The sequence below is a fragment of the Ascaphus truei genome, chromosome 2, assembly GCF_040206685.1.
Source record: "Ascaphus truei isolate aAscTru1 chromosome 2, aAscTru1.hap1, whole genome shotgun sequence".
Taxonomy (NCBI): domain Eukaryota; kingdom Metazoa; phylum Chordata; class Amphibia; order Anura; family Ascaphidae; genus Ascaphus; species Ascaphus truei.
In genome coordinates, this window is record NC_134484.1 from 131,256,231 (window position 1) to 131,317,178 (window position 60,948).

The window sequence follows — 60,948 nt, forward strand, 5'->3', positions numbered from 1 at the left end:
TTGGTAGCCTTCACCTTGAGAAAGGCAGTATTAGACTGCCGAAACGTTGGACTTTATGGCATATTAAACCTCCTTTTGAGTAAGTCCGCGTGCCTGTTTCTTCTTCTTTATCCATAGAGACATACATAAATTCAGGGGCATTAAATTGACATAAAAGTAAACACATGAATAAAAAATCAAAAAAACCTGTAAAAGTTACAAATATATACTGTTGCGGCAGACTTTATTCTAACAAATCACCGGTTTGTCCCTGGCTTGTTCCTGGAATGCGACGCTGTTCACCCGGAGCATGCCACGTTCCCAGCCACGGGTCATGCCCGGCTGACGCGCGGTTGATGTGTTAATTGATAATGGTTCAGGATTTAATAGGCTGCAATGCTTCGCGTGTCCGCCAGATGGCATAAATTCATGAATTGTAATGCAGTATATATATATATATATATATATATATATATATATATATATATATATATATATACTGTATAACAACAACCCCTATAACCCCTAACATACACATACAGTACTGTATATGCACATCAATGATACTATAGGCCGGCGGGGGCGAGATGTGTTTGCAGCAGAGAGAGATCTGCTGCTCTCTCTGCGCAAACATCGGCACATTAAAAATTATTTTAAATACATTTTTATTCATAGTGTAGATGTGCAGGGGGTCTCCGGAGCTGAACCGCGTTGGTTTCAGGTCTGGGGACCCCCTGCTTCCCGAGATACAGCCCCCTTTATGAGGTGCTGGTATCCCTCTGCATTTAAAGGTCCAGATCACGTGACCGCGGCATGTAAACCAAGCAGAGGGATACCGGCACCCCATAAAGGGGCCTGTATCTCGGGAAGCAGGGGGTCCCCGGACCTAAAACCACAGCGGTTCAGCCCCGGAGACCCTCTGCACATCTACAGTATGAATAAAACACATATATAAATAAACACTCATTCCTTACCTTTGCGGCTATGTGCTACGGTAACGAAGCAGCATGACTGTATTTTTAATAATATTGTACAGTGAGCAGGGGGTTCCCTGAGCCACAAATCAAAGCTCCTGCACAATATTATTAAAATACAGAAATGCTGCTTCATTACCATAGCTGATAGCCGCTAAGGCAATGAAGGGGTTAACCCACCGTGCCCGCTTTATTGTGGGTAGCGGGGGTGGGTGAAGGGGGTATTTGGCCCTTGGTGTGAGTTTAGGACTTGCGGGGGGGTTGCAGGTGCCCCTAACCCCTTCACGGCCGTAGCAGTCAATACCGCTACGGTCATGAAGGGGTTAACCCCTCCCGCTACCCCCCCGCAAGCCCTAAACAACCATCGTTGGGGCTAATACCAACGCGGTTCAGCTCCGGAGACCCCCTGCACATCTACACTATAAATAAAAATGTATTTTAAATAATTTTTAATGTGCCGATGTTTGCGCAGAGAGAGCAGCGGATCTCTCTCTGCTGCAAACACATCTCGCCAGGGGACGGCCTATAGTATCATTGATGTGCATATACAGTACTGTATGTGTATGTTAGGGGTTATAGGGGTTGTTGTTATACAGTATATACTGTATATATACAGTATATACTGCATTACAATTCATGAATTTCTCGGCTTCAAGGACAACAGCTCGCAAACGCCCCCATGAGTTTTTACACGGCATTGCAGTATTGCAGCCAGCGGGAATAAAATGCTTAAATCACAGCCGCGAAAATAACGCAATACACCCCGGATGAAAACGACACAAAACCGCAGATAACCGGGATAATCTGAAATTCGCGGAGCTAGCCGAGTTAGAATAAAGTTGGTCGCCACTGTACTTTTCTTTTGTTTACTTACCATTAGATGGGCCACTCACTGAAATCCAGGGGAACTGGAAGCTCTCGAACCAATCCACAGGTAACCATAAAAAAAAAAACACCTTACAATCCAACAATGTCTTCTTTCTTCTATTTGTAATCCTTTCCGTCAGTCTTGGGGTCTTCTTAACCTTCTCCGGTTCTTCTTCCATATTCTTCCATCTTCTTACGCCACACCCTGCTTCTCTTCTTAGGAGGGGAGGTCTTCCCTCCTCGGCGTCTGGCTTCAAAATGAGACGACATACGCTTTTATAGGCCTATGACGTCACATTTTCATCATATGGTTCACACGGCTCTGATTGGGCCGTGAAAACCATGTGATTTAGTAAAAAAAATGTATAATTTGATGACGTAATTTAAAGGAAATGACGCCAGCCAATCAGAATGGCTGAGCTTCATTTGCCTTTAAGATTGACGTCATCATAAGAAAGATGGCCTCCCTCACATGGTACGGTAGCCAATCAGACCGTGGGATGTAAATCCCAACTCTGATTGGCTCAAGTACCATTTGAGGGCGGCCATCTTTCTTGAAGCTGCTTTAATGTATTTTTATTAATAGTGTGTGGGAGCAGGGGGTACCATGAGCTGAACCGCTTTGATTTCTGGCTCAGGGACCCCCTGCTTCCTGAGTTACATGCCCCGGTATGGGGCATCGGATGCCAGTGTCGCCGTCATCTTTATAGCGTCCACGTCGCGTCTTAGACGCTATAAAGATGGGTGCGACACTGGCATCCGATGCCCCATACAGGGGCCTGTAACTCGGGAAGCAGGGGGTCTCTGAGTCAGAAATCAAAGCGGTTCAGCTCAGGGGACCCCCCCGTTCCCGCACACTATTATAAAAATTTACATTAATGCAGCTTCATTACCATAGCGGCTATCTGCTACGGTAATGAATTATTGTTTATTGTTGTGTGTGTTTTGACAGTATTGTAGATGAGCAGGGTGTCTGCAGAGCTGAACCGCATTGGTTTCAGCCTCTGGGACCCCCTACTTCAGGAGATACAGGCCCCGTTATGGTGTGCCGGTATCCCCTGCAGAATTTAAATGTCCTGGTCACGTGACGCGGAAGCTTTAAAAGTGCAGGTGATACCAGCGCCCCATAATGGGGCCTGTATCTCATGAAGTAGGGGGTCCCCGGACCTGAAACCCCCTGCTCATGTAAACTATTATTAAAATGTATTTTCTTAATGCACGATCGCCTGTAACAGCCGTGAATGGAGATGCAGAATCTCCATGCAAATGTTACAGGCGGCTTTTTTTCCCTATCAGCTATCGTACGTGAACATTAAGCATGATAGCAGGGGGGAAAAAAACAAAACGCACAATATGGCAAATTTGAGCACGTACGATCCAAAATGGGCTGATCTCCTTAGTGAATCCTGACTCCGGCTTCAATTTTTAGCGGACGTTTTATTTTTTTTCAGGCCAGCGCAATAGCTCATCTCTTAGTGCATAGCCCCCAGAGTCTCCTTGGTCCCTTTTGTTTAACTACCTGTTTAACAAACTTGTGTAACTTTGTATATTATCTCCCTATACTCTGTTATAAGTCGGTAAATCACTGCATACTGTGGTGGTCCACTATATTAATAAATATATACATACATACATGCGTACATTACATACATACAGTACATGCATGCATGCATGCATACATACATAAATTAACGATAGAGCATATACTGTAGTAGTAACATTGAGCAGTGTGTGTATATTTGTTTAAAGTGGATTTCAAATGTAAAAACACTACTGTCTTAGGCTGAGTCCATACAGACTTCAGCCGTGCGGATGCGTGGAGGCTGAGGGAAAGCGGGTGCTTTCCTTGGCCTTATTTCGCATGCCGTCTGGGGCGTGTCGGGGGGCGGGCCAGTGACGTCACGGAGCTAGTTCGCCCTCATTGGGCAAACCACTCATGTGACCGTCCCTGCGCTCTGTGAGCGCTCAAATTTAAAAAAAATTTCGGCTACGCTTTCGCACGCCTGCGGAAGAGTCCGTGAGCCCCTGCTAAAGCGCTCTCATTACGGCTGCAGGGGCTCACTAACAAGCGTTAGCGCGGGTCAGCGGATAAGCACTGACCATGGACTCAGCCTTAAAAGTAAAATAATTTGACATACCTCAATATTAAGCTTTTCATTGCAAGTTATGCTTTTGATGTATTCATTACAATATTTACTATTCCTAATTGATTCCAAAATAAAGCATCAGACCAATTGAATCAAATATGACTAAAGTAAAAAGAAGAAAAAAAACAGCATTTAATGTGGGTGCACAGAATAAAATCTACTGTACTGTATACAGTATCTTGAATCAAAATTGTCTCATCATTATGAGATTGTTTATGTACTGTAATATTTAAAAGTTGTGCTCTGATACATTGTGCCGAATTGATCTTGCTAATCTTTTTGCCATGGTGACTGGATTTAGGCTGCTGGCGATCCATGCTGTGGTTCTAGTAATTCCCCTGCTCGCGCCAATTTTTTTTTAAAATTAAATAAATAATCCCGCTCCTTGATTGGGCTGACGCGGGAAAGAGGGCTGTCTGGCAGCTCTAGGTCAGCCCCTCCCCCTGATCCCCTCCCCACCTGCCCCGATCCCCACTTGCTGCCCGGGGCGGAAGGTAGGCAGGGGGGGTCCCCGCGGCTGCTGCCCAGGGCAGGAGGAGCAAGGTAGGCGGGTGTGAGCTTGTCAGGCGCTTCCCCTCCGTCCCACGGTCCTTTGGCAGGGTAATGTGAGCGGGGAAGAAGGGCAGGTTGGCAGCTCTGTGTCCCATCCCCATGGCTGCAGCCTGGGCGGGAGGTAGGAGGGGGGGGGGGCGGGAGGTAGGAGGGGGGGGGGGGCGGGAGGTAGGAGGGGGGGGGGGGGCGGGAGGTAGGAGGGGGGGGGGGGGGGCGGGAGGTAGGAGGGGGGGGGGGCGGGCGCGCGGGGGGGAGACAAAGGGCCTCATGCAGAGAGCAGCGGTAATGTGAATAGCGGCATTTATTGGAGAGAAATGCCTGTAGAACGGCAGGTACTGGCAAGTTTTAAAAAAAGCGCCATTTTTTTTATTTTTTTTGTGTTTCTCGCCGAGCTACCGGAGAGAACCTAAATTTCCCCTGTTCTAAAAATATCCATATTCAGAAAGGCGCGATCGCCATCTAGTGGCTGATCGCGCCAATAACATGGAGAGAAATTCTCTATTTACCTCCGCCAAAAAAAGTTGGCAGGAGGCTGGCCAGAGGGAGAAGAAAAAAAAAAAAACGCGATTTTTTTCCCAACAGTTTCAACAGCGCTCATAGCGCTGGTTGAAACTCTCCATATGCAGAAAGGCAGTTTTATGCCCTTTCTGCATATGGAGAAAAAAACTTTCCAATAAAGCTAAAATTTTTTGAACTCTCCAATTTAATCTAGCGCTGCTCTCTGCATGAGGCCCAAAGTTGGGTTGTGGGTGCTGGATCCAGCGCATCCCCGTCCTGCCACAATTCCCCTTGGTTGGGATGGCGCGTTTGGAGGTGGGGGGGGGGGGGGAGACAGTCCGCTGGTTGGCGCGCACGGGGCTTCCTTTGATCGAGGAGGTTGGTGTGGCCATGCGGCTGTCCCCCGCAGGCCCCCACATAACCCTGATGTCCCCCGCAGGCCCCCACATAACCCCGATGTCCCCCTCAGGCCCCCACATAACCCTGATGTCCCCCACATACCCCCGATGTCGCCCGCAGACCCCCAATGATGCCCGCGGGCCCCAGGACGCCTTCCTAGCAAACATGATATACTGTTTCTTTTTTTAGATAAGCTAGTTTTACTACTTGACATACAAATGTGACTATGTTCAAATAAACTGATCTGCAATAATGATGGGTTTGCAGACATACTATACTGTACACAGTTCCAGATGTCTTGAAGTGATTATTGTATAAAAAAAAATTGTAACACCTGGTCTATTACAGATGAACATTCAATGAGTACCAGCAAAAGATCACATCAATTAACACTCCTGGTTATCAGTTATGAATAATCAGGTGTAATTACTTTATATATTTAACAAAAACCTGTCATTAAGGGTAAAATTGTTTACTCTTAATATATTCAATATACTGTAGTGTAAGATTTGACTGATCATAACATAGATGTAGCAGATGTTATTACATTCGCTTGTGCCTTGCTGCAGGATATACACAATGTGCTGCCAGCAGGAGAAGTGGACATTGTCTTGAATGACGTACAGTACATGCTAAAAGGGGACATGGTTAACATGCTATTTCACATGTAGGAGTCCACCAGTAGGTGCCATAAAGACTGCCACATCTATACTGTGATATTACTTTAGAAGGCTTACTTAGTTTTCCTCATCAATATGATTCATTTACAAGGGCAACTATTTATAATTTTAAACGTTTTAAAATTGTATTTTCCTTTCCACTTGCTCTGTGACTGACACACATCTGTTTCATGTTAACCTAATGCAACTAGCAAGGGACATACAGCATATTTATCCACGTGCCTTCTGAGTAATAAATTGTTCACAGGGGAGATGCACATCGGAGAAGTAAAAAAAATATCAATTAAGCTATTTCATCAAATTGAATTCATGATTTACTGTATGTGATAAATGTACTACCAATGTGAAAAGCAATGAAATGATGTGCAATAGGTCATTTTGGTTTGTCACTGCTCAAGTTTTTACAGTTTTTTTTTTTATCTCCATGGATTGAAGTTCAAAGTAATGTTTTATTAATCAAGACCTGGAATAGTTAAGTACTTTTAACAGCCCAAGCGAACAGATACATATGTGTAGATGTAAGTGCTCTGCCCAGGGGAAGATTCTATGCTCTCGTCAGTTCTATGTCCCCTGGTCATGAAATGTCTTTATAAACAAATTAACTGTGATTACTTTGAAAAAACAGGTCCATAGTGAGAACAAACATCTTGGGTATTAACAAATAGAAACTGACACTATTGGAAAAAAAAAATTTTTTAAGTTAATTATTTCCTTGATTGTCTTATTCCCAAAGGATAAACCTAGTTTATCTTTACTGACAAAGACAACTAATAACTTACTCACTACATTTGCAAGGATAAAACCACCCAAGTAATAGAGTCAAAACTCTCTCAGAAAACCAACAGTATAGTTTTATTTACTGCATTTCATTAAACTACAGATCTAGCATATGAGTCGGGCACAATTTCAAAACAGCACTTAGTTATTACTGTAACCCTACAGTACTTGATCGGCACAACAGGAGTCGACATATGCCAACTATATACACAGCTCAGTCTCTGTTACCTGGATCTGCTGGGCATGTATGCGGGTGGAATAATAATAATAATGGGCGCTATGAACTTTACTAGTACAAACAATGAGCCTTTATTAACATTCTTTGACACTGCTCTTCTCTTCTGTAACATACAGTGTATTTGCAGTTTGGTGCACACTATTGCATTGCTTGCACTATTATCTTCTGCTTCCCTTGCTGCCCTTAACTTAACACCTTAGAGGGGTATTGCCACTTGGCTTGATTTGATTTAACTAACCTGTCTCCATTCTGCATAACACTCTTTATGCTCGCTCACTAATGAGCCCCATGTGATGGGAGTGATGGGGATTGGGTTACTGGGTTGCAGCATCAGGTATCCCACCTCAAAAACATAACATAAAACACAGACAAAGCTCAGTGCACATCCAGAAAAACTTATATACGGTACAGTGCCTAAATATACATGTATAAATAACTAATAAACAAAATGGTCTTTTAGTTTAACATTTTGGCCAAATTGTAGTAAGCCCTTGAGCCAAACTTCACGGCAGACCACGTTTCAAGGGTCCCTACACTAATATAAATTCTTAATAACCTGTGCATTGCCAGGAAGAATGATTTATAATAAATCTGTCAATATAAGTTGCAAAAGTGCTAAGTCTGATTGAAGCTTTTATTAACCTGTACATTACCAGGAAAAGCACTCTGTAATAGATTTGTCACAATCACACTGCATGCAGGCAAGTTCCCCTGATAGTTGGAGATGCCATGGAGTGAGCTTTTAACCATTTAAATGTGGGAGGGAGTGAGCTTCAATTGGATAGGAGGTTGCCACCCTCCAAAACAGCCAAGACTAGCTGCACAAGAATTATAAAACATACAGAACACCTACAAGCTCAAATTGAACCCCCAAAATACCCACAACATATATATAAGCATATAAGTTTCACAGAGGAGTGCTACTGAGCATGGCAATATATATTTAAAACCAGAGACATAACATAAAACACAGACAAAGCTCAGTGCACATCCAGAAAAACTTATATACGGTACAGTGCCTAAATATACATGTATAAATAACTAATAAATAAAATGGTCTTTTAGTTTAACATTTTGGCCAAATTGTTGTAAGCCCTTGAGCCAAACTTCACGGCAGACCACGTTTCAAGGGTCCCTACACTAATATAAATTCTTAATAACCTGTGCATTGCCAGGAAGAATGATTTATAATAAATCTGTCAATATAAGTTGCAAAAGTTCTAAGTCTGATTGAAGCTTTTATTAACCTGTACATTACCAGGAAAAGCACTCTGTAATAGATTTGTCACAATCACACTGCATGCAGGCAGAAACCGTATATAAGTTTTTCTGGATGTGCACTGAGCTTTGTCTGTGTTTTATGTTATGTCTCTGGTTTTAAATATATATTGCCATGCTCAGTAGCACTCCTCTGTGAAACTTATATGCTTATATATATGTTGTGGGTATTTTGGGGGTTCAATTTGAGCTTGTAGGTGTTCTCTATGTTTTATAATCCCACCTCAAAAAACTTGCATGAAAATGGTTTTTGCCATCTTCTTTCTCCGTGTCATTCCCGAATTCTTCACCTTAGAAGTTTTGGGTGCTGCTCGTTTTTTCCCCACTACTTTAGCCTTTTTGTTTTTGGGGGATCTTGGGTACAGCTGGCATATTTGCATTCTCAGGATAATGTCTGGGATAGCAGCAGCAAGCACATTTTTATGTCCCTAGAATCTGGTTCAAGCACAAGACACAGTATCTGAAAGCACAAGAAAACAAGATCAGTGAGTGTACTGTAGCTATGTAATTTTTGTGAGCTTTTATTTACAGTACAAAATATGGCAGTGCACTGCCAAAGGGAACAGAAAGAGGCTCACGGCAGGCACATCAAAAAAGTATTTATTCCATAAAAAGTGGATCAAATGTCCCCCCTTAGGTCACAGGAGGGGTCCACCAACACGTTTCGGGCATACTGCTGTGACCTAAGGGGGGACATTTGATCCACTTTTTATGGAATAAATATTTTTTTGATGCTGCATGCCGTGAGCCTCCTTCTGTTCCCTTTGGCAGTGCACTGCCATATTTTTTACCTGTTCCTGCTACTTACATGGGAGATCGCACGCCTAAGAATACACCTGTGGTTAGACACTCCTGGAGAATATAAGTGAGTGATACTTATGGGTCGCCGTACCCTTTTTTTCTCCTTTATAATGGGACTCTGGTCTATACTATTCATATATGGTGCCGCTGGCATTAGGTACTAGTCCCCTAACCCTATTAGGGCTACGCTATGACATATGTTTATATGGAAGGAGTTCATACCAACTGCAGTGCTTTATAATAAAACAGGACTTGTTTTTTCTGATGCACTGGCTTTCTACATACTTTTATTTACAGTACCACTGATGTCCCTGGGGCAGCATTCGGTGAAGACTAAGATTCATAGAAGGGTTCCGTTGGTCAGAACCAAGTAGGTAAAGTACTGTATATACTTCTGGTTTAAATATTTTTCTTCACACAGTGTGCATAGTGCTCAAAGAACTAGATTGGTCATCACTTGAGTCTAGGTGCAAAGTTAATCTCTCCTGTCTAGCTTTCAAATACTTTCTGGGCATGCTACCGATCTATCTGAACAAGCTCCTCAGCCCTACCACATGCAGTACTTATCATCTGAGATCTGACTCCAAAAGACTGTTCATGGTCCCAAGGTACAGCAAAGAAACTGGCCGCTCGTCCTTCCCTTACCATGCAGCCCAAAACTAGAACATTCTACCGGAGATTCTCACAGCCACCACCAGTCTAAGTTCTTTCAAAACTATAGCTGTCACATTTGCCCCAGTGATCAATATGGTTTTATTTTAATTACTTAGTATTGAAGCAGAGGGACTCCGGAGCTGAACCGCATTAAATTCAGACCGGGGACTTTCTGCTTACTGACTTAAAGGCCCTAGTATGGGGTAGTATCTTCTGCAAGTTAATTCTCATGCGTCACGTGATGGGGACATTTAAACTTGCAGGAGATACCGGAACCCCATACCGGGTCCTGTATCTTGGGTAGCAGGGGGTCACAGAGGCTGAAATCCTTGTGGTTCAGCTCCAGAGACCCCTACTTCAACACTATGTAATTAAAATAACAATAAAAGTAGCTTCATTACCTTAGTGGCGAGCCACTATGGTAATGAAGGGGTTAAATAAAAGTACCTGGTTTGTTGGGAGTAAACGGGGTGAGTGAAAGGATTAGTTTCTCCAGGGTGAGGGATTAGGCCTCCCGGGAAGGTTGCAGGAGGGGTTAACCACTTCATTATCGTGGCGGTTTCTATGCTTGCCGGTAACCACCCGACAGGCCTAATCACTCACCCCGGGGAACATATCCCTTTTACCCACCCCCTAATATAATCAATCAAATACATTACAATGAAATACAGTACAATCAAATATATTACAATCATAACAAACTAACCATATAGTCCATTGATTGCAATTATGGTTATCTATGCCCTTAATGGGGGCACAGATTGCCACATTGGCAATCAATGGGCACCCTACTACCCACCTCCTCTTCCATCAACAACCCTCCTTCCCACCATCACACACAATAATGGGTTAAAGCCCTATTAGCCATAAATGGCTAAAAGCGCTTTTGCACATTCAAAAACAATCAATAGCCAGCAACCCTATCGTAAATAACATTTGTACATACCCCTGCCAGGATGAAAGCCATCTTCATCCTCATCTTTGTCCTCATCTTCATTGACACCAACATTAAACTAAAAAAAACTATCTATTGGCTTAGTAAGCACTAAGGTAATTAAGGGGTTAAACCCTCCCCGGGGACATACATTTGCTGCTGTGTGTGCTTGTTTCTTTTCTCGCCACTAACCATACTGTCTTTGTCTCTGTTTGCAGATTCCCAAATTTGAAACTCATAGAACTGGTGTGGAATGCCATGAGACATCAACCTGAGAAAATATTTCAAGCCAGAAAACAAAGAAGAACTTCACAAAGGGATCCTTAGTTACTGGAATGATAGAAAGCAAGTGACCAAACTTGCAATAATTATATACTATATTATATATAACTATATAATAAAATTGAAATTTGTATGGTTGTTGGTAGATGGGGTGAATCTGATTGGTCCTCAGCCTCTGGCCAATCAGATTGGTGGCTCTATGACGTCACCCAACTGCCACTCTCTTCTCCTCACCCGCAGCTCATGTTCCCCCTCGACCTCACCCAACTGACACACACACACACACCCACAGTCCTCTTCACCCAGCTCACCTCCCCGCTGGCTCCCCCCCCCCCATCCATCACCTCCCCGCTGCACCCCCCCCATCCATCATCCCCCTAGCTCACCACCCCACCGGCTCCCCCCAGGGAATCCACCAGGCTCACCCGAGCCCCGGCCAGCAGCAGAATCCCCATCCGCCCCATCACACTCACCCTCACGTGCGCCGCCCTGCACAAGCACCCTATTTGTAAGCTATAAATATGTGACTATACTATAAACCTAACCTACTATGTGTGTGTACTATAATACATAATGTGATTAAATATTATGAAATATATTCTAGACTTGTGTATTTGGTGTGAATTTTAATAATTAGAATTAAATATGTGAATAATATTAATCTGTGTGAAATATAAAACTTATAATATTAATAAATGAATTAACATATAATATACTGATATTTTTAATCAGTTGTGTTTGTGCTTAATTAATAAGTAATGATTAATTAAAGTGACATTAACTAAGTATACAAAGAAGTGATAAATGGGTGGAAATATACAATAATTATTATTAAATAAAATTGTCCATTTTATTTGTGATACTAAAGTATTAGTGCCTACTAAGTGTATTACATATTACATACATTTTTATTACACATACATATTATACATTTATACATGCATGACAATAATCCATTATACAATTTAAAATGCAGAATTAAGATTATCTGGAATCACAAGGTCTATACGATGAATTTTGTTGGCTCTACAGTAACCATTAATATGAAAGAAAAGAGCAAAACTAAAATGGACAAATGACATTTAATATTAATTTACCAAAAAGGATTTTAGATTGAAGTCAACGTTGAGGCCTAGTGGGGATAGTGTCTTTAACTCGTATATCCAATAGGACTCACGTCTCCCCAGTTGGCTCACAGCGTTTCCTCCTCTCCAATTTGGAGTGATGGTTTCAATTGCCATACATTTCAAACCAGTGGGATCTTGGTTGTGCACTTGCTGAAAATGATGCGATACGTTGTGCGTTACTAACCCTCTCTTGATGTTATATATATGTTCATATATGCGTCTTTGGACAGGTCTAGTAGTCATACCCACATATTGCAGACCACATGGACATTCCAATAGGTATATTACAAATGAACTTTTACAAGTGATGTGTTGTTGAATAATATAATTTTTGGATGTATTTTTAGATATATAGTTGGATGTTTTTTTGCTATATTTGCACGCAGTGCACCTATGACATGGAAAATATCCTTTATTTGTGACTGTATTACGTAACTTTGTTTGTAAAGAAGGGCAGCTAGGGGCTAATTTGCGTCCGATGTTTGGTGCTCTAGTAAATACAATCTGAGGATGTTCTGGCAAAATGCCTACAAGTTCTTTATCCTTTTTAAGGATGGGCCAATATTTTTTAAATATTTTTCTTATATTTGGTGCCATCTGATTGTATTGTGTTATAAAACTAAGATTAGCTGATTTGTTTCTATCTTTCTTCTTATATTGTAGAAGATTAGATCTTTCCATTGCTGCCACTTCAGTTATCGTTTTGTCAAGATCTTTTAATGGATAGTCCCTTTCCAGAAATTTTTTCTTTAAATCTATAGCTTGATTTTGGAATGTTTCAGCGCATGAACTATTTCTTTTAAGTCTAATAAATTGTCCTTTGGGTATATTTTTAACCCAAGATGGGTTATGGTGACTGCGTGCATGGAGATAATTATTTGCCTGAACTGGTTTAAAGTGAGTTTGAGTTTCTATTTGATTATTATTTGCCGAAATGAGTAAGTCTAAATATTCTATGGATGTTAAACTAGAATTAAAAGTGAATGTTAAATTATATGTGTTATTGTTCATATACTGTTTGAAATTCTCTAAGTGCTCTAAAGTGCCTGACCATATAAAAATAATATCATCTATGTAGCGCCGCCACAGGACCAAATCCGCTCTAAATGGGCAACTGGACCATATGTGATGTTCTTCCCAGCTACCCATAAATAAATTTGCATAACTAGGAGCGAATTTGGTACCCATGGCGGTGCCACATATCTGTAAATAATACTTGGACATAAAATTAAAAAAGTTGTGATTTAATATGAATTGAATACCAGAAATAATAAATGTTTTTTGATCAATGGACATACCCGGATCTTTATCTAGTGTATCTGAAATTGCTTTACATCCTTTTGTGTGGTTTATAACAGTGTATAGAGAACTGACATCAGCTGTCACGAAATAATAATGTGACTCCCATTGTATGTCCTTGAGGGTCTGCAATATGTGGGTAGTGTCTCTTACATAGGAGGGCAACTGCACAACGTAAGATTGAAGTTTATTGTCAATATACTGGGATAAATGTGAAGTTAAAGATTGTATTCCCGATATTATCGGTCGGCCGGGGGGAAATTGTAAATTCTTATGTATCTTAGGAATAATGTAAAATAAAGGAATGCGTGGATGTGAATTGTAAAGAAAATCAAATTCCTGTTTTGTGATGATTTGTAAATCTAAACCTTTAGTGAGGAACTTACAAAGTGATTGTTGATATGGAATGGTGGGGTCAGAGGGGAGGGGTTGGTAAGTGGACACATCTCCCAGAATTCTGAGAGATTCTTCGATATAATATGATTTGTCCATAATAACCAACCCCCCCCCCTTGTCAGCAGGTTTTATAATAATCGCATCATTATCCTCAAGTGCACGTAAGATTTTTTTATCATCCACACTGAGATTGTCATGTTTAATTTTGAAATTACGGCTTTGAACTTCAATATCATCAGTGACCATTTGGGCAAAGGTATCCACAAATGGACCACTCACAAATTTAGGGAAGAACGTTGATGGATTTTTGAATGTTTTGTTCTTAGGGGATGCTGCAGAGATGGGTAATTGACTATTACCATCTGATCTTGTAAGTGCATCCCTAAGAAAATATTTCTTGAGGCATAGCTTTCGTACATAGCGTTGAATGTCTATGTACAACTTGAAGCTATCAGGGCCGGTTACCGGAGCAAAGGATAATCCTTTAGATAATAAAGTTTTCTCCTTTGCTGTAACTGGGTAATTACTAATATTGAATATATTATTATGTATGGATTTCAATTTTAATGTTTTGTTACCTTTTCCATTCTTTCGCCCTCCTCTCGTTCCTCTAAGGTGTTTTTTCTTTTTTTGTTGTGTGTGTCCCTTGTGGGCCCATCTCTCCCCAGTAAGTCCCTTATGGCTTCTTTGGCATTTTTGGTGTCCTTGGACTGTCTCCAATCTAAAAAAGAGAACGTTGCCCTCTCTTCTTCACGACTGGAGGCAGTAGGATGTCGTTCCCTGTCTAAATCAATCAAAGGTTGGTATTTGTTATGGTGATTATATTGATCAAAGATATTATCCATATCTTTCTCTAATTGTTTATGAGAACTAGTAGATGGTATTGGGACATTTTGGGAACTGGTAGTTGTTACTTGCACATTGGGTCTAGATGTTTGTCTAACCAAATTGGGTCTCGATACTGTATGAGATTTCCTTTGAGGTTTTGGTGACACAAATTGCACTGGCTCGTTCACAGTAATTCTATTGGTGTTACTGGGGATAGTTTTCCTGTAAGTAGATGGAATTTTATGGGAATAATCTTTTGTATATTTGTCTTTATTAAATTTAGATCTTTCAAGATCTTGTTTAGATTTTTTCCAATTTCTATAACATCCAGTGGCATAATCAATTTTGTCACGTTGAAACTTTACCTGTTTAGAGGCAATAGTTTCATTCTGTAATTTGTCCATTTTGTTTTTAATTCTAATTTCTAACATCGGTAACTCACTGTGATCTTTATATTTTTCAAAATATCCCTTCATGTCATTTATTTCCTTATCTAATGTTTCAAGACATACTTTTCGCTTAGATATCAAAAGACGCATTAATTCAAATGAACAATTGTCAAGGATGCGATTCCATTCAAGAATGAATGATTCACTTTGAAAATCGCTTGTGGGTTTTTTAAATAATCTTAACCCTCGTGGAATACGTTTTTGTTCCACATATTTTTCTATTGTAATAGCATCCCACAATTGTTTATTCTCATTGATGAGAAGTTTTTCTAATTTATCTGCCATTTCTTGTATATCATTTTGAACAGGGTCAACAGAAATTGGAACTTCATCATCAGAAAATATACGATTGATATCAATATTTCGGCTTACTCTTTGTGCAAATAATAGAGACATAATTTTAATATAGAAAGCTGCTAACCTTAGGGGGAAACAACAGATGCAAACACAGAATAGGTGGCGCTAACTATATATAATGTAACCCTAATGCAGGTAGTACCCTTGCATAAGGGGCTGCCTAAACACTAAAACTGACCCCCTGGTCAGATAACAGAACAAGAAAAAAAGATATAGTGTTAAAAAGGCGCCGGCAGGTAAAGGATATATTCACCAACAGGAAGAAACCGAATTGGATTCCAGACGGTAGAGATGTGCTTAAAGAAAATGTAAAAAACACAAAACATAGTATAATACTGTATGTATAAGAGACAAACAACATATACTAAACCACTAATACTAAAAAATAATAAAAAAATATATATCAGCTGAGATCAGGGGTGATAGGAATTTTACAACATTTAATAAAATAGTTTAAAAACACTGGACATAAAAAACATATACAAATAATATAAACACAATTAATCTATAACAATTTAAGGACAATTGGTATGGGACCAAGCTTCAGCTACACCAAGTGGAGTGCCCACTCACCGGACGAAAATGGTATGCAAGCGGTGGATATATTTGAGAGTATCCCCTCTCTTTTCGGCTCACACAGCCACTGCACAGGAATCAGGGCCAAGATGATAGCTGCACACGCCAGACCGCGTGTGTTTCTCCCCTGGCTCTTGTTCCTCGTCGCAGCTGATGGTAGATGAAACGCAGCAATTGCGTGCTGCTCACACAGCTGTTACCACCGGATTCGGGGCCAGGATATCAGCTACACACGCCAAGCTGCGCGGGCTTACTCCTCCTCGGCGCTCCTTCCTACTTGTGGCTGGTAGCAGGTTCACCGCGGCAGATTCGCGATAGTTTTGGGTACAAGCTGATAAAGCTGATTCGTCACGGCACGGGTAGCACCTCCAGGCGTAGTGGTTTGCGTCCCAACAATTTAACCCTACGCGTTTCGAGAGCGAGCTGCTCTCTTCCTCAGGGGTTCTAAAGATATGACCCATAATGTCCTCTTTTATAGGAGTCCAATTAAGTCCGCAAATCACCCTAATTAGATTGTTGCACATGCGCATTCAATATTATGGGGAGACTGATGTCCATTTGTCCACACATGCGCAGTGCAAGATAATAACAGAAAAATAAATAAATAATACAAAGTTAAAATAACGATCTCAGCTGATGAAAAATAACAATAATAAGATACGTGCATATAGCAAATCTATACCCTATTTGTAAGCTATAAATATGTGACTATACTATAAACCTAACCTACTATGTGTGTGTACTATAATACATAATGTGATTAAATATTATGAAATATATTCTAGACTTGTGTATTTGGTGTGAATTTTAATAATTAGAATTAAATATGTGAATAATATTAATCTGTGTGAAATATAAAACTTATAATATTAATAAATGAATTAACATATAATATACTGATATTTTTAATCAGTTGTGTTTGTGCTTAATTAATAAGTAATGATTAATTAAAGTGACATTAACTAAGTATACAAAGAAGTGATAAATGGGTGGAAATATACAATAATTATTATTAAATAAAATTGTCCATTTTATTTGTGATACTAAAGTATTAGTGCCTACTAAGTGTATTACATATTACATACATTTTTATTACACATACATATTATACATTTATACATGCATGACAATAATCCATTATACAATTTAAAATGCAGAATTAAGATTATCTGGAATCACAAGGTCTATACGATGAATTTTGTTGGCTCTACAGTAACCATTAATATGAAAGAAAAGAGCAAAACTAAAATGGACAAATGACATTTAATATTAATTTACCAAAAAGGATTTTAGATTGAAGTCAACGTTGAGGCCTAGTGGGGATAGTGTCTTTAACTCGTATATCCAATAGGACTCACGTCTCCCCAGTTGGCTCACAGCGTTTCCTCCTCTCCAATTTGGAGTGATGGTTTCAATTGCCATACATTTCAAACCAGTGGGATCTTGGTTGTGCACTTGCTGAAAATGATGCGATACGTTGTGCGTTACTAACCCTCTCTTGATGTTATATATATGTTCATATATGCGTCTTTGGACAGGTCTAGTAGTCATACCCACATATTGCAGACCACATGGACATTCCAATAGGTATATTACAAATGAACTTTTACAAGTGATGTGTTGTTGAATAATATAATTTTTGGATGTATTTTTAGATATATAGTTGGATGTTTTTTTGCTATATTTGCACGCAGTGCACCTATGACATGGAAAATATCCTTTATTTGTGACTGTATTACGTAACTTTGTTTGTAAAGAAGGGCAGCTAGGGGCTAATTTGCGTCCGATGTTTGGTGCTCTAGTAAATACAATCTGAGGATGTTCTGGCAAAATGCCTACAAGTTCTTTATCCTTTTTAAGGATGGGCCAATATTTTTTAAATATTTTTCTTATATTTGGTGCCATCTGATTGTATTGTGTTATAAAACTAAGATTAGCTGATTTGTTTCTATCTTTCTTCTTATATTGTAGAAGATTAGATCTTTCCATTGCTGCCACTTCAGTTATCGTTTTGTCAAGATCTTTTAATGGATAGTCCCTTTCCAGAAATTTTTTCTTTAAATCTATAGCTTGATTTTGGAATGTTTCAGCGCATGAACTATTTCTTTTAAGTCTAATAAATTGTCCTTTGGGTATATTTTTAACCCAAGATGGGTTATGGTGACTGCGTGCATGGAGATAATTATTTGCCTGAACTGGTTTAAAGTGAGTTTGAGTTTCTATTTGATTATTATTTGCCGAAATGAGTAAGTCTAAATATTCTATGGATGTTAAACTAGAATTAAAAGTGAATGTTAAATTATATGTGTTATTGTTCATATACTGTTTGAAATTCTCTAAGTGCTCTAAAGTGCCTGACCATATAAAAATAATATCATCTATGTAGCGCCGCCACAGGACCAAATCCGCTCCAAATGGGCAACTGGACCATATGTGATGTTCTTCCCAGCTACCCATAAATAAATTTGCATAACTAGGAGCGAATTTGGTACCCATGGCGGTGCCACATATCTGTAAATAATACTTGGACATAAAATTAAAAAAGTTGTGATTTAATATGAATTGAATACCAGAAATAATAAATGTTTTTTGATCAATGGACATACCCGGATCTTTATCTAGTGTATCTGAAATTGCTTTACATCCTTTTGTGTGGTTTATAACAGTGTATAGAGAACTGACATCAGCTGTCACGAAATAATAATGTGACTCCCATTGTATGTCCTTGAGGGTCTGCAATATGTGGGTAGTGTCTCTTACATAGGAGGGCAACTGCACAACGTAAGATTGAAGTTTATTGTCAATATACTGGGATAAATGTGAAGTTAAAGATTGTATTCCCGATATTATCGGTCGGCCGGGGGGAAATTGTAAATTCTTATGTATCTTAGGAATAATGTAAAATAAAGGAATGCGTGGATGTGAATTGTAAAGAAAATCAAATTCCTGTTTTGTGATGATTTGTAAATCTAAACCTTTAGTGAGGAACTTACAAAGTGATTGTTGATATGGAATGGTGGGGTCAGAGGGGAGGGGTTGGTAAGTGGACACATCTCCCAGAATTCTGAGAGATTCTTCGATATAATATGATTTGTCCATAATAACCAACCCCCCCCCCTTGTCAGCAGGTTTTATAATAATCGCATCATTATCCTCAAGTGCACGTAAGATTTTTTTATCATCCACACTGAGATTGTCATGTTTAATTTTGAAATTACGGCTTTGAACTTCAATATCATCAGTGACCATTTGGGCAAAGGTATCCACAAATGGACCACTCACAAATTTAGGGAAGAACGTTGATGGATTTTTGAATGTTTTGTTCTTAGGGGATGCTGCAGAGATGGGTAATTGACTATTACCATCTGATCTTGTAAGTGCATCCCTAAGAAAATATTTCTTGAGGCATAGCTTTCGTACATAGCGTTGAATGTCTATGTACAACTTGAAGCTATCAGGGCCGGTTACCGGAGCAAAGGATAATCCTTTAGATAATAAAGTTTTCTCCTTTGCTGTAACTGGGTAATTACTAATATTGAATATATTATTATGTATGGATTTCAATTTTAATGTTTTGTTACCTTTTCCATTCTTTCGCCCTCCTCTCGTTCCTCTAAGGTGTTTTTTCTTTTTTTGTTGTGTGTGTCCCTTGTGGGCCCATCTCTCCCCAGTAAGTCCCTTATGGCTTCTTTGGCATTTTTGGTGTCCTTGGACTGTCTCCAATCTAAAAAAGAGAACGTTGCCCTCTCTTCTTCACGACTGGAGGCAGTAGGATGTCGTTCCCTGTCTAAATCAATCAAAGGTTGGTATTTGTTATGGTGATTATATTGATCAAAGATATTATCCATATCTTTCTCTAATTGTTTATGAGAACTAGTAGATGGTATTGGGACATTTTGGGAACTGGTAGTTGTTACTTGCACATTGGGTCTAGATGTTTGTCTAACCAAATTGGGTCTCGATACTGTATGAGATTTCCTTTGAGGTTTTGGTGACACAAATTGCACTGGCTCGTTCACAGTAATTCTATTGGTGTTACTGGGGATAGTTTTCCTGTAAGTAGATGGAATTTTATGGGAATAATCTTTTGTATATTTGTCTTTATTAAATTTAGATCTTTCAAGATCTTGTTTAGATTTTTTCCAATTTCTATAACATCCAGTGGCATAATCAATTTTGTCACGTTGAAACTTTACCTGTTTAGAGGCAATAGTTTCATTCTGTAATTTGTCCATTTTGTTTTTAATTCTAATTTCTAACATCGGTAACTCACTGTGATCTTTATATTTTTCAAAATATCCCTTCATGTCATTTATTTCCTTATCTAATGTTTCAAGACATACTTTTCGCTTAGATATCAAAAGACGCATTAATTCAAATGAACAATTGTCAAGGATGCGATTCCATTCAAGAATGAATGATTCACTTTGAAAATCGCTTGTGGGTTTTTTAAATAATCTTAACCCTCGTGGAATACGTTTTTGTTCCACATATTTTTCTATTGTAATAGCATCCCACAATTGTTTATTCTCATTGATGAGAAGTTTTTCTAATTTATCTGCCATTTCTTGTATATCATTTTGAACAGGGTCAACAGAAATTGGAACTTCATCATCAGAAAATATACGATTGATATCAATATTTCGGCTTACTCTTTGTGCAAATAATAGAGACATAATTTTAATATAGAAAGCTGCTAACCTTAGGGGGAAACAACAGATGCAAACACAGAATAGGTGGCGCTAACTATATATAATGTAACCCTAATGCAGGTAGTACCCTTGCATAAGGGGCTGCCTAAACACTAAAACTGACCCCCTGGTCAGATAACAGAACAAGAAAAAAAGATATAGTGTTAAAAAGGCGCCGGCAGGTAAAGGATATATTCACCAACAGGAAGAAACCGAATTGGATTCCAGACGGTAGAGATGTGCTTAAAGAAAATGTAAAAAACACAAAACATAGTATAATACTGTATGTATAAGAGACAAACAACATATACTAAACCACTAATACTAAAAAATAATAAAAAAATATATATCAGCTGAGATCAGGGGTGATAGGAATTTTACAACATTTAATAAAATAGTTTAAAAACACTGGACATAAAAAACATATACAAATAATATAAACACAATTAATCTATAACAATTTAAGGACAATTGGTATGGGACCAAGCTTCAGCTACACCAAGTGGAGTGCCCACTCACCGGACGAAAATGGTATGCAAGCGGTGGATATATTTGAGAGTATCCCCTCTCTTTTCGGCTCACACAGCCACTGCACAGGAATCAGGGCCAAGATGATAGCTGCACACGCCAGACCGCGTGTGTTTCTCCCCTGGCTCTTGTTCCTCGTCGCAGCTGATGGTAGATGAAACGCAGCAATTGCGTGCTGCTCACACAGCTGTTACCACCGGATTCGGGGCCAGGATATCAGCTACACACGCCAAGCTGCGCGGGCTTACTCCTCCTCGGCGCTCCTTCCTACTTGTGGCTGGTAGCAGGTTCACCGCGGCAGATTCGCGATAGTTTTGGGTACAAGCTGATAAAGCTGATTCGTCACGGCACGGGTAGCACCTCCAGGCGTAGTGGTTTGCGTCCCAACAATTTAACCCTACGCGTTTCGAGAGCGAGCTGCTCTCTTCCTCAGGGGTTCTAAAGATATGACCCATAATGTCCTCTTTTATAGGAGTCCAATTAAGTCCGCAAATCACCCTAATTAGATTGTTGCACATGCGCATTCAATATTATGGGGAGACTGATGTCCATTTGTCCACACATGCGCAGTGCAAGATAATAACAGAAAAATAAATAAATAATACAAAGTTAAAATAACGATCTCAGCTGATGAAAAATAACAATAATAAGATACGTGCATATAGCAAATCTATACCCTATTTGTAAGCTATAAATATGTGACTATACTATAAACCTAACCTACTATGTGTGTGTACTATAATACATAATGTGATTAAATATTATGAAATATATTCTAGACTTGTGTATTTGGTGTGAATTTTAATAATTAGAATTAAATATGTGAATAATATTAATCTGTGTGAAATATAAAACTTATAATATTAATAAATGAATTAACATATAATATACTGATATTTTTAATCAGTTGTGTTTGTGCTTAATTAATAAGTAATGATTAATTAAAGTGACATTAACTAAGTATACAAAGAAGTGATAAATGGGTGGAAATATACAATAATTATTATTAAATAAAATTGTCCATTTTATTTGTGATACTAAAGTATTAGTGCCTACTAAGTGTATTACATATTACATACATTTTTATTACACATACATATTATACATTTATACATGCATGACAATAATCCATTATACAATTTAAAATGCAGAATTAAGATTATCTGGAATCACAAGGTCTATACGATGAATTTTGTTGGCTCTACAGTAACCATTAATATGAAAGAAAAGAGCAAAACTAAAATGGACAAATGACATTTAATATTAATTTACCAAAAAGGATTTTAGATTGAAGTCAACGTTGAGGCCTAGTGGGGATAGTGTCTTTAACTCGTATATCCAATAGGACTCACGTCTCCCCAGTTGGCTCACAGCGTTTCCTCCTCTCCAATTTGGAGTGATGGTTTCAATTGCCATACATTTCAAACCAGTGGGATCTTGGTTGTGCACTTGCTGAAAATGATGCGATACGTTGTGCGTTGTGGGCACTCCACTTGGTGTAGCTGAAGCTTGGTCCCATACCAATTGTCCTTAAATTGTTATAGATTAATTGTGTTTATATTATTTGTATATGTTTTTTATGTCCAGTGTTTTTAAACTATTTTATTAAATGTTGTAAAATTCCTATCACCCCTGATCTCAGCTGATATATATTTTTTTATTATTTTTTAGTATTAGTGGTTTAGTATATGTTGTTTGTCTCTTATACATACAGTATTATACTATGTTTTGTGTTTTTTACATTTTCTTTAAGCACATCTCTACCGTCTGGAATCCAATTCGGTTTCTTCCTGTTGGTGAATATATCCTTTACCTGCCGGCGCCTTTTTAACACTATATCTTTTTTTCTTGTTCTGTTATCTGACCAGGGGGTCAGTTTTAGTGTTTAGGCAGCCCCTTATGCAAGGGTACTACCTGCATTAGGGTTACATTATATATAGTTAGCGCCACCTATTCTGTGTTTGCATCTGTTGTTTCCCCCTAAGGTTAGCAGCTTTCTATATTAAAATTATGTCTCTATTATTTGCACAAAGAGTAAGCCGAAATATTGATATCAATCGTATATTTTCTGATGATGAAGTTCCAATTTCTGTTGACCCTGTTCAAAATGATATACAAGAAATGGCAGATAAATTAGAAAAACTTCTCATCAATGAGAATAAACAATTGTGGGATGCTATTACAATAGAAAAATATGTGGAACAAAAACGTATTCCACGAGGGTTAAGATTATTTAAAAAACCCACAAGCGATTTTCAAAGTGAATCATTCATTCTTGAATGGAATCGCATCCTTGACAATTGTTCATTTGAATTAATGCGTCTTTTGATATCTAAGCGAAAAGTATGTCTTGAAACATTAGATAAGGAAATAAATGACATGAAGGGATATTTTGAAAAATATAAAGATCACAGTGAGTTACCGATGTTAGAAATTAGAATTAAAAACAAAATGGACAAATTACAGAATGAAACTATTGCCTCTAAACAGGTAAAGTTTCAACGTGACAAAATTGATTATGCCACTGGATGTTATAGAAATTGGAAAAAATCTAAACAAGATCTTGAAAGATCTAAATTTAATAAAGACAAATATACAAAAGATTATTCCCATAAAATTCCATCTACTTACAGGAAAACTATCCCCAGTAACACCAATAGAATTACTGTGAACGAGCCAGTGCAATTTGTGTCACCAAAACCTCAAAGGAAATCTCATACAGTATCGAGACCCAATTTGGTTAGACAAACATCTAGACCCAATGTGCAAGTAACAACTACCAGTTCCCAAAATGTCCCAATACCATCTACTAGTTCTCATAAACAATTAGAGAAAGATATGGATAATATCTTTGATCAATATAATCACCATAACAAATACCAACCTTTGATTGATTTAGACAGGGAACGACATCCTACTGCCTCCAGTCGTGAAGAAGAGAGGGCAACGTTCTCTTTTTTAGATTGGAGACAGTCCAAGGACACCAAAAATGCCAAAGAAGCCATAAGGGACTTACTGGGGAGAGATGGGCCCACAAGGGACACACACAACAAAAAAAGAAAAAACACCTTAGAGGAACGAGAGGAGGGCGAAAGAATGGAAAAGGTAACAAAACATTAAAATTGAAATCCATACATAATAATATATTCAATATTAGTAATTACCCAGTTACAGCAAAGGAGAAAACTTTATTATCTAAAGGATTATCCTTTGCTCCGGTAACCGGCCCTGATAGCTTCAAGTTGTACATAGACATTCAACGCTATGTACGAAAGCTATGCCTCAAGAAATATTTTCTTAGGGATGCACTTACAAGATCAGATGGTAATAGTCAATTACCCATCTCTGCAGCATCCCCTAAGAACAAAACATTCAAAAATCCATCAACGTTCTTCCCTAAATTTGTGAGTGGTCCATTTGTGGATACCTTTGCCCAAATGGTCACTGATGATATTGAAGTTCAAAGCCGTAATTTCAAAATTAAACATGACAATCTCAGTGTGGATGATAAAAAAATCTTACGTGCACTTGAGGATAATGATGCGATTATTATAAAACCTGCTGACAAGGGGGGGGGGTTGGTTATTATGGACAAATCATATTATATCGAAGAATCTCTCAGAATTCTGGGAGATGTGTCCACTTACCAACCCCTCCCCTCTGACCCCACCATTCCATATCAACAATCACTTTGTAAGTTCCTCACTAAAGGTTTAGATTTACAAATCATCACAAAACAGGAATTTGATTTTCTTTACAATTCACATCCACGCATTCCTTTATTTTACATTATTCCTAAGATACATAAGAATTTACAATTTCCCCCCGGCCGACCGATAATATCGGGAATACAATCTTTAACTTCACATTTATCCCAGTATATTGACAATAAACTTCAATCTTACGTTGTGCAGTTGCCCTCCTATGTAAGAGACACTACCCACATATTGCAGACCCTCAAGGACATACAATGGGAGTCACATTATTATTTCGTGACAGCTGATGTCAGCTCTCTATACACTGTTATAAACCACACAAAAGGATGTAAAGCAATTTCAGATACACTAGATAAAGATCCGGGTATGTCCATTGATCAAAAAACATTTATTATTTCTGGTATTCAATTCATATTAAATCACAACTTTTTTAATTTTATGTCCAAGTATTATTTACAGATATGTGGCACCGCCATGGGTACCAAATTCGCTCCTAGTTATGCAAATTTATTTATGGGTAGCTGGGAAGAACATCACATATGGTCCAGTTGCCCATTTGGAGCGGATTTGGTCCTGTGGCGGCGCTACATAGATGATATTATTTTTATATGGTCAGGCACTTTAGAGCACTTAGAGAATTTCAAACAGTATATGAACAATAACACATATAATTTAACATTCACTTTTAATTCTAGTTTAACATCCATAGAATATTTAGACTTACTCATTTCGGCAAATAATAATCAAATAGAAACTCAAACTCACTTTAAACCAGTTCAGGCAAATAATTATCTCCATGCACGCAGTCACCATAACCCATCTTGGGTTAAAAATATACCCAAAGGACAATTTATTAGACTTAAAAGAAATAGTTCATGCGCTGAAACATTCCAAAATCAAGCTATAGATTTAAAGAAAAAATTTCTGGAAAGGGACTATCCATTAAAAGATCTTGACAAAACGATAACTGAAGTGGCAGCAATGGAAAGATCTAATCTTCTACAATATAAGAAGAAAGATAGAAACAAATCAGCTAATCTTAGTTTTATAACACAATACAATCAGATGGCACCAAATATAAGAAAAATATTTAAAAAATATTGGCCCATCCTTAAAAAGGATAAAGAACTTGTAGGCATTTTGCCAGAACATCCTCAGATTGTATTTACTAGAGCACCAAACATCGGACGCAAATTAGCCCCTAGCTGCCCTTCTTTACAAACAAAGTTACGTAATACAGTCACAAATAAAGGATATTTTCCATGTCATAGGTGCACTGCGTGCAAATATAGCAAAAAAACATCCAACTATATATCTAAAAATACATCCAAAAATTATATTATTCAACAACACATCACTTGTAAAAGTTCATTTGTAATATACCTATTGGAATGTCCATGTGGTCTGCAATATGTGGGTATGACTACTAGACCTGTCCAAAGACGCATATATGAACATATATATAACATCAAGAGAGGGTTAGTAACGCACAACGTATCGCATCATTTTCAGCAAGTGCACAACCAAGATCCCACTGGTTTGAAATGTATGGCAATTGAAACCATCACTCCAAATTGGAGAGGAGGAAACGCTGTGAGCCAACTGGGGAGACGTGAGTCCTATTGGATATACGAGTTAAAGACACTATCCCCACTAGGCCTCAACGTTGACTTCAATCTAAAATCCTTTTTGGTAAATTAATATTAAATGTCATTTGTCCATTTTAGTTTTGCTCTTTTCTTTCATATTAATGGTTACTGTAGAGCCAACAAAATTCATCGTATAGACCTTGTGATTCCAGATAATCTTAATTCTGCATTTTAAATTGTATAATGGATTATTGTCATGCATGTATAAATGTATAATATGTATGTGTAATAAAAATGTATGTAATATGTAATACACTTAGTAGGCACTAATACTTTAGTATCACAAATAAAATGGACAATTTTATTTAATAATAATTATTGTATATTTCCACCCATTTATCACTTCTTTGTATACTTAGTTAATGTCACTTTAATTAATCATTACTTATTAATTAAGCACAAACACAACTGATTAAAAATATCAGTATATTATATGTTAATTCATTTATTAATATTATAAGTTTTATATTTCACACAGATTAATATTATTCACATATTTAATTCTAATTATTAAAATTCACACCAAATACACAAGTCTAGAATATATTTCATAATATTTAATCACATTATGTATTATAGTACACACACATAGTAGGTTAGGTTTATAGTATAGTCACATATTTATAGCTTACAAATAGGGTATAGATTTGCTATATGCACGTATCTTATTATTGTTATTTTTCATCAGCTGAGATCGTTATTTTAACTTTGTATTATTTATTTATTTTTCTGTTATTATCTTGCACTGCGCATGTGTGGACAAATGGACATCAGTCTCCCCATAATATTGAATGCGCATGTGCAACAATCTAATTAGGGTGATTTGCGGACTTAATTGGACTCCTATAAAAGAGGACATTATGGGTCATATCTTTAGAACCCCTGAGGAAGAGAGCAGCTCGCTCTCGAAACGCGTAGGGTTAAATTGTTGGGACGCAAACCACTACGCCTGGAGGTGCTACCCGTGCCGTGACGAATCAGCTTTATCAGCTTGTACCCAAAACTATCGCGAATCTGCCGCGGTGAACCTGCCACCAGCCACAAGTAGGAAGGAGCGCCGAGGAGGAGTAAGCCCGCGCAGCTTGGCGTGTGTAGCTGATATCCTGGCCCCGAATCCGGTGGTAACAGCTGTGTGAGCAGCACGCAATTGCTGCGTTTCATCTACCATCAGCTGCGACGAGGAACAAGAGCCAGGGGAGAAACACACGCGGTCTGGCGTGTGCAGCTATCATCTTGGCCCTGATTCCTGTGCAGTGGCTGTGTGAGCCGAAAAGAGAGGGGATACTCTCAAATATATCCACCGCTTGCATACCATTTTCGTCCGGTGAGTGGGCACTCCACTTGGTGTAGCTGAAGCTTGGTCCCATACCAATTGTCCTTAAATTGTTATAGATTAATTGTGTTTATATTATTTGTATATGTTTTTTATGTCCAGTGTTTTTAAACTATTTTATTAAATGTTGTAAAATTCCTATCACCCCTGATCTCAGCTGATATATATTTTTTTATTATTTTTTAGTATTAGTGGTTTAGTATATGTTGTTTGTCTCTTATACATACAGTATTATACTATGTTTTGTGTTTTTTACATTTTCTTTAAGCACATCTCTACCGTCTGGAATCCAATTCGGTTTCTTCCTGTTGGTGAATATATCCTTTACCTGCCGGCGCCTTTTTAACACTATATCTTTTTTTCTCACACACACTGACTGACTGACACACACACTGACTGACTGACACACACACACTGACTGACTGACACACAAACACTGACTGACTGACCGACACACACACTGACTGACCGACACACACACACACACACACTGACTGACACACACTGACTGACACACAGACACACACACAAACACACTGACTGAAACACACACTGACACACACACACTGACTGTCACACACACACACACACACACACACTGACTGACACACACTCACACACACTGACTGACACACACACACACACACACACTGACTGACACACACACTGACTGACACACTTCCCCCCTCAGTCAGCTCAGCTGCCAAATACACGGGGAATCACAGCTGGCAACAGAGGGGGGGGGGAATCAGAGATGTGAACTGGGGGGGACCAGAGCTGTGAAGGGTGGGGGCGTATTGCGGTGAACGGGGGAGAAAGAGAGGGGGGAGACAATTGAAAGGGAGAGAGAGAGGGGGAGCCAAAACATTAATTCCCGGGCAGCGCCGGTATATCAGCTAGTAAATCTATAAATGATGTGTTATTCGTTGCTTTAGAACATTCGGATATGGCTACTGAAATGTGATTATACTGTAACATAAAACATTATTGTATTATACACTAAAGTTTTTGTACTCTTCCAGATTCCGGTTTCTGTAGCAGCAGGCAAAGGTGTCAGTTTTGGTAAACAGGAGTATCGGCCAATAGTAATTTGTCAACAAGTTCAGCTTAATCTTTCAGAAATCAGTGAATCATTCCAGCAGAGCAGTAATCCCACGGGATATTAAAACAGTATAATAATCCCCTTTTTCCGCTGTTTTCAGATTCCTTAACAAAAGATGAGATAATCATGGTGATTGTAGCTTCCAGGAGGCCATTTCACCTACTGTAGCTAAATTCTGAGCAGCTCTAAGCGCTAAGCACAACTATATATACGTTTTTTCCAATCAATTACACTATTCTCAGTACTGTAACAGTGTCATCATCCCACATCACTGCAAATACTGTGTTTTATAACAATGTAGTTAAGTATAATAATGTTTAAAATATACTGCTTATGTAACATATATTTTTCTGTCTCCGTAGTATAACAGTTTTATAACCCCCCTTTTTCAGGTTCTTTAACAAAAGGAGTGATACATAGTATTGAAGCAGAGTGACTCCGGAGCTGAACCGCATTAAATTCAGACCGGGGACTTCCTGCTTCCTGACTTACAGGCCCTAGTATGGGGTAGTATCTTCTGCAAGTTAATTCTCATGTGTCATGTGATGGGGACATTTAAACTTGCAGGAGATACCGTAAACCCCATACCGGGGCCTGTATCTTGGGAAGCAGGGGGTCACCGAGGCTGAAATCCTTGTGGTTCAGCTCCAGAGACCCCTACTTCAACACTATGTAATTAAAATAATATAAAAGTAGCTTCATTACCTTAGTGGCGAGCCACTATGGTATTGAAGGGGTTAAACAAAAGTACCTGGTTGGTTGGGAGTAAACGGGGTGAGTGAAAGGGTTAGTTTCTCAAGGGTGAGGGATTAGGCCTCCCGGGAAGGTTGCAGGAGGGGTTAACCACTTGTCAACAGGTTCAGCATAATCTTTCAGAAATCAGTGAATCATTCCAGTAATCCCAGGGGATAATAAAACAGTATATTGTTCCACTGTTTTCAGGTTCCTTAACAAAAGATGAGATAGTCATGGTGATTCTAGCTTCCAGGAGGCCATTTCACCTACTGTAACTAAATTCTAAGCAGCTCTAAGCGCTATGCACAACTATATATACGTTTTTTCCAATTAATTACAATGTTCTCAGTACTGTAACAGTGTCATCATCCCACATCACTGCAAATACTGTGTTTTATAACAATGTAGTTAAGTATAATAATGTTTAAAACATACTGTTTATGTAACATATTTTTCTGTCTCCGTAGTATAACAGTTTTATAACCCCCCTTTTCCGGTTTTCAGGTTCTTTAACAAAAGGAGTGATACACTAATCATGTTGTGTGTAGCTTCCAACAGGCCACTTGCTTTAACCTCATTTCGTTCTAAATAAACTTTTCTCTCTACCATCCTCATTATTCCTCTAACTCCATTCATATATCCCCAACTCTCCTTTCTTTTCCACTTCTTAGTTCGCATGAGCTCCTTTCCTATCTGCACCCTTTGATACTACTCAGCAATACACCCTGAACTAAAGCACACCCTTAAAAATCCTCCTCACACATTCTCTTTCTTTCCATTCTTCTCCTTGCTTCTGGGAATATCTCTCCCAACAGTGGTCTCTGCCTCATTTCTACACATTCTCATCCTCACCTCCCATATTCAACTGGTCATCTTCATGGTGTAAACTCCGCTAACCTCATACACATCCCCTGTCAACCTCCCTCTCCCTTTCTCTTATACCCTTTGGAATGCACACTTCCTTTCTAACAAGATTTTCTATGTTCATGACTTATTTTTATCTCGCTCTTGCACTTCCTTTTAGCTATAACTGAGTCTTGGCTCACTCAGTCTGACTCTGTCCTTTCCTATGGTGGCCTTTCTTTCTCCCACACTCTGTGCCCTGATGACGGGTAGAGGCTTCTCGAACACTTCCTATTCTTCCCTCTCTTTCCCTACATTTTCCTTCCTTTGAGGCTCACACTGTCTAGCTGTATTCTCCTTTTCCTCTCCATGTGATGATCATCTATTGCTTACCTACCTCTACTGATCCCCCTTCTGTCTTTCTCTGTGTTTGAATCCTGGCTTTCTTTTTTTCTCTCCCCTGACTCTCCTTCTCTTCTCCTTGGGATAGTAGAAGAAAAAATACTCTTCTCCTTGGGGACTTCAACTGCCATATTCATGACCGCTCTCTCCCTTATGCTTCCCACTTTCTCTCTCTGGCCTCTTCTTTTGGTCTTCACCAATGGATTAAAGTCAGCAACCACAAGGATGGTCACTACCTGGACATTGTGTTCACGAAAATCTTTTCTCTCTGATTTCTCCATTCATTTTTTCCTCTCTCTTACCACCTCATCTTATTTTCACTCTCTCACTTCTCCCCCTTTCCACCTTCATCTACCCTTCATACATGCAGAGACCTGTGTTCTATTAATTTACGGGCTCTGGACTCGACAGTACTTCCCCTCTTCTCTCTGCTCCGCTACGGACACTGACAACCTGGTCATGAACTACAATAGAATGGAGGGCTGAGTACAGTGAAGGAAAATAGGGCTGGAGGCCTGTATATATTAATAATAAATACAATTATTTATTATGCATAATAGCAAGGTATAACAAAAAGGGTCCTCTGGTGTGTTTCTCACTTAGTCAGCGCTTTATCAAAAAGTGAGCAATGTTCTAATAAACTCCCCTTAAATAGCCATCTCAGTGCTAAGGTAGATTCGTGCCAAAACGCACCTACGGGTCAGGTAATAAGAGACCAGGTGATTGGCTACGAAAGCCTGAAAGGTACGAACCTCCCCAGCAACAGAGGTGAATAAAAAAATGAGAGTATACAATGTGCACCAAACTAAAACAAACCATATAGATTGCTACTTAAGAAATAAGCCAAACCACAATCATTTAATATCATTGGAGTGGCCACTTAATATCTAAATTAGGAATCAAAAACCCACAACAAAGCAGGCATGGTATAAGTGGATATAACACTTTAAACATATAAGAGTAATCTCTTAAAACACTGTGACGCTCATTTGTTCGTTTCTCCATATTACATTGACATTTAGCTCATGGGATTCTAATGTCTTCGTATGGTCTAATAGAGATACTGGGCTAAACGCTATCAGGCTACAGTATACCTCTATCCAGACCAGTAACGCGATATGGCTGCTGTGACGGCTGCAGTGGTACAAAAAAGAATGGAGTACTTATTACCGGCACTATTACCGTTAATGATGTTCTGGTCCTCATAATTTGACAATAGTACTACTAGTGACTACAGTCGATGTGTTTATGATCATCATATTGGCCACAGCTATGATCAGTTAAGTTGTGTAGCATCTATTAATACACTTTACGGCCGCCATTGAGCACCTTATTGGTTACATTACCACTAGGAGCTAATATACTGGGTAAGGCAGGATCAGCTACAATACTCACATTTGCTAATCCAAATAGCCACATCGACTTCACCATCTGTACCTGTATCTTCAGGTTTTTGACTGCTACAATTTACTGATATTTGTCATACTCACTCTGCCGAGTATAATTTTAAATTCGCTTCTTTGTTTAGGCATCAGATGAGTCCATCACCTATTAATTATTGAGACACACACGTTTTTTGCGTCCAACCTTTATTTTATCCTTTGAGCACAGCACACCATTAATTTGAATTTTAATACTTGCATCGTATCTCCGGGCATTTCTAATCCGTCCCACACACCCTGCGTCCCCTTACTATTATCATTCCTACTTACTGGTAGTCTATGATATACATACCTTGATAGAGTGCTCTCGTTATTGAGGTTCTTTCTCTTCTTAGAATAAATACTCCTATCTACCCCAGAGTGTACCAATCAGGTTCAATTAGTCCTCCTTTGAGCAGTCGCATGGGTTATTCCCCTTCCACATTTCCCTGATAGATAGTTATACTAACAGTTACCCAGCCCCTGATGACCCTTTCAAACTTACATTCGACACTAGCAAAAAATACAGAAAATAAACAAACAGTGACCAAAACAAAATAGTCCTTGGCACACTATCGGGTATAAAAACCTGACAGAAAATGAAGTCCCAAAAACTTGGTAGTGGGGATGATGAATAAGTCCGAAATCCGATCACACTTAAGTCCTTTAGGATCGCAGAACCAGATCTGTGAGGGTGCAGGAGAGCTGACTTGATCTGCGATGGGTTGGAGATCAGGACAGGCTTTTGGTGTCATCTGTGTTCGGTGTCAGCGCCTCCAGCTTCAGTGGGTATCCAGTAGTCCTGGAGATGGGTCCCACTATAGCACAGTCTCACATGTCCCTGCCCAATTACTGCAGACTCAGACAGAGATATATAAAACATTCAATGGAGGCTGACACCGAACACAGATGACACCAAAAGCCTGTCCTGATCTCCAACCCATCGCAGATCAAGTCAGCTCTCCTGCACCCTCACAGAGCTGGTTCTGTTATCCTACTAAGTACTTAAGTGTGATCGGATTTCGGACTTATTCATCATCCCCACTACCAAGTTTTTGGGACTTAATTTTCTGTCAGGTTTTTATACCCGATAGTGCGCCAAGGACTATTTTGTTTTGGTCACTGTTTGTTTATTTTCTGTATTTTTTGCTATTGTTGTACTTACCTGTGGATAGGTTTGTTTTTTCTAATACTTAGGCAGCCAATTCCCAGTCTGCTAAATCAGCCTGTGGGAGCCCCCATATTGTTATTTCTTGAGAAGGAGATTCCAACACAGTTTTAGAGCACTTATTCATCACTACCGTGTATTATTAAGTTAGGTTAATAGGTTGAGCGCTTAGTATATGTTTAGTTAGTTTTGTTTTTCATTACATTCGACACTGACAGAATTTGAACATATCAGAAATGTTGAACCTGATGCTCCCCAGTAACGAATTGCAACTCATAAAACTCAATTTCAACTATATATGGAAGTAATCCCGGTTAAAATATCTGGGTATGTGTCTGATGAGCTCACCTAGAACCAAAATATCCAAATATTTTTTCAGAATTAATTACACAGATCAAAAAAGTGACTAAAGAGAGAGAAAAAAAAACCTATGTGAGAGCACTCAATATGTAAATTAAAATGACTAGAGAGACACTTGAGTCCTGAGGCTCAGGGTAGGTACCTGAGACACAGTGTGATAGGTGTAGAATTATTTATATTAAAATGTAAACTATTCAGAGCTATGCTCTAATTAAAATAAAGTTATGGTGAGGAAAACGACAAATGGTCCTCACTGTGTAAGGACATGAATCTTGACGAAATTGGCGAATTTAAAAACAAAACAAAAGGCTTATAGTAACTGCAGGTAGGTGTAGTTAGTGTCTAAGCCTCAGTTAGTACTGATTCTAACCGTTACAAAACAGTTTTCCCACGTCACTCATGTGCTTGTGACTAATGGATTGAAACCAAGGAGAAATTCCTGTTTGGCTCTGTGTATCCGTTCCAGCAGGACCAGTGTGCTCAGATATGTGTATACACCACAGTGTGAGCCATGAGTGTGGTTCGCCCTGGGTCTCTAAAAACAGGTTTTGCAAGGTAAGTATCTGTGTATGCAATGTAAACCTGTGTATGAGCATGCACTGGCTTGGTACTCCGATTTGCTGCACTGCTGCTTGCCCAAATGCTGGCTCTTATATAAATGTATCCTATATCAAGATTGTTACAGTACTCGCTTACTTGTTTATACTGTAAGTGTGTTTTTGAGCCCTGGGTCAGCCTTGTATATGGCTCCTTCAGGGTTTCTTGTAATACAATTGGCGCAGCTGTGTGCTTCTCTGTTCGGATGTGAGCCTGTATAGAAATATACACTGACTCAGCATTCCTGTCCTGTGGAAAAACTGACTGCTCACGCGCTGATTGGTGCTTAGTAGACAGGTTAATAACCCTGACTAAATGTGAAAACAACACTAGATGGCGCTCTAATATATTCTCAAAATGTGCTCAGTGAAAACTTAATAACTATTAAGTGACTAATATAACACAAAAATATAAGTGTACAAAATAATACAGTGCAAATATAGTGACTAATATCACACAATGAATAAAGTACACGTAATAATACAGTCTAATCTAAAATTCAATAAATGAAGGTAAAAAAAGATCACTCAAACCCTCAGATAGGACTGTTTCAAGGTCCAAAGGAACGATATGTGGAAAAACACCAGGGGAGCGATATTACCTTAAAAAAAAAACACTACATAGTGCAAATATTGTATGTACAACAAATGTGAAAAATGTAGGAGCTCCCAAATGCACACTCACATAAGAGTAGGTATAAAAGAGCAGAAATTCCAGCCGTGGATAGGGATGATTCCAGGCCAGTAAGGTAGGAGGACATCAAACCTCAAAAAGAGAATAATACCATAGTGTAGATAGTAAAAAATATATTTACACCAAAGGATAAAAAATGGAGGCTTACAGTGTGGATTAAATAACACAGCAAGGTATACACAGTGCAGGAGGGATATTCTGCAGAGTCGCGACCTCAGGACTACTCACCGACACCTCTTTGGATCTCTTCCGCATCCGCAACCGCGCTATGGCAGATACGCCACTTCCGGTCTTACACTCCACCGGAACTGACGTCTGCTGGTGCTATGAAACTGTCTCTCTCTCTCGGTCTGATCTGTGAGCAACGCTCTATGCGTTTCGCCGTTCTAAGTGACGGCTTTGTCTTATAACGGTATGATAACTTAAAACATTCTGACTTAGTGTTCCGTTACGTGACCAGCTGTTTGCCCGGCTGATGGCTCTTGTATCCGTGGGTACTGGAAAGGTATTAGTAATACTCCATTCTCTCAAATGTACAGTAGACTCCTGACAAAGCCGTCACTTAGAACGGCGAAACGCGTAGAGCGTGGCTCACAGATTAGACCGAGAGAGAGAGGCACACAGTATGTGTGTTGGACCCCGAGTGAGCCTAGTATATGGTTCGCTCAGGGTCACTGATTACACGACTAAAGCAGCTGACTGGCTTTCGCTCGCTACCTTATCGTTCTTCTTCAATAAGAAATTGTCTGTTCTAGCGCTTACTGTTTATATAACGGTTTGTAGAAGGTTAGTGATATATATGCAGTAAGGGTGCCTAAAGCTAGCAAAGTTTCTATACATTCCCCCCATGGATGGCACCTATGAGGATAACTGCTTCTAATAAGCTTGTGAGGTCTAAAAAGTGGCATTATATAAAGCCACTACCGCTCAGTAGTTAAAAAAACGGATGTACTCAGATCGGCGATCTGAGACACTTTCTAGTGACGTCATCACGTCCGCCGCCGACGTATGTTTGGCGCATGGCTTTCTCAAGGCTGGAAGTGAGCCCCTGGGGGTAATAAGGTATATATAGGGTGAACTGCATCCCTATTGGTTGTCATTTATGTCAATCACGATGATAACTCACTGTAGAAAACAAGGTATTTATGAACTCTCAAGCTGAATACCATGTAGAGTTGTCTCAATGTAATTAATGTGTATAGACACTTAGTATAATTGAGCTTTTGGAGCAATACTGATATATTTTATGTAAATAGGAGAATGCGCACAATAGGATATTATGATGTGGGACTGCATCAATATTGATGAATGTATGCTAATGTAGCACAAATTGTCCGAAGAGGGGGTGCCATTATTCTGGCACTAACAGACTGGTTTTAGAGGGTCCGTTCTCTTTAAATGAACAGATAGAATACAAATCCTTCATTCAGACCCTGGGGGGAAATAGTCCTTAGGGTATAAATCCACCTCGATTCTTTTATAAGCAATTTTTGGTCGCAGTCACCTTTCCATATCCCCATAGGATATTCCATAAAAATATGGAGATCGTCTCAAGCTAAATATCCAATAATATCATACCCCTCAAGATTAATTCCAGTTATGGGAAACCTGAATTTCCTTACTGGAATGGGAAATAATAATTTTAAACAATGTTGAAAAAAATATATAAAAGTAATAGGGGATGTTTTAGTTAAGGGAAAATAATGGAATTCAAGGATATAGTAAAAAAAAAATTGGCTATCCCCACATAAGATTTATTTCGATACTTCCAAGTTAGACACTTTATAAAGCAGATTGGACAGGGAACGTTTTTTTAAACAATCGATCGGGTTTGAAAAGCTATGTAGTAACAAAAATGTACAGAAAGGCCTCATATTTTTTTTATATATAAAGAGTTAGTGTCAGATTATGAAAGAGTACAATTTAAATATATGGAGGGATGGGAACATGATTTGCAAACGGAAATCTCGAATGAGGAATGGGGGGATGTTTGGAAAGGAGTGGCCAAGACATCTATTTGTAAGGGGGGCGGGTACTGTAAGGGCCCAAAAAAGGTCGGGGTCGTGCACCTCGCGGGGAAAGCCTGCCACAGCCCGCTATAAGGTATCTCGCTGAGCCCCCTCTCCCTGGTACCTCCCGCAGCCTCGCTGATTCTGTCCATCGGGTCCCCCCCACGCAGGCGCAACACACCTGGAGAGACTATCACCGCGGATCCCACCTCCAGTCTTTGCTCCCATAGTAGCATCAGTGGTGCGCAGCACGCATGGACGGCGCGTGGGCAGCGCACGCACACTGCCAAACAGCCTGGCTTCTCTGATTAACACCACGTCCCTTGCGTACTCCTCCCCCGCCTATCACACAACCACTTACTGCTAAGCTTCTTCTCTGCTGGCTCCCTATTGATTCCTGGTACTATATATGCTCAGTCAGCCCCTTGGTAGATGGCTCAGCATAAGACTTCATTCAGTGCAAAGTGCTTACTGCATTCCTGCCTCCCTGCCTTGCTACCTTGTCCTGTGATTTTCTCTAGTTCCATTCTGACCTTTGGCTTTGTACCCAGACTCCGACTCTCTCCGCTCCTGATCACGGCAAGTACTACGACGATCCGCAACTCTCCAATCCCTGACCACGGCAAGTACCCATGACGATCCGCACCTCTCGAACCCCTGACCACGGCAAGTACCTATGACGATCCGCACCTCTTTAACTCCGACCGGGCTAACGACTAGGACCGTTCATCCCGGACACGCTCACACAGCTGGAGGTCAGTTTTATTCAATCCCCACCTCGGCCTCGCAGTCGCTTTCTGTTTGTGGTGAGCACTACTTTACAGAATGCTCAGCCCCACAAACATGGACCGCGCTGAGGTGGGGCGAGTCTTGAGCATGCATGCTAGCATATTTTCCAAATTAGAGAATTATATAGAACCGAACAATCAGCGCATGGAACGCCTGCAACCGTTAGTCCAATCCCTCACTAACCGGACACAAACTCCACTCCTACTCCTGGCTCTTCCGGGGCGTCTGCCCCAGTCCTCTGCCCCAGGCCACGACTTCTGAGCCACTACTGCCTACCCCCAATTGCTATGGGGACGACGCTCATGGGTGCCGTGTATTTTTTAACCAATGCTTTATCCAATTCAAGTTACTGTACTGCCCTCTTGATTTATCTCTACAAGAGCTAAGGTGGCGTATATCATTTCGCTACTCACCAATGATGCCGTGGCCTGGGCCTCACCCATCTGGGAATGGAGATCGGACCTCAGCAGTGATATTGTATTGTATGTCTTTATTTATATAGCGCCATTAATGTACATAGCGCTTCACAGCAGTAATACACGTGGTAATCAAATAAATAACAGATAATATAAATAACAGATCATGGGAATAAGGGCTTTAGACATAAAAGTAACATTAAGGAAGAGGAGTCCCTGCCCCTAGGAGCTTACAGTCTAATTGGAAACCAGGAGAGGGATTTCAGGAGGGGAGATGCTGAGACAGATCTAGGAAAGAGTAGAGTGATTCTGGCAGCAGCGTTTAGGATAGATTGTAGGGGAGACAGGTGAGAGGCAGGAAGGCCGGACAGCAGGAGGTTACAGTAATCAAGGCGGGAGAGAATGAGGGCCTGAGTCAGAGTTTTAGCAGTCGAGCAACAGAGGAAAGGGCGTATCTTAGTTATATTGCGGAGGAAAAATCAACAGGTTTTAGAAATGTTTTGAATGTGAGGGGCGAATGTGAGAGAGGAGTCGAGTGTGACCAATAGGCAGCGTGCTTGGGCTACTGGGTGAATGATCGTAGTTCCAACAGTAATGTGGAAGGAGGTAGTAGGGCCAGGTTTGGGAGGAAGTATGAGGAGCTCTGTTTTAGCCATATTGAGTTTAAGGCAGCAGAGGGCCATCCAGGATGATATAGCAGAGAGACATTCAGAAACTTTGGTTTGTACAGCAGGTGTAAGGTCGGGTGTTCAAAAGTATATTCGTGTGTCGTCAGCATACAGGTGATAATTAAACCCAAAAGATGTTATTAGGTCACCTAGAGAGAGTGTATACAGAGAAAAGAGAAGAGGTCCCAGGACAGAGCTCTGGGGTATCCCCACAGAGAGATCAATAGAGGAGGAGGTGTTAGCAGAAGAGACACTGAAAGTACGATGGGAGAGGTAGGATGAGATCCAGGATAGAGCTTTGTTCCGAATACCAAGAGTATGGAGAATGTGAAGGAGAAGAGGGTGGTCCACGGTGTCAAATGCTGCAGAGAGGTCGAGTAATATGAGCAGAGTGTAATGACCTCTGTCTTTGGCAGCATGGAGGTCGTCAGTTATTTTAGTGAGGGCTGTTTCCGTGGAGTGAGCAGTGCGGAAGCCAGATTGTAGATGGTCTAGGAGAGAATAGCTGTTGAGAAAATGGAGCAAGCGAGAGAATACAAGACGTTCAAGGAGTTTAGAGGCAAAAGGCAGGAGGGAGACAAGTCGACAGTTAGAAAGATAGGTAGGGTCAAGCTTGCTGTTTTTGAGTAATGGTATGACTTTTGCATGTTTGAAGGAGGAAGGAAAGGTTCCAGATCAGAGGGAGGAGTTAAAAATGTGTGTGAGCGTAGGGATTATAGTAGGAGCAAGGGGTTTTAGGAGATGGGAGGGAATGGGGTCAAGAGGGCAAGTGGTAGGGGAGAAGAGGCGATCAACAGCGACACATCCTTCTCTGAGACAGTGGAAAAAGAGTCAAGGAAGGCAGGAGGAGAGTTAGGAAGAGGTGTAGGATGGGAGGAAGAAACAGAGGGGATGTTCTGACGTGATATTGTACATTTCACCCGGGAGTTCCGCAGAGTTTTGACACGCCTGGATGCAAGGTACCGGCTGCATATCTCCAAGGGTAATCGCCCCATCGCCCGATGTGCTCTTGAGTTCCGCACTATTGCCGCAGAGACCAGATGGAACGATGATGCACTGACAGATGCTTTTTGGCAAGGCCTTTCTGAGTCCCTGAAGGATGAGCTCGCCTCGCAAGAGCGTCCCACTGACCTCGAGGAACTCATTGCCCTATGTATCCGGGTTGATCAGCGATTGTAGGAGAGGAGAGCAGAAAGAACTCGGCATCAGCAAGGTACTCCAAGATTCCACAGTTTCTACACAGGTACGGCTGAACCGCTCCGCCCAGATGTCGAGGAACCCATGAAATCGGCGGCATCAAGCCGTACCCCGGCGAGAAACAGCGCCGATGTAGTTCTGGACTCTGCCTGTACTGTGGCAATGCAGGACACCAGGCACTCAATTGCCAGCACAAGTCAGGAAACGCCATATCCCAGTGAGAGCCAGGAGACTCACACTGGGAACATTAGCCACTTCTCCTGCAAAAAAAAATTGCCAACTAGGATTTTAGTCTCTGTCACATTAACTGGTGAGAATTTCCACACTACTGCACTGGTTTTTCTGTATTCCGGGTCAGGGGCAACTTCATCAATCAGGGGTTCGCTGAGAGAATCAAGATTCCTCTAATACACAAGAAGCACCCTGTGGGTCTGGAGGCCATTGACAGTCGACCTCTACAACCAGCATTTATCTCACAATAAACCGTACCCTTTCAATTACGCACAGGTGAGGATCATACAGAGAGAATAAAGTTGGACGCCATCCATACCCCCTCGGTCGACGTGATTCTTGGTCTTCCATGGCTCCAGTTCCAAAATCCGTGTATAGACTGGACTGACTCAGAACCTTTTCAATGGAGCCCTCATTGCTTCAACAACTGCGACACCACAGCCCAAAAATGATGCGGGGTTACAGTACCAGGAGAAGAGAGAACACACTTGCCTGAGGTCTATGAGGAGTTCCGGGACGTCTTTGATTAAGGTACGAACCAAGGTCTATCACCCCATCATCCATTCGATTGCCCCATCGATCTGCTGCTTGGTTCAGTGTCCCTGAGAGGATGCTCCTATCCGCTCTTCCTTCCAGAAACCAACACCATGAAAGACTATGTTCAGGAGAATCTACAAAAGGAGGTCATTTGGAAATCCTCATCCCCCGCAGTAGCAGGGTTCTTTTTTGTAAAAAAGAAAGACGAATCCCTTAGACCCTGCATTGATTATCAGGGCCTCAACAAGATCACCATAAAGAACAGATACCCTCTACCATTGATCTTGGACCTTTTCGACTGACTACATGGGGCACCATCTTCACCAAATTGGATCTGCGAGGAGCCTATAATTTGGTGAGAATCCGCCAAAGCGACGAGTGGAAGAAAGCCTTCAATACCTGGGATGGACATTACGAGAACCTCGTTATGCCATTCAGCCTTTGCAATGCTCCGGACATTTTCCAGGATTTCTTCAATGACATTTTCAGAGATTTCCTTGACCAATATGTCGTAGTCTACCTCGACGATATATTAATCTTCTCCATATCCATACACGAACATTCGGGTCATGTCAAGCAGGTACTCCAGCGTCTACAAGAAAACCACCTGTTCGCTGAACTGGAGAAGTGTCAGTTCCACCAAACTACTACAGCATTCTTGGGGTACATCATCTCTAACAACGGCCTCGCCATGGATCCATCCAAGGTAAAAGCGGTCCTGGTTTGGCCTCATCCCACAACCGTAAAAGCTGTGCAACCTTTCCTAGGATTCGCCAACTACTACCGCAGATTCACCCAGAATTTCTCTTCTGTAGTAGCACCCATTATGGCCCTGATACAAAAGGTGCGGATCCCGCCTCACGGTCCCCTGCAGCTACTCAAGCCTTCGACAGTCTAAAAAACGCCTGCACCTCTGCACCCATCCTAGTACACCCAGATCCAAACTTGCCCTTCACGCTAGAAGTGGACACTTCCGATTTCGAGGCCGGAGCTATCTTGTCACAGAGGAAGACCCCTCAAGCCAGACTGCACCCATGCGCATTCTTTTCTTTAAAAAAAATCTTCCGCCGAACGAACTATGATGTAGGCCAGGGGGGCGCAAACTTTTTTCCCTGCGCCCCCCTGCCGGCTGTCCCCTCACTCCCGCGCCCCCCCCAACCCCAACTTACCCGCGCTCCGGCGTAATGACGTCACGTTGCCATAGCAACGTGACATCACATGACCTCGCAGCGTCATTTTGACGCCGCGTTGCCATGGCGACGCAGGGAGGAAGCCGCCGGAGCCACGGTAAGTTAGGTTTACAGAGGCCCTGCAGCTCCCCCGGCACTTAATTTAAGTGCCTTCGGGAAGCGCGCGGGGCCTCTGTAAACCCCGCGCCCCCCGTCGGCAGTGTCGCGCCCCCCCTGGGGGTCGCGCCCCACAGTTAGCGCACCGCTGATGTAGGCAATCGGGAACTCCTAGCCATCAAGATGGCATTAGAAGAGTGGAGACACCTCCTCGAAGGCACAGAAAACCCAGTTACCCTATTAACTGACCACAAAAACCTGCTGTACATTGAAGGCACTCGACACCTAAGGGCTCGACAAGCCCGATGGTCACTTTTTTTCACATTTAACTTTATCATTTCATCTTTACCCGGTTCTAAAAATATAAAGACTGACACTCTCTCCCGTCAATTCTTGGTGGAGGACAAGACAGAGAATCAACAGGAGACTATACTTCCCTCACCATGCATTATCTCCACCAAATACTTTTGATTCCATTGAGAGGATTGTGCAAACCCAATCCCACTTTCCTGAGGGTCTTGAAGTCCCAGAGGGTCATTTATTTATTGCACTTCCCTTTTGTAGGAAGGTATTGGAATGGGGTCACTACTCCAAATCGTCTGGACACCCAGGTACAAGGAGAACTATCGACCACTTGGAACAGACGTTTTGGTGGCCGGGTATGCATAGAGATATCAGGGAATTCGTCACAGCATATTCTACATGTGCTCGTAACAAGACTCCCCATATTAAACCTACGGGACTTCTTCAACCTCTTCCCTTCCGGACCATCCATAAACCCACCTATCCATGTCTTTTATTGTAGAGCTACCCAAATCCAAAAGACTGAATGTCATCCTTGTAGTAGTTGATCACTTCTCCAAGCAAACACACGTTATTGCACTGAAGGGCCTTCCCAACGCTTCACAGCTGTCAGAGGTGTCCAATAAAGACATTTTTTGCCTCCATATGGTACTGTAGTGCCCACGGTTATTCTAATACAAACCAGTGGCAATCACCAAAAAGACCCAGGTACACCCAGGTACATGCTGGATACATGCCTTAAACTTGCATTAAACTAGACCCAGCATTTCTGCATTGATTAATGGCCCATCAGATTAACAGTGGGGGTCCCTGGCAGTCCCATTCAAACTGAATGGGACTGCTAGGGACCCCTGCTGTGTTAATCCTATGGGTCATTAGTCAATCCAGAAATGCCTTAAACTTGCCTAAAACTAGCCAGGTTACACGCAGCACATACCCAGAATGTAACCGGGCTAGTTTAAGGCAAGCTTTAGAATACTCGTGGTCTCGTCTGTACTACAGGCCATTGTGTCGGATCGGGGGTCACAATTTATATACAAATTTGGCAGTCATTCTGTAAGCAATTGGGGATCTCACTGCATTTCTCTTCGGGCTATCATCTCCAGACCAACGGTCAGATGGAATGAACCAAACAAACTTTGGAGCAGTTCATCTTATGCTTTGTCTCAGACACCCAGGACGATTGGACTGACCTTTTGCCCTGGGCAGAGTTTGCACATAATAATCTACGTAGTGAGTCGACGATGAAATCACCGTTCTTCGCCAACTACGGCTTTCACCCGTCCACACTTCCTATTTCAGCACCCAGATCTGGCGTACCGGCAGCAGACAACAGGGTACTACACTTGCAGAAATCTTGGGAGAGGATTCAAGGAAATCTCAGGAAGGCAATTTCCAGGCAAAAACCCCGGTGTACAGCCCTGGAGACAAGGTGTGGCTATCCACCAAAAATATTCATCTTAAAGTCCCAACACCAAAATTGGCACCTAGGTGCATTGACCCATTCTCCATTATTGAGAGGATCAATCCTGTGGCCTACACCTACCCTCATCCATGAAAATACCTTCTGTTGAAACGTTCCATTCTGGATCCTCGTTCTCCTTCCTCTTCCTCGCCTTCTGGCCCCTCCTCGTGGAGGGCCAGCAAGAGTTCGAGGTCCAATCCGTGTTGGACTCCAGGATCACCAGGAGCTCACCAGTACCTGGTACATTGGAGGGGCTTTGGACCAGAGGAACATTCCTGGATTCCTCAAGGCCAGCTGCATCCCCCAGACTCGTCCGGGCCTTTAACGCCAGATACCGACTTAAATCATCCCTGAGACACCCGGAGGTTGCTCCTGAAGGGGGGCTACTGTAAGGGCCCGAAAGGTCAGGGTCGCGCACCTCACGGGGCAAGCCTGTAACAGGTCGCTATCAAGCGTTTCGCTGAGCTCCGTCTCCCTGGTACCTCCCGCTGCCTGACTAATTCCATCCGTCGCCCTCCCCCCCCCCCACATGCAGGTGCTGTGCGCCTGGAGAGACTATCACTGCAATCACTCCTGTGGTCTCCGCTCCCGTGGTAGCATCAGCGGCGCGCAGCACACATGGACTACGCACAGGCAGCGTGCGCACACTGCCAAACAGAGCCTGGCTTCTCTGATTCACACCACGTCCATTGCGGACTCCTCCCCGCCTATCACACAACCACTTACTGCTGAGCTTCTTCTCTTCTGGCTCCCTATTGGTTCCTGGTACTATATACTGTATGCTCAGTCAGCCCCTTGGTAGATGGCTGAGCATAAGACTTCATTCAGTGCGAAGTGCTTACTGCATTCCTGCCTCCCTGCCTGGCTACCTTGTCCTTTGATTTCCTCTAGTTCCTTTCTGACCCTTGGCTTCGTACCTGGACTCCGACTCTCTCCGCTCCTGACCAGGACAGTACTACGACGATCCGAAACTCTCCAATCCCTGACCATGGCAAGTACCTACGATGATCCGCACCTCTCTAACCCCGACCCGGCTAACAACTATGACCCTGCACTCCGGACACGCTCACGCGGCTGGATGTCGGTTTTATCCAATCCCCACCTCGGCCACGCGGTCACGTTCTGTTTGTGGTGAGCACTACGTTACACTATTTGCACTAGAACAATGGAAAATGCATATAAGATACTATTAACAGTTGTGTGAAAAAGAAAGTACACCCTCTTTGAATTCTATGGTTTTACATACAGTATCAGGACATAATAACAATCATCTGTTCCTTAGTACAGGGGTGAGCAAACTTTTTATGCCGAGTGCCCCTTTTCATCCACGGCATTTCTCGCCCCCCTGCCTGATGTGCGCTGACGTCATGTGATTTTGATTACGTGAGCTGGTTCAGCCAATGAGGGCGAACCAGCTTTGTGACGCTTCCACCATGCGTCTACAATCTCCATCAGCCAAGTTCACAAATCGCTTGGGCTGCAGGCGTGTGCGCAGGCAGTATACTAGTATTGGATCACTGTTTATTTTATTGTTTGCTAGCATCTGGTAATATTTTTTTTCTGGTGCACAAAAGCAATCCATTTGAGTGGGCATTCATCCACCTCTTTGCTACCTCCCTTCACTCTCCCCCCCTCCCTTTTTTCCTTCTCCCATTTGCTTTCCCCAGTGTCATCCACTCCTACCTACCAGTTTTATGTATTATTTATTTATTCCCATTTTAAATGTTGCCCAGGGATCAGGGATCCCCATAACCAAACTCAAGGGGGGTACTGATGAATCTCCCCTGCTGATAAATACTTTGAAGTGACCCCCCTGACCCAAGGAATAACCCTCAGCCCCCCAAAACTCATCCTCCTCCCAAGCCCCTCAATTCTGCCATCTCTGCCTGACCTTAATCCCTCCGTTTAGCTGGGGGGCGGCTACTCCGTTGATCTCTTCCTGGTCCTGCTGGAGCTCCCTGGGGATAGGTAATCATGAGGTGAGGGCCTACTCTGGCTCCTCAAGGTGCTGGAGGGCCCTGCTACCAGTGGGTGTCTTTCTCTCTCACCTTCCCCTAGTGTCTCTCTCTCACCTTTCCCCAGTGTCTCTCTCACACTTTCCCCCAGTGTCTTTCTCCCACCTTCCCCCCAGTGTCTTTCTCTCTCACCTTCCCCCAGTGTTTCTCTCTCTCACACACCTTCCCCCAGTGTCTCTCTCTCTCTCACCTTCCCCCAGTGTCTCTCTCCCCCTCCCGCCAATGTCTCCCACTTCTCCATGTCTCTCTCTCTCCCCCTACCCCCAATATGTCTCCCACCTCTCCATTCATCTCTTTCCCCCTCCCCCCAATATGTCTCCCACCTGTCCATGTCTCTCTCTCCCCCTCCACCCAATATGTCTCCCACCTCTCCATGTCTCTCTCTCCCCCTCCCCAATATGTCTCCCACCTCTCCATGTCTCTCTCCCCCTCCCCCCAATATGTCTCCCACCTCTCCATGTCTCTCTCTCTTCCCTCCACCAATATGTCTCCCACCTCTCCATGTCTCTCTTTGTCTCACCTCTCCATGTCTCTCTTTGTCACACACACACACACACACACACACACACACTCACCTCATCACTCGGCATTCAGGAAGTCAAAGCCTGTGCTGCATGAGCTGTGCAGCACAGCGCCACCTAATGGCTGCAGGAGAAATTGCAGCTACTGACTGCTTTTCCCTCTGCTTCTCTGCAAAATCGACCCCCGCCGCCTGAGCCCACACTAAACAATCTTGCGCCCCCCAGTTTGCACACCTCTGCCTTAGCAGGTCTAAAAATTAGGTAAATACAACCCCAGATGAACAACAATACACATAAATAAAGCCAAAATGGAGAAACCATGTGTGAAAAACTAAGTACACCCTTTCTGCTTCCATAGGAATTAAGATGCTAAGTAGCAGGCAGGTGCTGCTAATTAAATGCCCTTGATTAATTGATCATCAGCAAGTGTGACCACCTCTATAAAAGCCGAAGTATTAGCAGTTTGCTGGTCTGGAGCATTCAGGTGTTTGTTAACACAATGCCAAGGAGGAAAGACATCAGAAATTATCTTAGAGAAGCAATTGTTGCTGCCCATTAATCTGGGAAGGGTTACAAGGCCATTTCCAAACAATTTAAAGTCCATCATTCTACAGTGAGAAAGATTATTCAAAAGTGGAAAACATTCAAGACACTTGCCAATCTTCCCAGGAGTGGACGTCACAGCAAATTCACCCCAAGGTCAGAACGTGCAATGCTCAGAGAAATTGCAAAAAAAACAAGAGTTACATCTCAGACTCTACAGGCCTCATGTTAAATGTTAATGTTCATGACAGCACAATTAGAAAAAGACTGAACAAGTATGGTTTGTTTGGAAGGGTTGCCAGGAGAAAGCCTCTTCTCTCAAAAAAGAACATGGCAGCACGGTTTAGGTTTGCAAAGTTGCATCTGAACAAATCACAAGACTTCTGGAACAATGCCCTTTGGACAGATGAGACCAAAGTGGAGATGTTTGGCCATAACGCACAGCGCCACGTTTGGCGAAAACCAAACACAGCATATCAGCACAAACACCTCATACCAACTGTCAAGCACGGTGGTGGAGGCGTGATGATTTGGGCTTGTTTTGCAGCTACGGGACCTGGGAACCTTGCAGTCATTGAGTCGACCATGAACTCCTATGTATACCAAAGTATTCTAGAGTCAAATGTGAGGCCATCTGTCCGACAGCTAAAGCTTGGCCGAAATTGGGTCATGCAACAGGTAATGATCCAAGCACACCAACAAATCTACAACAGAATGGCTGAAAAAGAAAAGAATCAAGGTGTTGCAATGGCCCAGTCAAAGTCCAGACCTCAACCCGATTCAAATGCTGTGGCAGGACCTTAAGAGAGCTGTGCATAAACAAATGCCCACAAACCTCAATGAACTGAAGCAACGTTGTAAAGAAGAGTGGGCCATAATTCCTCCACAACGATGTGAGATACTAATAAAGTCATACAGAAAATGAATACTTCAAGTTATTGCTGCTAAAGGTAGTTCTACAAACTATTGAATCATAAGGTTTTCACACGACTTCTCCATTTTGGCTTTATTTTTGTTATATAAATCATGACACAGTGTAATATGTCATGTGTTGTTGTTCATCTGAGGTTGTACAGTATATACCTATTTTTTAGACCTGCTAAGGAACAGATGATTGTTATTATGTCCTGATGTGTAAAACCATAAAATTCAAAGAGGTTGTACTTTCTTTTTCACACAACTTTAGATGGTACATGACCCCACAAAGACTATGCAAGATGTATCCTGGTTATCCAGATCTGTGTTAGAGGGGTTGTGGAGGTGTGGGAGATATGATCCATATTTGGTGTATGTGTCCAAAAATAGAACAACTGTGGTCTAGGATAAGTTTGGCTCGAGGAGATGTTGGGGGTCAGGATAAACCTGGACCCTTTGGTGTTTCTCTTGGCCAGACCATTCGAATCCTTAAACTACCACCAATGTAAGCTTAGCTCCCACATTCTCACAGCCGGCAGATGCGCAATAGCTGCGGCCTGGAAAAATACAGAAATTGCTTCCATGAAGGCGATAAAAAAAGGATAAATTACGTAATGACAATGAATAAACTTACAGCATGCCTTAGGCATACAGTACATCAAAGACACATAACAAGATATGGGACCCATGGATTACATATAGATAGGATAGATTCCAACCCAAGTTAATGAGGATTCGTCCTAGAGTTGTGTGACTCCCGACTTCTCATTTTATGTCCTCCCCTGATATATTAAAATGAGTTTTGGGCAGAATGGTGGTGCCTCCTCCCTCTTCCCCATGATGGGGCTTCCCCCGGCCACAAAAGGGGCGAGCAGGGGAGAGGGGATAGGCGGAATGGATTTCTCATCCCCTCCCGAGGTTTGTGTATTTTTGTACGTTATATTATTCAAATTTGTTATGTTACATTAATTTGATTTTCCCCTGTCTCTTTATATCCCAAATGAGAAATTGTATCCCAAATGAGAAAAGTTCAATAAAAAAATTGTGATAAAAAAAAAACCAGATGAATTTCATTTTGAAAATGTATTTATTAGTACCAGTGGTAAATGATCTATGGAATAATTATCCTACTGGAATACACCGATTATTTCTAAAATAAATTTAAAAAATCAAAAAACATCCATTTATACTTCTAGCTACTATTTAAAAGCTATATCATTTAATATTATCATAGGCCATAGATCAGTAAGTCCTTTGAATGAAAATGCATGATTCTCTTTTCATTCATGGAATTCTTATATAAATACAACAAGATCTATTTAACAGTAGTCATATCACATGCAGGTGCAATAGGCTAAGTAAAGTTACCATGGTTAAGCAATATTTAATGTAATCTTTATTTACAGTAGCTACCATATACATCATTTGGAGATCTTATCAGTAGCAATTCACTAGCTATAAAATGTAATCCACTCAGACGATTAACAATTGCAATATAAAATAACATATTTGTCATATTCAAAATTTCACGAGTAAAGTTCAGAATGTCTTTCTGAATACCTGAAGGTTATATTTGAAATTTCAGTAAGAGTCATTCCATATACACTTGTAAATCACTTTTCTGAAAGCCTCCCTGAAACTTTTGTGGCACAATGGGTAGAGAAGAGGATTAATTGATGAATTGATCCATAACAACCAGAATGTAATTTCATACCAGTAAGAGTTAATGCAATAATCATGACAGGCAGCACGGATACTCATAAGAAGCGAGTAAGGAGCCCAACAAATGCAAAAAATTCCAACCAGGATTGAAAGTGATTTGGCAACTTTCTTGTCCCGGGAGAGTTTAATGATATGGATGTTACTTCTAAATACCTGCTTACTTTGTGGAGAAGAAAGGGTGCTTTTCTCACCAAAGCATTGCTTTAGTAACAAAGGAAGAGATATCTTAAACCTCTTAACTGTAGGTTTTTTAAAGTCCTCTTTTCCATTAAGAACAATATTGCCTGATATGATATATGGTCTCATTGGTATTTCTTTTTCATCTGCCGTATGAAGAGTGGAAGATGTGATCATCTTTCTTTTCTTTCTGCTCCGTCTTTTAATGTTCCAGTAGATGCTTAGGTTAAAAAATGAAATGCTCATCAGGGGAAGAATGAAATCAAAGGCTGATGCTCCAAGAAGAAAGTACCAGTTATAATAATATCCAGGGACACAGAGGCTGTCAGGAATGGAATTGTCACCATCTACATATTCCCAAAAAATAATGGCTGGGCTGTACAGAAGAAATGACAGTATCCAGACAGCAGCCATCTTAAGAACGGTCTGGCTATGTCTTTGTTGCTGAGAGCGATATATGACCTAGCCAAGAAGACAAAAAGATCAGCGTCTCTTTGATACATATAAAAATACAGAAGTGAAATATTTCATACCACTACATATGTCTGTACCAATTGTTGTATATGCAATACAATATGGAAAATAGCTGAAGCGCTCAAATGCAGGTATATCTCAAAATGATAATAAGCCAGACCACTGTACCAGGGTACTAACAATTGATATAGTACCTATTGTGTCATATAATGGGTACTATCCTCCTGAAGACAGGTGGTGTGTGGTGCAACCCACTCACCATATGTCTCATTGGCAGGTTCCCCTGAAAAATATGCAAATACTCACATCCTGGTAGGGCAGGCAGGCAGGCTGTGCAGCTACTCAATGCAATACAGGGAAAAGGGAGACCAAAAAGCGCACCAGCACAAACGGAGCAGGAAGAACCAGAACAAAAAAATGATTAAAAGGGCACTTTAATGTGGCAAAAGACCCATCCAATGCATTTCGAACGTCGCAGCGTTCTTTTTCAATAACCTTGAAAAAGAACGCTGCGACGTTCGAAATGCATTGGATGGGTCTTTTGCCACATTAAAGTGCCCTTTTAATCATTTTTTTGTTCTGGTTCTTCCTGCTCCGTTTGTGCTGGTGCGCTTTTTGGTCTCCCTTTTCCCTGTATATGCAATACACCCTGCGTTTTTTCACCTACAAAATCATGCTCCTTTTCTAAAAATAGAACGCAGAGACAGGGAATTGCACATAAAGTGCACAGACTCGGGGACATCCCTTTAGGTTGGGGGAAAGGAGATTTTACCAGCAACAAAGGTAAGGGTTCTTTACAGTAAGGGCAGTTAAAATGTGAAATTCATTACCCATGGAGACTGTGATGGCAGATGCAATGGATTTGTTCAAAAAAATGTTGGACATCTTTTTGGAAGGGAAATATATACAGGGATATACTGTACCAAATACTGTAAGTAAACATGGGAAAAATGTTGATCCAGGGAATAATCCGATTGCCAATTCTTGGAGTCAGGAAATAATTTATTTTTCCCCTTATCATTGGATGATATCATTTTGTTTGCCTTCCTCTGGATTAATAAGTAAGTATAGATATAGGATAAAGTATCTGTTGTCTAAATTTGGCCTATTTGAACTTGATGGACATATGTCTTTTTTCAACCTCATCTACTATGTAACTACTGTTATGTAAGATTGGATGCAATATGTGCAGTTAAATGAAACATGGCATTTAAATTACTATTTGGGTAATTTTGATTAAAACAAGTAATCTTTTACAGCTACAACAATGTTCAGTTAAAGAAAGACTTCATCAAATAAATATTGACATGAATGTACCAAGTTTACACTTATGATGCAGTCACACTCACTGAGCACTGCATCATGGCCTATATTTACTAGTCACTGCTATACACCGTGGTGGAAGTGTAATGGTATTAGGGACTATGGAGTACCACTACCTTTTAATTTACTTCTCCAAAGTACAACTACTTTTTGTTATGTGATTAATGATTCAATTTTTGTATTTTATATATATTTTTTTAGGAAGCTTCATTCTCTTTCTACTTTCTTATTTTGCATGAATATTGCATATATCTTTCTAAAATATGGTCAAAATAGCTTTTTTCGACATACAGACGAGACCACGACTATTCTAAAGCTTGCCTTAAACTAGCCAGGTTACATTCTGGGTATGTGCTGGGTGTAGCCTGGCTAGTTTAAGGCAAATTTAAGGCATTTCTGCATTGACTAATGACCCATATGATTAAAACAGCAGGGGTCCCTGGCAGTCCCATTCAGTTTGAATGGGACTGCCAGGAACCCCCGCTGTTAATCTGATGGGCCATTAATCAATACAGAAATGCTGGGTCTTCTTTAAGGCAAGTTTAAGGCATGTATCCAGCATGTACCTGGGTGTACCTGGGTCTTTTTGGCGATTGCCACTGGTTTGTGTTAGAATAGTCGCAGTCTCTGCTGTAAGTCCCAATTTGAAGCTGTACAGTATCAGCGCTTTGAGTTAAATGGGCTGTGAGATGTTTCTTATGCATAGCATTGCCTAATGAACATGGGCCTGTGTCTATTTTTTTAACTAATTAAGAAAATTATTGCACGCAAACAGAAACAAATCGTTGCATTTGAAATGTTCTTATATAATTTTTAAATTAACAAAATTGTACATAACTATTATTGTAAAATTAGCAAGGAAATTTGTTAAATTAAGAAAAGGGTCTTTAGTTTTTAGCAACTACACTGTGAAGTTGAGGCTATCCCTGTATGTTAGCGCTAGACAAGCAATCAGAAGAAATGTTCTGCTATGGAGTTTATTGTTAACTAGGGACTCGCTTATGGTGTATATTCTCTGTCATAATGTGGTACCTGTGCAAAACAAAGTTTAAATACATAACAAAGATTATGTAAAACTAAATTGTTTTTCAAGTTGTTTATGAGGTGTCACAGAAGGTAAAGTAGTTAAAGCTTTATTTTGCCCTCTGAGTCCGTATTTATCAGTGTTAATAGTATATAACCATTCACCAATTACCATTACATTGGTCTAGTTAAATAATTGTGTTTCATATTTTGTCACTTTCCTGGGGTTTTCATTTTTTTTCTCTTATTTCAACTGCATATTAATTTTTACCAACTCCATTATCCACACAAAGTTATATGAAGGAACTTTATTAAATAGTAGGTTGCTATTAAATCTTGTAACCTAAGAGTAATCCGTTTTCTGGTTAGCGGTGGACCACCTTTGACTAAAGTGGTTTATTCCATGCAGGAGGATTATTCTTAACAGCCAGTCATAGCAAGTCATAGCAACTTGGTTTGTTACTGCAGGAAAGTCACACATGAACCTTGAGAGAATATCTGCACCTGAGTCATGTGACTACCTTCAATTTCCCAAAAGAGAAAACATGGAAAGCAATGCCCTCACATTGTTTAGAAGATGATTCTTCTTGAGGTTCATGGTGCTAGAATCACAGCAGGAACCAGCCCCTTAACAGCTTCTGTGTTATCCAGTAGAAGAGAGATGAATAAAAGAGATGCTCTGCCGCATATACACTGATATCTACAACATTTTGTATTTAAAAGCGCATTATTTTGCAGGTAACCAAAAATGGAAACACATAGCACAACGTTTTGGGAGGTGCACCCCCTTTGTCAGGTGACCAAAAATTTCCTTGACGAAGGTGGTTCCGCCCCCTAAATGTTGTGCTGTGTGCTTCCATTTGTAGATACAGTACCTGCAAAATAAAAAAAAATGCATAGGTAAATACAAAATGTTGTAGTTATAAGTCTATGGGGCCTATGCAGAGAGCAGCGAATTTTCGAAATTCGCCATTTTTTGGAGATAATCGCGCAGAAAACAGCAGAAAATGGAGATTTCCGAAAAACGCGCCAATTTTTCTTTTCTATTTGTAAAACTCGCCTCGCGGCTGGCGAAAACCTCAATCTCGCCAGTTTTACAAATATCCTAATGCAGAGAGCCGCGAACGGCATCTAGCAGCTGTTCGCGCCAATAAAATGGCGCTATTGTCTCCTTTTTCCCTCGCCAGAAAAAATTGGCAAGAAGCGGCCGCTCGCGGCCATTGCAAAGGGAAAAAAAAAGGCGCGCATTTGTTTTTACAAGTTTCTGAAGCGCGCATCTCGCCAATTTAAACTCGCCAGACGCATCCATGTTAAACATAGCAGAATTCGCACTTTTCTGCATATGGAGAATAAAACTCTCCAAAAAAGCTACTTTTTAATAAATTCGCCATTTTTCAAATTCGCTGCTCTCTGCATAGGCCCCTATGTGTGGCAGAGCATCTATTTGTCTAGCTTATATTTCCCACCATTATTCTTACAGAAGTCATAACAAGACATGCATTTTATTACACACCTTATGTGAATGTGGAACAATATAGAAAAAACAACCAGGCGCTTACCTTGAGTTTAAAACAAAAGTGTGCTTACAATGTAGCAATCATATCAACAACGGCTCTCTAGCAGATGCTTTGAGCCAACTTTAGGATCCCTTCTGCTTCGACCCCAATAAAGGGATAATCCAGAGCCCTTACAAAGATATGGGAACAAACAAGCATAGGGGGAGCATGGGATTAGAGAAGTATACAGCACATCAATAAAGACGATATAGTAGTGACAAAGGTACTTTTATGTTGAGCAGGGGGCAAAAATAGGATACTAATGTACTTACATGGCCATGTGTAAGCAAAGATAATAAATGGTATCTTGCTTGAGGCAATTCTAGCCCCTCCATACGTCAGTGCAAGTGAATCAGTGTGATTTAAGAATATATATATAAATATATATACTCACACGGCCCAGTGTGAGTAGTTGCAGAGGGTTGGTAACTTTGGGGTTAAATTAGCCCATCCACATCTGCTGGCCGCACAATAGGAACTGCCCTCGAGCTTGACGTCAGCATGGGACTCACTCCCTAGTCTCAGGCGTCAGGCAGGGTCTCTCCCCGGTGTTGTGGTGGAGGGGGGAGGGGAACAAGTGAGGCACGATTTCAGTGGAGTGGTTGAAAAATGACATTTATTAATTAAAATCCACAACAAAACTCACATACATAAAGGGTGAACCCCTGGCCTCCTCACGCAGTCCAGGATCGAGTATTAGCAGCTGTTTGCACCGTTCCCGCGTCCGGGAAGCAGGAGAAAGAAACTGTCCTGTTTGGCTGCAAAGGCTGCTCTGCGATCCGGCTATGGAAGCCTCCGTGGGACAAAATCAGCTAGTGTTTAGAGCAACGCGTTTCGCTGAGTAATCGGCTTCCTCAGGCTCATCTGCTCTGAGCAGTTTCTTCCTCCTGCTTCCCGGACGCGGGAACGGTGCAAACAGCTGCTAATACTCGATCCTGGACTGCGTGAGGAGGCCAGGGGTTCACCCTTTATGTATGTGAGTTTTGTTGTGGATTTTAATTAATAAATGTCATTTTCCAACCACTCCACTGAAATCGTGCCTCACTTGTTCCCCTCCCCCCTCCACCACAACACCGGGGAGAGACCCTGCCTGACGCCTGAGACTAGGGAGTGAGTCCCATGCTGACATCAAGCTCGAGGGCAGTTCCTATTGTGCGGCCAGCAGATGTGGATGGGCTAATTTAACCCCAAAGTTACCAACCCTCTGCAACTACTGACACTGGGCCGTGTGAGTATATATATTTATATATATATTCTTAAATCACACTGATTCACTTGCACTGACGTTGGGAGGGGCTAGAATTGCCTCAAGCAAGATACCATTTATTATCTTTGCTTACACATGGCCGTGTAAGTACATTAGTATCCTATTTTTGCCCCCTGCCCAACATAAAAGTACCTTTGTCACTACTATATCGTCTTTATTGATGTGCTGTATACTTCTCTAATCCCATGCTCCCACATGCTTGTTTGTTCCCTTATGTGAATGTGGATCTACACGTACTGTACATAGAAAGTAAGTTATCAAGTTCCTCACGGGCATCTTTCCAAAGCAGTGCAGTACATCAAACTCAGTTTGCCTTCTCCAAAGCGCCACAATCGTTTACTAAATGTATACTGGTTAAACTATTATAACAAAATTTACCATCTGAATTCCGGATTAACATATTGTAAGAACCTACAATTACGACCTAATGTAAATATTGCTTTAAGCCTATTTTTGTGGAAGATTGGCTAATTTAGAGTTTTGATTATATTATGAACTTATTAAAATATAATGCTGAAGGAGACACTGTGAAGAATGAAAAGAGACCATACTTACTGCAATAGTGACAGAAAGAAATCGATCATAACTGATAAGTGCAACATTAAATGCTGAGGCAGTGCACATGAGGTTATCAACAATTAACCATAGTTTACAGAAAACTTTTCCGAACATCCACTTCCCAGTCAACATATATGGCACATACAAAGGTATGCAGAATGCACCTGATAAAAGCATGACATTTAGAAATTAGGTAGAAAACATGTATGTACACGTACTACAAATAATTCATAAGGATATAGACATGTTCCATTTGACAGAAATCCAACTTACAGTAGCTGTATATATGTAACGTAAAGCAGCAAAACGTGAGATCTTATATAATTTTCTTTTTAAATAAATCAGTTTTATCAATTCAATAATAGAGACAGTTTTATTAAAAAAAAAAAATTCAACTCTTACTGACATTTTTAATTAGTTTTAATGCATACTTTGATGTTTATAGCAGGCTTTAGCCCACCTCCCAAGCAGCGCACGAACTTTACTTTACTGTTTGGGATAATTTGTTGCAAATGTTCCCAGCAGTTTGAGCTGTAAACTATAACAAAAGAAACTAGTACCTTAGTAATATAAGGATACATTGTAGCTACTGAGTTACACTGACTGAAGCAGCCATTATGTTAGGCACACAATCAGGATTTTTACAGATTTATAACAGGAGGTAAGGTAAGTATGTAGAATTATACATTGTCACATACTTTAAATATACAAATAAGATAAGAAAAAAAGAAGTTGGAAAGTACAATTGCTGATTTAAAACAAAAGTGTAGGACAATAAGTAATAAATCAGGTATTTTGGGGGGTTTTCTATTACTTTAACAAACCCAGTCTGTAAGCTATAATTTGTAAATGGCACAAAATCATTTTTGCTGAATTTTCTTTGGAGCTTTAGGTGGTTCAAGGTGTGCATATGTATGTATGTATGTATGTATATATGTATGTATGTACCCCTGTATGTATGTACTATATAGCAGCAGATCAATTTTTACAAGAGTTCCAAAGTAGTCACAAATGTTTCAATAGTTTTCGAAGATCAGATTTTTTTTCATTTGGGATCTGTAACATAATAAGATCATTTTATAGGTTAATTCCCATAACTAATGCAATTAAGAAAATGGCATATAAAGAAGCAAAGACTTACCTATGAAAAAATCGCATATGGCTAGATTAAGAAGGAAGAAGTTACTCTGGTTTCTCAGCCTCTTGTCGATAATAAAAGCTACAATAACAAGAAAATTGCCGAGAACTGTTACTAAAATAAAAAATGAGATGAGCACAATTAACAGGGCCATTGTGCATGGAGAACTGTGTGACTCCAGCTCCTCATTCATAAGAGATACATTTGTGCCACTATCATTTGTGGCATTACCTGACAGGAAAAATGACAAGATCATTCTAAGCTGTACAGAATCCATATTACGGAATTAGATATGTTAACAGTAAACTGAAGCAATTTCCTTGGACAAGATGTTGCAATAGCTCTACAGTACATGCACAAATATTGATTCTATCTTCATTTGTTGTGCACTTTGTCACCTAGTAAAAGCCTTAGAAAGATGTTGTAGTTTAGCGGTGCTTCACAGTGTAATTGCTGATTATGCTGTAACTCGTTCGTTGTGTAGGTGTATCATTTTATAGAAGTAACCTCTTGTGGGTGGGGCAATCCTTGTAATGTTTTTCCCCATTGTCTCTTGCATATATCCAAATGTAGTATATAACAATTACAGTAGAGAGCAGTAAAAGAGCTACACACAAAATGCTATGCTTTATGACTTGTCAATATTCTTTGCACTCTCATGTTTTTTTATTTTATTTGAAATGTATTATCTTAAATGCAGCCAACATGTGCAATCGATGTATAGGGTAAAACAATATTTGCACAGTGGGAAATCTCATAGCAATTCATGCCCTCAAGAGTCATCATTTACATTTTCTATCTTATGTACAGGGACCTCACACATGTTCCCTTTATATTTTGTTACCTCATTTAATCACCATCATTGTTACAATAATATTCATATAGCTATTTTAATTAATGTATGAATTTATATGATTTTTTTCCCCATGATTAAAAATATAATAATCATCAGTAGAATGAATCATTGTTTTATGTAAAAGATTACAAACTGTACCTCACTGGAATGGAAACAAGGTTATTTCCCTTTAATATCATTAATATTTATAAAGAAGACACAAACAATAGATACACTCGTTCAACCTGGATAAAGTTGCAGATTTTATGAGCTAAGGAGAAAGTATTGTATAATATATAAGCTCAAAAGCCTGGCTTATAATATCAATTGTTAGTTCAAATAAAAAAAAGGTATCACCTAATACTGAAGTACTCATTTACTCTGCACTATCCCTACTTAACTAACACAGCTATTTCTATTTACTTCAAGAAAACAAAATACATTCTACTGAGACTCAATGCACTTTAATGAAGAGAATATTTTTATAATAAATTCATCTGAGAGAAGAGGCAAAGTAGTCAAATGAATCCTCAACAAAATGGGAAACATCTGAGAATGAGGTTGAACGAGACCTGCAAACTCACTATGAAAGACAAAAAAGTGTATTTGTATTCATTAGACACACAGGGCCTCATGCAGTAAGCGCCGGAAAAAATTATCGGCAGGGTTTTGAACTCGCCATGTTTTTGCCAAGTTGTTCTCACGGTATGCAGAAAGGCCCAAATATCAATGAGAGCAACATTTTCATAAATGGAGAGTAGCCGGCACCGAGATGCTCGTCTCTCTGAGAACTTTGAAATGGTGTGGCGTGGTCGCCAATGTTATCTTGGCGTTGGGCGAGAATCTCGCGAGACTAACAATTTCTTGATTGAGTGGCCTATTTAAAGGCTGCATTTATTTATAATCTTTGTGTTGTTGGGAGAGAGTGAGAGACAGACAGAGCTAGGCGTTTGGAGGATATGTGGTTGCTATAGTTGGTGTGTTTTTTGGTTGATTTGTCGTGTGTTGTTTTGTTTTGTTTACACATTTTTGTTATTGTCAGTTTGAAAGTGTTTAGTGAGTGTGCCATTTAATTTCTTTATCTGTTATTTGTGAGTGCTAGAAGAATGGACGGGAGGCGTGGGAGTCAGATGAGTGATGGTGGGGTGACTGGTGGTGCTGAGGTCAGTGGTGGTTGTATGAATAGGCATGTGAGGGCACGTGGGAGTTAGAGGAGTGATGCTGGGGTGAGTGCTGATGGTGGGGTGACTGGTGGTGGGGTGACTGGTGGTGGTGGGGTGACTGGTGATGATGGGATGACTGGTGATGATGGGATGACTGGTGGTGGTGGGTGTTAGATGGTGGTGGTGTTGTTGGTGGTGATGGTGGTGATGGTGGTGTTGTTGGTGGCGATGGTGATAGTCTCCTGCAGTCTCTTCCATTGGAAGAAGGGGAGTCCAGCCAGCAGCAGCCAAGCTCTATGGTTGCAGCTGCGCATAAGAAGGTGAATTATGACTGGCTGTATGGGAATTTAGTACTGTAGGTAAGAAAATCATTGCCAATGCGTGTAAAAAAGTTTTTGCACATCTATGATGTAACATTTCTTACTTTACATAGAACGGACATTTATTTATATATATATATATTTTTATATATATATATATATATATATATATATATATATGTCATTGTTGATTTATACACACATTATCATTACGTGTTTACAACGAGGATATGAATCAAGCCATTTTTCAATTGTATGTAAATTTTACATATTCTCAAGCATCAATAGCTTTGTGTGTATCCATATTTTTTTATTCTTCATGTGCCACACATATTTTAGCTCAAACACCATGTTAAAAAAATGTTATAAGAGTTCACACATTTGTTTGTCATTCCTTACGAAATAAGCTATTTACTTAAAGAACATTATTTTCTTATATTTGAAGGCAAGACCAGTTCACTAGTGAAAATTGTTTTGTGGGAAAACATTAGAGTGTCTGTGTCCACATGTGGAAATCAGGTCAGAACTCATAACAATTGCGGCAAAAGGTTTGATGACATTAAAAGAAACTTGAAGTCCAAACTACAAAGTGCTCTTTGCATGCTTCAGGCACTGGAGGAGGGCCTCCAGCCCTACTGTAATGCTACCTCCGTGTTACGCCAGTGCTGCCCGCAGTCCAGACCCGTCCCCTGTGCCGAAGGGGGATGTAGGGATACACGCACCCGCAGCAAAGGGAGCGAGTCCGGTGTGTGGTGTTAAGCGTTGCCAGGCCAGATATAAGTAACGTAGACAATACTTGCCGGTACCGGGTATACTGCACCGACACACTTTATTCGAGCAAATACCCGGTATGTACCTGGCAGATACCTGGAATGCGCCGCTCCTCACCTCTGACAAGCCCCGTTGCATTTGCCTTCCCAGCCTGGGTTCATGCCTGGCTGACGGGCGGCTGATCTGTTAAATGATAATGATTAGGATTTAATAGGCTGCAATGCTTCGCGTGTCTACCAGATGGCATAAATTCATGAATTGTAATGCAGTATATATATATATGTACTGTGCAGTATTGCAGCCAGCGGGAATAAAATGCTTCAATCCCTGCTGGAAAATAACTCAATGCACTCGGGCAGAAAACAGTCACAAACCTCAATACACCCGGGTATACCC

At 40.7% G+C, this 60,948-nt stretch overlaps 1 protein-coding gene across 1 annotated transcript; it reads right to left on the minus strand.

Annotated features, from left to right (window-relative positions):
- Positions 1-49,806: 49,806 nt before the first annotated feature.
- Positions 49,807-57,740, minus strand: LOC142488137 (histamine H3 receptor-like). The gene is made up of 3 exons (XM_075588508.1): positions 57,467-57,740; positions 56,323-56,489; positions 49,807-50,586 (listed from the first exon to the last, which is right to left on the minus strand). Exons 1-3 carry the CDS (start codon positions 57,738-57,740, stop codon positions 49,807-49,809), a joined length of 1,221 nt encoding a protein of 406 aa, XP_075444623.1.
- Positions 57,741-60,948: the final 3,208 nt, after the last annotated feature.

Excerpts from the sequence above, each read along its gene's own strand:
- LOC142488137 (XM_075588508.1), bottom strand. The coding sequence starts at position 57,740 with ATGGATTCTGTACAGCTTAGAATGATCTTGTCATTTTTCCTGTCAGGT. Across the intron at positions 56,490-57,466 it reads CATATGCGATTTTTTCATAG|GTGCATTCTGCATACCTTTG; the intron begins GTAAGTCTTTGC and ends TGCTTTTATCAG. Across the intron at positions 50,587-56,322 it reads TTCTTTCTGTCACTATTGCA|GTCATATATCGCTCTCAGCA; the intron begins GTAAGTATGGTC and ends CTTCTTGGCTAG.